Consider the following 72089-nt stretch of genomic DNA (forward strand, 5'->3'; position numbering starts at 1 on the left):
AGTCCGTCAAGGATGTATTTTGGCTCCCTTTTTGTTTAATTTTTATATTAACGATCTAGATAGTGTTTTACAGGAGGTGGGGGCATACTGCCCTAGAGTAGGACACCAGGGTATTCCGGTCCTATTATACGCAGACGATGCGGTCCTCGTATCTAGGACCGAAAAAGGCCTACAAGCTCTTTTAACCGCTTTCCAGTCCTTCATGAAAGAGAGGGATTTAATTCTAAATCATATATTATGCAAGTAGGCAAGCCACCTAGACGTAATTTCCAATTCAATGTGGGTGGTGCAATAATTCCCATATCTAGCACATTCTCCTATCTTGGAGTCCTATTTAATAATAAACTAAACTGGGGCCCGCACGTGTAAAAAAGAAGGGGGATGTTGCAAGGGTGAATGCCTCAATTTTTAATTTCGCGTCTAAATTGGGGAAAAAGTAAGGGTGGGCGTAGTGGGGCTTTGCAAAGCTACGCGAAGTGGGCAAAAAACTACGCCCACCCACGCACTTTGCGTAGCCCCACTACGTGCCACCCGCCTCCCTCCCGCTGTCCCTAAATGCTTAACTTACTTAAAAAATGAATTATAAAACCACTTACCTTGTCCGCTGCATCCCCGGGGCTCCCTCTCATCATCACGCCGCCAGCCCCGCCGTCTTAGATACTAATGCGCATGCGCGGCTGCCCCCGCATGCGCATTTCTCATGAGAAATGCGCATGCGCGGGCGTCCGCGCTTGCGCATTAGTATCTAAGACGGCGGCGCCGGCGGCCCGATGACGAGAGGGAGCCCCGGGGACGCAGATGACAAGGTAAGTGGTTTTATAATTCCTTTTTAAGGTCATTTAAGCATTTAGTGAGGGCGGGAGGGAGGCGGGTGGCGGGCAACTTCGCTATGCCCACGAAGTGGGCATAGTGTTGCCTGCTTCGCTTACTTTGCAAAGGGCGAAGTAGGCAACACTACGCCCACTTCGTGGGCGTAGCGAAGTTGCCCGCCCAGGGTTAGGAAAAAGCATACTGGTGCAATGTTGCAATTATACAATGCTAAATCTGTAGCTATAGCAACATTTGGCAGCAAAATGTGGGGGTATATTCGGGGAGAGCACCTCCAGACTGTGGAGAATACGTTTTTAAAACAACTTTATGCCTCCTGCAAGGTGCGTTCAACCTAGCCGCTCATGAAGAACTGGGGGTCCAGTATGTTAGTGAGATTTTTTCTCTCCGCCCACTGTCTTGCTGGTTAAAACTATAGTTAAACCCTGATATTCCCCTGATGCATATGATTTTAAAAGATTGCATGTCCATGGATAACTCATCCGCTAAACCCTGGCTGAAATACTTGCAGAAAAGCTTCCTGAGCCTAGGGCGGAATGAGCTATTTGAAACCCCTGATTGTATTACTATGAAGGACGTGGAAGCTATCAAAATGGCATTCCTCTTGAAAAGGAGAATATTGAGGGAAGCCATTGAGGTCCAGAAATCGAGTGTTAGAACATATGTTATGTTGAAAACAACTCCACTCATTGAACCTTATTTAATGGGTTCATTGACCTCTTATGAGAAATTCTCATTAACCAGATTCCGAATGAATCATTTTTATTATTTGCTTGTTAGGCCACGAATAATCACTTTTAATAAAGAAGCAGCTCCCTGCGGCTGCGACGGAAAGTCTCCGCAGGACATGCTGCATTTTATGTTTTTATGTAAATGTTATGAATTTCCCCGTAAACGCTATCTGGTACCGCTTTGAGAGAAATTGAATTTTTGTCAGATCAGACCCGCCATGATGTATTTACATCTATTACATAGCGATAGTATTCTTTTTGTATTAACATTTTTTTAATCAATTGTAAAGTACAGAAAATGCTTGGATTTGCAATGATTTTTATTTAAATCCTTTTGCACATGCACCTATTCACTTTAGTATAATCCGTGCTGCTATAAATTGCTGTTAGCCAGGTATTATTGTACCTTATTAAGGATTCTTATTTGTTTTTTTAAGTAATGCATTTTGGATTGCTGAATCTGTACTTTTGTGGTTTGCAAACTAAACCTAAAAAAAGTTTTATTGAATTGAATTGAATCTCACCAAACAAACAGGGTTTCCAGCAGATCAGCACGGATGGTAGAGAATGTAGGCCTTACCTACACAGAGAAAATGGATTCAATAATATCAGGACCATCCCTCATGACAGATTTGAACCTGCCACAAACCCTGGCCCAAACAGAGGATTCGGAATCTCTAACAGAATGAAAACAAGAACTGATCAAAACCACCTAACATGGAGTCATGATGACTTGATAGTGCAATCAAACGCAGCACCTAAAGGACTGTGGGTTAGCAATGCACCGCACATCTGCCTGAAAGACCTAACCTTCAGAAAAGACTGGACATTCATCTCATGGCAATGTACAAGAGATTGGCTGGCACTAATCCTCGAGACAGCAACACGGTCTCACTATCAAAATACAAATTAGAGAGACCAAAATAAAATCAATGGTACAGATATCAGTTTTCAAAAAGAAGCTGGTCGAGATTAATAAAGAGATGACAGAATTAAAAGATTAATTAACACAGAGCAAAATACAAAAATTGGGGAAAGACCTCAAGTGCTTCACCCAAGAGAAAGTGTATCCTTACACAAAAGAAGACAATACTCATTCTAAAGAGAAAAAAAGTGAACTCTCGGACTGTGACTCAACAGGGCACAGTTCTACAGACTCCAACGGATGGACCAGCAATGAAGAAAATGGAGGACAACAGCGCTAAAAGTCAAGAAAAATTAAACCATACTGTTTCCCCTGAGTACCCTTACGGGATGCCCTGTAGAACACTTGCCTGATCTCGGCCTTCAACGGAAAATGTATACATTTAAGTACCTAGGAATAATGGTGGGGTCGACAAATATAAAGCAGTAAAACAAATAATGTTGGGAGGGTAATAGAAGTGTTGCAATCATCTATCTGGTTTTAGACCATGTTGCCCTTGGTCACGATGGAGAGGTTTGCTGTGATAAAGATGGTGTTTCTCCCCAGATGTTTTTACGCAGTGCAGAACTCTCCAGGCCCTCTGCCACTGGACACTTTTAGAATGCTGGAGAGTCTATTGTTTTCCTTAGGGTGGGCTTGAAAAATAAGTTGTGTGGCACTAGACACCCACAAAGTAGATCAGGAAGAGTGTTGTTAGGGCTACTCAACATAGAACTATATTTGTATACATCACATATACAGTTTGCAGCTAAATGTGCAGTAGACATGGCCAACTGAGAAAAACAAATGTTGCAAGTAGCATGTTTGGATACACCCCTGATGGAATTATTGATGAGGGGATGAATAGCCCTATTTTGTGTGAAGAATTGTTACCAGAGTCCTTAGATGTCCTCCATGTTCCTGGAACCAGAGCTGAGGATAATAAAACCATTCAGGAATATAAGCATAGGCAATCGCACAATGGCAAGCAGGAGGGTGGTGACTACTGGGTGACCTATATCCTGAGGAACAGTTTGTCTTCTTCCAGGAGGCAAAGAAGACTCTCTCGGTGGATGAGGGCCAATAACTCCAATATTCAAAAATCGCAAAGACTGCTATGGAAATGTTTGTATTGAATTTCTGGAAGCACTCTCCTAGTTCATGACCCTACAGGTGATTCTTGGTATGGGAGAGGGTGGTCACTTGGTGTCGTGGATAGATAAAGCTGTCAAAACAGGAAGACCTAAGAAGGAGCACATTGGTGGAATGGCATGGAACGATGATCTAAGAGAGCAACTCACCAACAGTGATTGGAGGATATCCAGTGCCTTAATAAAGTTTTTTTTAGGGCAATGCTAGATTCAAATTAATTCATTTATTTTTATCATTAAAATTAAGTACATCCCACCTACCTTACCCCACTTAAATTGAGCAGTATATATGTGGGTCGTTCTGTGGCTTGTCCTCGATGTGACACAGGAGAGCACCCTTTGTGCACCCAGCATGATATTGTGACCTAGTGGACAGAAGTCTACATGGCAAAACAGGGCTTGCCCTTTATCTTTACCCTCGTCTTTGTATCATAGGAAAAAAAAACAGGATAATACAATATACATTTCTTCAACTAGCCCTGCTCCTAGCAAAAATACATATATCCATGGGTTGGATTGGAACTAGCGGACCAGCAGTGTCACTTTGGGTGAAAGCTGCAATTTAATGGAACTGGCTAAGGAGACACATATCATAAAGTCTCTAAGAGACAAGAAGGTAAATGAGGATTTAGGAATATGTGAAGACGCACTGACAGCCTTTGAAGAGACATAAAAAGAGATGTTGACTCCTCTTCAATTAGCAGAGAGGGGCAACTAACAATACTCATGAGGAGCAAGACCAGGCATGTGGGCAGACAAGATAAAGAATGAGTGTGTAGGTATGGGAAAAATAAATATGGTGTATTAAGTTGAATGCAGGGGATAATGCTTTTGTTGGAAATTAAAGGTCTCAAATTGGCATGCATGCTCTACTATACTGTAACAAAGCACATGGATAGAAGGGGCTATTTGCACAGTTGTTCCATTTTTTTGCATTGGTATGTTCCAGATGAAAACTGTAATAACGATAAAAAATTAAAAAATATACATAAAAGAGTATAAAAACAGCAACGTCAGTATAAAAGGTGATTTTCTAGCACTGCAAATGCAAGGTGAAATGTTTTTAGGTGCTCAAGGTGGTGGCTCCAAAGTCGAGACACATTACACGTCCATCAGATCTACAATGGTTAACATCTTGGATACTAAAGAATAATGGGGAATTGTTTATTTTTCATCACATCATGATAAGTAACCTGTATGCCAAAGCAGAAATGGCAATTTTCCTAACTTGTAGAAAACTATATGCCAGATTTAACAAACTGTCCCCCAGCGCAACACAGAGGCTAGAAAGTCTGCACAGCATTGAGTGACAGACAGTGAGCAGGACAGCACCATATATAAAAAGATATGACTCTCTCATCCCCTCTCTTTAACAATGGTGCAGAGTTGTGCTGCCAAGCGCCATGGTGCATGGATCTCTGAGTGAGTCTAGCATAGGTTTTGCACCGAAAAGTTTTCCTTCCAGTACAAAATGCTGTGGACAGACAACTTTTAAAAGGTTTTCTACTTTGTATGTGTTTGTACAGTGCAGAACACATGGAGAGTCAGAAAAGCAAGTAGCAATGAAAACATTTCTCCTTTTAACATCTGATTTCAGGTGACTTCAATGTTTGACGTAAAACCCTGTCTTAAGTTGTTTTAGATAGGGTTTTGGGTAAAAAACCAAACCAAGGGTGGTTGCATGGAAATGCCCAAGTACCACCCACGAATGCCCCATTGATGCCATGTAACACCAAGAAGTGTTTCATGCTGGTTTATGTTACTTTCAGACCACTTTCCAGTGCAAAACAAGTTTTGCACAGGAAAGTAAATTAATGTAAAAATATTTTATGCAGGTTTGAAAAATGTTATGAAAACTGGCCCAATGAGTTTTAATTAAGATTCTTTGGGGAAGGTTTATCAATCTTTCACACAGAGCAATGCAGCAAGCCATTTTGCTGTGCTGCGTGAATGGGAAAGGCCAGAACTGTGTTGTATTTAACATTTGACCGGTCTTCAGAAGAGGCTGGCGTGCCCTCCCTCCCCATCTTGGCTTCACTTTTAGTGTACAGTGGAATGAATCTGGTCCAGTGGAGGAGCCAGGGTGGCAAGCATCATAAGGAAAGGTTTTGCGAGGGCCCCCTCCGACCACACCCTGAGCGGTTGCTCAACTCCACCAGGGACAGTGTACATTGCGCCATAGTGGCCGGCAGTAGGCCTTGTCCACAAGAGCCTTGGACATACAACAAGGGGCCAAGAGCGAAGTTGCACCTTGTTGCTTTGGAGGCCAGTAACAGCAGGCTCAAGCTGCAAGTGAGGGTTGCTAGAGTGGTTGTCTGCTCGCACGAGGCCATCATTACTCAAGAGACTGCATTGGCTCCCAGTCTCTAAGAAAATTACATGACCCTCGCCTTTAAGGCCCTCCATTCTATTGGCCCAAAATATCTTGGGAAGCGTATGGCCTTCTATGCCCCTAGGAGGACTTTAAGGTCTGCTATGCTGGCTAAAGCCGTTGTCCCTACCATCAAACGTGCTCGCATTGGAGGTCGTTCTTTCCGGTACCTGGCACCTCGATGCTGAAATGAGCTTCCTTTTTCTTTGAGAATAGCCAACAGTCTGCTCTCCCAGTAATTTTCTGTCGGCCCGTGGTTGGTGTTGTGTTGTGCATTTTTCCTTTTAGTTCTCTTTGCCAAAGCACCGGGACACTCCTTGGAGTAGCCCTGCGCTATATAAGAGACCTTTATAACATAACATAACATAACATCATCAGAACATTTTCCCTCTGCAAACTGAGGAAAATCGCATTTGCTGGAGGTTTGTGCACCTCCCGCCATCTAGCTCCAGCTATATTGTCCATGCGGAACTAAACCAGCATTACATCGCAGATAAGGTGTGTTTGGCTCCTTTGCTGCTATGTATAAGTGTATAGGTTAACCTTTAGGAAACTCTTTGTAGAGACATCATTCTAGGTTTTATCAGTTTGGATAAGGTGTAAATTATCCCATGGTTGAACTGCATCTCAAAAACATTCCATGCACTGGGTGTGGCTTCCTTATTCACAACCACAAGGAGTGTTAAAAAAGAGGATACATCACTGGTCAGGGTTAAGAACCTTTTTTCTGCATTTCAGTGAAGAAGAAAGATTGCAAACCGAATTAGCAAAAAGCTTTGGGGCAGATTTACAATAACTGGCGCATCCCCAGGGATGCGCCAGTTATTGTGCGCCGCAGCTCCACCACCCATGGTGCGCCGCATTTACAATGCGGCGCACCATGGGGCAAAAACGGCACAGATGCGTGACGCATCTGTGCCGTAAAGGTGACGCATTGCTGGAGTAGCGTCCCAAGCGCGACGCAGCTCCAGCAAGGCTCGGTTGTGCCCTATCTGTCCAATGCTGCGTCAAGCCTTGCGCCTGCTTCAAGCAAGCGCAGGGTTGTGACACAGCATTGGCCTAAAAGTGACTGAGTGAAATCTTGTAGATTTCACTCGGCCACTTTTGTGAGGCGCACCTTCCCCGGAACGCCCGCCCTGCGCCGGAACGCCCACATGTGGCGCAGGGCTTTACAACGTGACGCATCTGCCTAGATGCGTCGCGTTGTAAATAGGTCGCAGGGATGCGCCACATTTACGCCGCTATTGCGTGACGCAAACGTGGCGCAAGTCCAACATAAATCTGCCCCTTGGTGTTGAGTAGGTTTTTTGCCCTTGCTGAGCCTGCTTTCTACCTCTCTTTATATCCCACATACTGGGAGCGGCCTCTCCTTTCCCACTTCAGAGCTGGAACGGTTTGGCGGCTCCTGTACTTCAGCAGAGAAACTGGCTTCCAGAGGGAATCAATCCTACCCTGCCTCTGGGATGTCACTGCTGAACAATGACGCTACATGTTATGTTTCTTGCAACCTTTTTTGATTTTCCACACAGACATTTCCTCAAGCCTCTTTTAGACACATTTGGACATAGCAGGTGTAGGGAAGCACTGTGGCATTTACAACTTTTTAACACCCCTGTCATAGGTTTCAGAGTGAGATCCTTTCTTAAAGCTGCGGTAAGGTCGAAAAAATCCATTTAATGGGTAATTCTCTTAGCTTGGGTGCTTTAGCTATCAATTGTTCAAGCAGGGTGAACTCTCCGCCCAAAGGAGCTCCCCCTCTGTTTCCTCTCTTTGTATAAGTAATCTCGCTGTCACTTAACTATCTTAATTATAATTTTACACAAAGTGTCCCTAATTATTTTTTTTCAATTTTTGTTGTGTAGTTGCCTTATGCATATGCTTTCAATACAACCTGCTATTACCTCGTTTCTTGTCGGTTTTCCCCAGCCGGTAATGCTATTTTATAGGAAACATTGATATGTTTGCTATTGTAACTGTATCTTATGCTTCACATAATTTTCTATTTTATAAATTGTATTGCTTTAATCCATGTCGAAGATTGCATATATATGTGTGTTTTCTTTATCTTTTATGGCCATACAAGGCTGAATAAAGATTTCTTAAAAAGATAAAAGAATATTATACCATGCATTCCTGTCCTTTCCTAGCGCTAGTACACTTTTGGCTGCTACCTCCAAGGTAGGCACACCTGCGTCATGGTGCAAGGGTTCCTGCACTGTAAAGAGGATTGTTTCTGTTTGTGAAGGGACTTGGAGGCATTTCCTCTTTCTGTGGGTGCTGCACAATGCAGCACACCTAGAAAGCGGAAAAACGAGGAAAAATAATGATATTTCTACTCACTATGCTTCATCTGAGGAGGCCTCGCATTTTGATGCATTCCCAGTTCGGCCACTATTGTTAAGACTGGCAATGTGTCAAGATCCATTGGTGGATGCCTAGAAACACCCACTCTCCACCCACAGAAGGCCTACCTTGGCCAGAGTATCGCAAGGCAGCAATTTACGCTGTCTTGCTCTAGATTTATCAAGCCATGCAGGGCGACACAAGGTGGCCTTGCAGGGCTTAATACATCTCACTTAGGTATTGCGTTGTCCTTGCTCCACCGTGTGTGGTGAAAGGGCAACGCAAAACCAGCATAACTAAGGCCTTTGTTTCATTCAAATCTGGTGTAACTGGACTCTAGTGTGAATAACAAAGGTATATTTCTTAACTTACGGAAAAGTTGAAGATTTTTGAAATTTCTGAAGTTTTCAAAATAAGTAATTTGGTAAACTTAGGTAGAGAATACTACATTATCAATTCTCGTAAGGATGTACGAAGAAACCACTTTGGTATGTAAAAGCTAATAAAGGAATGGAAGAGCCTTATTTACAACTTTTAAAATGAAAAGTGGATGACACTGCTTAGATTTGAGCCTGAAAGGACAACTGCAAATCCAATACCATTCCTACTGATTTAACTTTGGCTGAATAAGAAGGGACATCATCCATGGAAATAGGCCGATAAGAATGGTTCCAGCTATCGGTGGCATTCCCAACCATATTCATTTCTGATGTATTGACATTTATTTATATGGCATTCCATCTTGAACTTCCACTAGACATAAATTGTCTGGTTGTGGGGTGACTTGGGGACCTGTATATTGAATGCTTTTTATACCCCCTTGTATCAAGAAGATAAAATATTTCTGCTACACTGCATTTTAAACATCAATAGAACGTATGAAGGGACTAGAGCAAGAGTCTGCAAAGTGAAACAGCAAGTGTAGCTTTTATATGCCTTGGGCAAACTTAGGTCACAATTCTGGGTTGGCCTGAGAGGTGTCCCAGGAGTAGACTGCTACAGCCAGCTCAATGAAGACTAGTTTTACTGCACCCTAAATTAGATGGTGCAGACACACCAGGCTAATGTTACAAGGAGCTGTCCATCACTAATAAAACCCTCTCAGGCTCAAGGACAGGGACAGGGACCGTGCACACAGGGACAGCCTGACACCTTATTCTTCATTTGGAGTATAGAATCCAATCTCCAGGCACAAGTGAGCCTTCCTTGATGATGTCCAACTATGACACCTAACCCTCATTATCCGCCACCCTCCACTTTAGCATCTCTTCGAGCAGGTGCCAAGTGGGGGAGAGGTATCCCCAGAGTTAGGGATAGCCATGCATTTGTATCCATTCCAGGAATTACTTCTCATAATTGCGCGGTGTAGGGGTGCACATACTGGCTATAATCAGTGATTCTGGTACCAGCAATGTTGGGTCGTCTATAACTAGCAACTCGTAATTGACTCCTTTTTGGTAATGTATTAACATTCCAGTACATAAACATTGGAAACAATGCTAAAGCTGCACAAGAAATGGGAAAGATTGGAAAGGGCAAGAAGAGGTTATTGTGTAGAGGGATCATAGCAACATTATGCGCTGGGCTGCTGAGAGGGTGAAAACAACTGATTTTCATGAATCACTCTATTGACACTCACCTATGAGGAGGCCACAAGTAATGCAGGAGAAAAGACCCCAGCAAAGCATGGTTATACAGTTTCACTAGGCCTGAGCGTCCGCATTCTTGGCTGGCACTGCCAAAGTGTAATAAAGAGAACACAGGCGTCCAAATCTAGCTTCAGTACATGTAGCTTCTGGCTCATCCAATCCAAGCCTGAGGCCGCCCAAACAGACAGTATTAACAACAGTGGGAAAGCCACTCCCCCAAGCCACTCCCCCCTGCCCTCGAGTAACGCACCCACTCACTCTCCCTGTTGAGTTCTCTCTGTATGCTGCAGCATACAGAGAGAAAATTACGTAGCCTGGGTCAGCTGGCCGCACCAATCAAAAACGCGGCGGTGGAGTGGAGGGGAGGGAGGCTGCCTGCCACGCCGCCTTCCTGATGACGTGCTGCAGGACGTTGAAGACTTCTTGAAGTTGAAAACGAGGACGGCGGGAATCGGGACGAGTCTCCGGACGGTAAGTTTATTGTTTTTATTTTATATATATTTGTGGCCTGTTTCTAAAATGTATGTTCTTCTGGCACATGGGGTGGGGTGACGGTGAACACTGGGGTGAAAGGGAACTATGGGGTGACATGCACCTGTGATGTTCTGATAGGAGACCACAACAGTCTGAATTGACCTATGCGCAATTATGTGGGCGGATTGTCCGATTTCCATAATGAGTCAGTCCTAAGCCTTTAAATATAATTCCTGTGACGGTTTTAACCACGTTGTTCTCCTTGTAATGACCCTGTTAGTAGCACTGGCTGGAAGGCGCGCTACACGGCATGATGGCTCTGATCAGGCATGAAAAGATTTTATAGGAAAAGTTCAGAGCTCCCACAAGAGAACCCCGCCACTTACGCTTTAGAATACAGTTTTATTGACAGTTTTCTGAAAAGTTTAAACGGCTGGGATAAAAAGAGTCTGTGAGTGAAAAACGCTGTACCCCAAAACTGAACACACAGAAGGAACCTCTGTGCTTGCGTCATAGGGTATACCCTTCTCTATTACTTGTTTACTGTTTGGCATCTTTATTTAGGGGAATGGGTTTTTAGCACACAGAGTGCACGAGGGGAAGGAACTGTGGGGATCAGTACGCTCTAGAAGGAGCTTGGGAAGGCTGAGCTCCGAGATCTGCTCGATGCTCCTGGGGGCTTGGGCTAGCGGGGGCTGTGACTGAGATAGGTTTTCAGCTATGTTAGGAAGGGATGCTGAGATCGCTTTGATTGCTTTCAGTTGGTTGTAGTTGCAAAAAAATAGCTTGTGAAAGGTTCTGACGAATAGGGGCGTTTTACTCTGGATGGTGAAGGCATGATTGAGGGGAGCCGTACTGTGGGCAGGTGGTAAAGGGGTTCTTCATTGTGTGTGCAGTAGGTAAATGCAGTGTGTGCTGCCTCCAACTTCCGTACCCTCGAGGCGTATGCTCTCATTTTCTGGTAAGATTGTGTATGGGCCTGCTTGTCTTCTGTCTTTATATGTGGGTGCAATGTGTTCCACTAGGTGTGTGCAGGATGTGGTGCCAGGAATATTCACTGTGCAATCTCGGTGTACAAGATGCTTGTGCCTGCGCAGTGAGGCCTTTTCTACATGTGGTAAAGTGCGAGTGATGCAGTACGACAATAATGTTACGCCCACCACTTTCAAATTTCACCAGCCGCCACTGAGAGTAACTATCCAAGTGCTCGCGCCTCCACTATGACAGAGTGAGGTACGTCTCGCTTAGCAGCTGAGCACGTGCCCTTGATGACACACACTGCCTTTAACAGATGACTCACTCTGATCGCCAGGCCCGGACTGTCCATAGCGGGCATCGGGCAATCCCCTGGTGCGCCGCACGGGTGGGGGCTGGTCTCTCTCTTCGTGCTTGTGTGAGCAGCCACCTTCCCATGGCAATGCATTTAATGACATAAACAACGGTCCGCGCCTCCAAATAAGGGTACAACAATTCATTCGCGCCAGGGCTCACAGTCCATCAATTGTAAAGACCCAGACTTAGCACTTACAACAATGCGCTGTAAGAGCCAGACTCCCACATTAGGTGGCATGCGCTGCCTTCCTCTCTTATACTGTTATACTCACTGCCAGTTCACTCACCACCAGGGATACTGACTGCAAACCACTCCACTCCACAGATCAGATCAACTCTGTATGTTGTCCAAATGTGTACATGTGAAGTTCAGAAGGACACTTCTTCGGTATTCGTAGTCAGTTTAATATCAAACCAATTAAATCCGCATCTGACACAGTTCCTACCTGCCTGGCTCAAACACAGTGACTGCTTGACAGAGTCTTTGTTCATTTGTGTACAGTCAAGCAGACCACCCTCTCAGTCTGCAGCCTGTCTGATGGAAAAGACACTGGTGATGATCAGGGTGTCTATTTTTCCTCTTCTTGCATATCTTTTCTCATCCTGCGCTTTCAATGTTCCTTCAAGTCTTTTTTTCTAGAGTTTCCTTACGTATAGGTTTGTTTTCAGATTGTCACCAGTGTTTTAATTAAAAGATGCCCTCTTGTAGGCAGGAGTCAGATAGCCAGTTTATGTAGATTAAGATGTTGTAGATTTATTGAAGAAGGTATAGCTTAGGTTACAAGGTACATGGTACAGTACCCACCAGGAGCAGCATCTTTTGTGATCAGCTCCCTCTCTCTAACTGACACTCCTCTAGGCACTCATCAACAATCCATGACATCACACTCTGGCTGAGCACCACATCTATGGAGAGAATGCATTGCAATTAACAGCTGATTATAAAAGATATTTCAAACAATGTGTTGTACAGAGATATATAAATTAACATAAGTCTTCCAAATGACCTCTGATGTGTGTACTGTTCAATATGTTTATGAATGACGCACTCAATGGATGCTTTCTTGGCCATGGTCGTCGACCATTCCTGTCAATGGGGGCTCAGTTCTCTAGCTGAATTGTTCATTTTGGAGTAAGACTAAGGTTGATTTACTAATGTCTGTCTAGTGTGGCTTAGTGGATGAAAAATGATGGACAAAAATAAAGCCCAATTGATCACTGGGAGCTGAGAATAATTCAAGCCTTCCCTCAATCAGCTGACTGATTGCTACAGTAGTCTTTTTTATTTCATCTATCCAGCCACCCTGATTTTATGTCAGGACCAGAGGCTTCAGATTATGTAGTCTTTTCTTTAGCATATTTTTCAGCAGCCTATAAACAATGTGATTGAAACAAATGTATTCATGTAAAAAACTATAAGCTAAATGAATACAATGAAACTACAAGCACCAGAAAGCACTATAATATATCCAATCATCACTCAGCAATCCATATAAGTCATCATTTTCAATGGAATTAACCCTCTTGTTTGCTGCTCGGGAGCATGTTAAATACACTTTGTTTTCTCTTTCCAATACTTTGATAATTGTTGATCTTTGTGGTTTGCTATTAATTAATTGTTCTCATTTAGGTTCGAGATTTGAGTCTCGCGGACTTTGTTGATGATGTCATTTTCGTATTGACAAGATTATTGCCTCTTTTTCTGGTTGTTTAAATTATCCTAACGGTCACTCCTGATGATCGCATTTTGAGATCTGTATCTCTTCAGGTGAATAATCAAGCCTCCTTTGACCCATACCTGGTGGTAAAATTCACCCATTTCGACTTCGGTTGGAGTGGTTCCTCTTTCCGACTCTCCATTCTATCACATACACTCCCACCCAGCATCTGACTTGGGTGACTCTTTGATTGTGACCTGTCAGTACCTGCCCTTGCCCCTCTCCTTGCTTCTTCAGATTTGCCCATATTAACCCTATAGCCACTTGTAATCATCATTGATTACGACCGCCGCGTGCCTGCAGTATCCAGCTTTTCCAGCTTTTCTGAGCCTTGTACTCCGAGCTCCCTTGCAAATCATCAGCGGACCCGCCCGCCTGTCTCCTGCCGCCCGACTGCTCACCTGTCACCGGAGCAGGGGAGACGGGCGAGGGGCGGACTTCAAGGTCCAGAGGCCCTTGCGGTGTTCCGCCTCCCGGAGAAGCGCCAGGCGGCGCTTAAATCTGACAGCAGCCCCGTTGAGTGGGGGAATCATCATTGATTATGACCGCTGCGTGCCTGCAGTATCCAGCTTTTCTGAGCCTTGTACTCCGAGCTCCCTTGCAAATCATCAGCGGACCCGCCCGCCTGTCTCCCGCCGCCCGACTGCTCACCTGTCACCGGAGCAGGGGCCGCCGAGAGGAGACGGGCGAGGGGCAGACTTCAAGGTCCAGAGGCCCTTGCGGTGTTCCGCCTCCCGGAGAAGCGCCAGGCGGCGCTTAAATCTGACAGCAGCCTAGTTGAGTGGGGGAATCATCATTGATTACGACCGCTGCGTGCCTGCAGTATCCAGCTTTTCCAGCTTTTCTGAGCCTTGTACTCTGAGCTCCCTTGCAAATCATCAGCGGACCCGCCCGCCTGTCTCCCGCCGCCCGACTTCTCACCTGTCACCGGAGCAGGGGCCGCCGAGAGGAGACGGGCGAGGGGCGGACTTCAAGGTCCAGAGGCCCTTGCGGTGTTCCGCCTCCCGGAGAAGCGCCAGGCGGCGCTTAAATCTGACAGCAGCCCCGTTGAGTGGGGGAATCATCATTGATTACGACCGCTGCGTGCCTGCAGTATCCAGCTTTTCCAGCTTTTCTGAGCCTTGTACTCCGAGCTCCCTTGCAAATCATCAGCGGACCCGCCCGCCTGTCTCTCGCCGCCCGACTGCTCACCTGTCACCGGAGCAGGGGCCGCCGAGAGGAGACGGGCGAGGGGCGGACTTCAAGGTCCAAAGGCCCTTGCGGTGTCCCGCCTCCCGGAGAAGCGCCAGGCGGCGCTTAAATCTGACAGCAGCCCCGTTGAGTGGGGGAATCATCATTGATTACGACCGCTGCGTGCCTGCAGTATCCAGCTTTTCCAGCTTTTCTGAGCCTTGTACTCTGAGCTCCCTTGCAAATCATCAGCGGACCCGCCCGCCTGTCTCCCGCCGCCCGACTTCTCACCTGTCACCGGAGCAGGGGCCGCCGAGAGGAGACGGGCGAGGGGCGGACTTCAAGGTCCAGAGGCCCTTGCGGTGTTCCGCCTCCCGGAGAAGCGCCAGGCGGCGCTTAAATCTGACAGCAGCCCCGTTGAGTGGGGGAATCATCATTGATTACGACCGCTGCGTGCCTGCAGTATCCAGCTTTTCCAGCTTTTCTGAGCCTTGTACTCCGAGCTCCCTTGCAAATCATCAGCGGACCCGCCCGTCAGTCTCCCGCCGCCCGACTGCTCACCTGTCACCGGAGCAGGGGCCGCCGAGAGGAGACGGGCGAGGGGCGGACTTCAAGGTCCAGAGGCCCTTGCGGTATTCCGCCTCCCGGAGAAGTGCCAGGCGGCGCTTAAATCTGACAGCAGCCCCGTTGAGTGGGGGAATCATCATTGATTACGACCGCTGCGTGCCTGCAGTATCCAGCTTTTCCAGCTTTTCTGAGCCTTGTACTCCGAGCTCCCTTGCAAATCATCAGCGGACCCGCCCGCCTGTCTCCCGCCGCCCGACTGCTCACCTGTCACCGGAGCAGGGGCCGCCGAGAGGAGACGGGCGAGGGGCGGACTTCAAGGTCCAAAGGCCCTTGCGGTGTTCCGCCTCCCGGAGAAGCGCCAGGCGGCGCTTAAATCTGACAGCAGCCCCGTTGAGTGGGGGAATCATCATTGATTACGACCGCTGCGTGCCTGCAGTATCCAGCTTTTCCAGCTTTTCTGAGCCTTGTACTCCGAGCTCCCTTGCAAATCATCAGCGGACCCGCATGACTGTCTCCCGCCGCCCGACTGCTCACCTGTCACCGGAGCAGGGGCCGCCGAGAGGAGACGGGCGAGGGGCGAACTTCAAGGTCCAGAGGCCCTTGCGGTGTTCCGCCTCCCGGAGAAGCGCCAGGCGGCGCTTAAATCTGACAGCAGCCTCGTCTCGCGGGACGCCGGGCGAAGTCCGGGCCAAGGGCGGGCCCGTTGGTGCCCGGTAGTGCCCGGTAGAGACCGGACCGGGCCACCCCCCTTGGCTTTTGCTATCAGTTCTGTCACCACTCAGCACACAGGACCTTTTATATGTTCACCATGCCTGGTAGAACCAGAAGCAAAACCAAAACAGCATTGGCTGTAGCCCAAATCACCGGCCCCATAGATCAATTCATTTCTCGGGCTAACGAGGCAATTGACCACAGTATCTCTCTTTTGGAGCGCAGAGTATCTCTGGACCTTATGAACGCAAAATGCTCGTCCCTGGGTCTTCCAGCAACTGCAGCCTCTCCCGCCCAGGAAACCCTAATTAATTCCACCCTCCCCTTACTTCCGACTGTTGCTGATATACATACAGTACCATGTTCAGTTGACCTATCAGTAACTCAATCAGAGTCTGATTCATTATTATCAGACGATCTAGAGGCCACTCCGAACCTAGAAGCCTGTCAAACACTTGAAAGGTTAGAGTCAACTATAGATAAACACCTTCGAGGAGTAAGGGAAGGAGCCATTCCCAAACAAGGCACCACTAATCCACCAGATAGTGTACTAACTTCTGTCACTCCTTTGGGACTTGGGAGGGAATCTGGGAGGGATCGATCCAAAAACCCAACACAATCCACACAACCAACGATAATTTCGTCAACAGAAAGCAATTTCTTACTACCTCCTACTCTTATCGAGGACACGGACAACCCCTGTAAAGCATGCAAAACTACAACGCAAATACTAACCTCAATTAAAGATCTTCTTTCTTAGCAGTTAAAACCTATACAAATTAGTATAAGGAACCTGGAAGCTCAATTAGCAATCCTAACACGAACATACCCTACCACAAAAAACCCACACCCACCCAAGCAAGGGACAGGGAACATTATTCACCCCCAAAAGTATCCCATCAACCACAACCAGCAGTAGTTATCAAACAACTCGTTCCGACTATCTTCCCCTCTCAAAAATCAAATTATAATGTCCCAGCACAAAAACAGCATGAAACAACCTCGAGTGTACAAAAGGCTAAAACTACTACGGAATTGGCCCAACACACGCCCAGTATAGGTCCAGCAAAAACAGGAAAAACTGGGAAAACAGCAGTTAACGCAACCACAAATCATACTATAAATAAACTGGAACCTACACCTTCGAAACCAACTGGCACACAACCCCAGCTGGTATCCAAAAAGACACCAAGATTTAGGCGCCCAGTGCACCTTCCACCAGAAGCAACTCCGTATACAATCATTCTTACAGGCGTACCTGAACTAACTGAAGGTATGACTGAAACCGCCTGGTCACTTAAGAACAAAGTCATGCAGTGGCTAAGTATAAATAGACCACTAGAAACATACCACTCTGGAGGGATCTCCACAGTTCGTAGAGTAACATGGATAGGCGAAGAACCCAAGTTGATCCGCGGAGACTGCATTATAGTAACTTGCAGGGATCCATCTACCGTGGACCATATTTGTTCATGGCCCTCATTGGAGAAAAAAGGTGGAATAGACGCCCAACACCTTTCTTTCTTCTATCCCCCTTTGAACTCACATCAATATATTTCCATCCCGAACTGGCAGCACCCACAAGAAGACCATTGGAACCAGGTAGGATACAGCTATGGGGGTGGAAACAGAAATAGAAACAGAACCACAGAATGGCACAAACAGCCCTGGCAAGGTAGACCATATCATCCACTGGAGGGCTGGCAAGGCCTTCCAACAAGAAACCGCTATGACTGTCTAGACATGGTGGATTGACCGTCAAGGCATCTAAAATTTAAGAGTAAGAACATTTATACCACGACTTCTACACCTAACTCTAGATCCCAGTCTTGTCCACGTCCGTTTAAACCCGGAAGTCAATTAAAGCATACTTCGCTTATCACCATAAATCCTGTAGATACCAACAACGCCATTCCTAACGAACCGGTGACCATAGTTTCGGATACCCCTAAGGATAGTATAGACCGAAACCTTAATCAATTAAATGATTCGAGGTATACTACTATCCCTCCCTTGCTCCCCGTAGAGAATTTTCCTTGTGAACCCCCTGCCCTACACCCATCCATTGAATCCAACAAACTAAACGTCTCCACAATGTACTAGAATGTCGCAGGCCTCTACTCCAAATTATCGCTTGAATCATGGTCTGAAACAGTAAGGGTTCACCAGGTACTCTGTTTCCAGGAAACATGGTCTACTACAGCAAATCATCTAGCGGGATACAAAACCTTTTTCACCTCAGCAGTGCAGGGAGCTCTGGGTAGGCCTAAGGGGGGTTTTGTGATCTATGTTGCTAATACTCTCCCCTCTCTATCCATCAAAATGTTAAAAGAATCCTTGACATACCAAATCATGCAAATACATTTTACAAATGATTCCACTTATATCTTTATTACCTATTATAATAATTTAACTACATTGGACTGCTTGACAATCCTAGTAGAAATTGCCACTATCTTAATATCTCTTCAAAACGATCTTACCCAAACCACAACACACCTAATATGGGGTGGCGATTTTAACCTCCCACTATGCTCCAACCACAAAAATGGAAACTGTGGACTACAAAATGAACATGATAGTCCCATGCCCCATTATGCCCACTCGATCTGTGGAAATAAGTTAAACGAGATCCTATTTTCTTTAGACCTGGACTTTGCAAATGAATTATTAGACCCACAGAAGGATTTTTCTCCAACTTTTCATGGAAGAGGTTTCTTAACCACTATAGACTACATACTGTCCTCCCAAACGCTTAAGGGACAATTAACCAACTTTGCAACTGGGACAAATGCTATGAGTGACCATTTTCCAATCAGTGTAAGAATCACTCCAAAAACGACCAATGCACATCCCATGAAAATGAGTCTCCTAAAACAAAACTCACTAACTATGAACAGACTGAACGGATACACAGTCAAATGGGCCAAGATTGACCCGGTGGAAACAACAGAGAAGATTCTTGAAAAAACTAAGCCCTGGATACTTGATTGTCTATCATCCGATACTACACCACGGTCAATTGTTAACAGCTTTCAGAACATCTTGAAAACAATTAGGAATGAACTCTTTGTTAAGTTAAAGAACACTAAGCCCTCTACTACAAGATGGTTCGACGTAGCTTGCCCGAAAGCCCTCTCAAGCCTAAAAGAAGCCTTACATAGACCCATAAGAAACCAATTGGAAATCTCCAACTTAAGAAAACTCTATAACCTAGCCAGACGAGATCGCAAAAAAGAAATCAAGAAAGATCTATGGGCACAACTCCACGACAGTTGCCAAAGAAAGGATAGTGCCCAATTCTGGCAAGTTATAAGATCCCCTTTTTTGGTCGATAATGCACAAGGTCAGCATTTAGACGTAGCAGTCACGGAGGATGACTGGGTTATGCACTTCTCTAAAATTTTTGGCCCATCCTCACAAAAGGCTGCAGCTACAGGAATAGAACAAAGTGAGGTCCTGCTATAAAAAATAACATCTATCCAATAAATATCCATTTCCATCATAGTGAAGTCATTAAAGCAATCAAGGCATCGAAATCAGGCAAGGCTCCGGGCCCTGACGGAGTGCCAATGGACATCTTCCTCCACAATATAGAGTTATGGTCACCGATAATTACCCAGGTCCTGGCAGCAGTAACATCGGCTGGGCTTTTTCAATCATGGTCAACGTCAATCCTGCTTCCCATCTTTAAAAAAGGCGACCGTAATGACCCAGCCTGCTACAGGCCAATCTCCCTTCTGGACTCCATGGGCAAAATTGCAGGCCGAGTACTCCTGGACCGTTTACAATCCTGGGCCCAGGAAAATAACATCATGACCGACCTGCAATACGGTTTCCAGAAGGGCCTTGGGACCGTGGAGCAGGCCCTGAACCTTGCCCTCTTGACTGGGAAATACGTTGGCGCCAAAGGAGGTAACATCTTCCTCGTCTATGTCGACCTCAGTGCGGCATTTGACTGCGTCCAGCATGAAAAACTCTGGAAAATACTCAGCGATCTCGGAGTGGACCCTTCTTTAATAGTCTTCCTCCGTAAACTTTATTCCAATGCTTCAGGGCGAGTCAGATTTGGCACAAATGGTGAGCTGTCTCGCTCCTTCCCAATAACAAAAGGAGTAAGGCAGGGCTGCGTACTGGCTCCCTTCCTGTTTAATCTTTACACCAACGGCCTAGAGCAGGCAATGCTGGAAGGGAGCCAGGATTTACCCCAGATAAATCACCGCCCAATACCGACACTGCTTTATGCAGATGACTCAGTCATCCTGGCCCGCACACTAAATCAACTTCAAAAACAAATCAATATATATAGCAACTTTATGGACTCACTTGGCCTGAAAATTAACATAAAAAAGACTTTTACCATGCACATCGGCCCCAGGGTCAAAAACCCTAAACCAATACTGGTGGATAATACAAAGTTGGAAAAAACCTCTGTCTATCCATATCTGGGAATCCTTGTGGATGACGCGCTGAACTGGCGTCAATGCATGGCCACCAGAAACCTCCTCTTCCGACGTGCAACATCGGCCCTGACTTCTTTTTCGAGAAAATTGGGAAAACCTGCGGCACCCGAACTCCTGAAAGTCTACTATGCTAAATGCCACAGTGTGGCAACCTACGGAGCAGGCGTCTGGGGGCACGGCCATATAGATCACCTACAGGTAACAGAGAACAGCTTCATCAAATATGTGCTGGCCCTCCCACAGAGCGCTCCGATCTTCGCTTCCCACAATGAGCTTGGCATGGAATATATCATAGACACCATTCGTTCACAACCAATCTTACTGTGGCAACGTATATGGTCCAAACCTGAGTGCCACTTAACACGATCTTTGATCACGGACTGTTTAACTTTAACTAATTGGCATAAGATCCCATGGTTGGTCTATGTACGGAACTTTTTTAATGACCTCGGATACATGTCCTATTTTGATGATCCACCCAGTATTGAAGATATATCCAGAAAACAGCTAAAGATGATGTGCTTGGCTCACCTGAGAGAGCTGCGAAACCAGACAGAGATTACAAAATTATCGAACAGCCAAATTTGTGCAATACAACCTGTCAAAGGTATCCAACCGTACCTGTCCTATTTTTTATCAAATCAGGAGAAATACTTATTAACAAGATTTCGCTTCAATACCTTTTTTCGTTTATTCTCATTTCCTGAAATTCACAATTGGTCCTGCATGCTCACGAACTGTCCGTGCGATGGAATATCTTCACAAACAACGATTCACATTATCTTTTTCTGCAAATATTACAAAACATCACGTAAATCTTGGATTCTCCCACTCCTTCGATCTAGTGGTCATAGACAGTGTTATTCTGCATTCTTTTTTCTGCTGTGTCTGGATTCGCCACATGTAGCAAAATCTATAGCGACTTTTCTAAAAGCCACCATCAAAATACGCCAAAAATTACAAACTGAATAGAACCTTTTAAATCATGAGTTTTCCTTAAATCATGAGTTCTCTTATGTATTTTTTAACCTTTTTATTGTGTTAATGGTGAATTGATTTTGTTTTGTTTTTAAAAACTATGTACTTTTTATGATTACACAAGTGGCAATCGAATAAAAGGTATTGAATTGAACTGATTTGATTGAATGTATCTATTTATGGATGCCCTGGTTTTTCTATTGACATTTAAACAGTAATAGACATTGTCTTATGATGAAGAATGCACTGAGTATTTTAAAAATAGAAGAGTGTGCTAGACAAAGTTGCATACTTGCCCTTTTTTGTTTTTTGTACACAAATGGAGTGGAGTCAGTTTTAAAGATGAAAGCATGGGATACTCCATGCATTGGGTCACACCCACGTTCCATTCTATTATTATGTGCTGATGATGCGGTTTTAATTGCTAGAACAGGGAGAGGGCTTCAAGGGCTTATTGATGATTATATAGTTGTTATGCAGGAACTGGACCTTTGAGTAAATAAGAGTAAAACTTTCACCAGCATTTATTATGGGGTGAGGCCAAGGGAAAGACCAGTCCATTTCACTGACAGTATCAAAGTATGTGAGGTTGCCTCAATTTCTTACCTGGGAATCGGTTTGACAACAAATATGCCTGGATCTATGCTGTCGAATGGGTTTGCAACGCTTAAGAAATCAACCAAAGGGCTTCAAAGATTCTTGCAATAATTTGGATTAAACCGGAGAGAGAGATTTTATAAAAATATGTAAGTGAATGTGTGGCGATTGTACCATATGTGACAGGCATTTGGAGGATGGCGGATGTGCAAGAAATTCTACAGATGTAAATCTCTTTTCTGAAAAAGCTACTGGTGTTTCCATTAAGCTGTTCTAATGCCCTATGCCATGATAAAATCGGGTGCCCCATATATTATGGATAACATTCATTTAGCGCCCCTTTTACTTTGGTGCTCCATCTGGATACAGGATCACACCGTTTCAAATAAACTTGTTTTAAAGGACTTTTTGAAATTACTTGGTTCATGTATGTAAAGTCTGTCTGTGAGGAGATTATAATTCCGGATTTATTCGCTGTACCAGAGTGCTGTTTGAGCATTGACAAGGTCACATTAAAACAATTTATTTCTGAAAAAGACCTTGTAGAAAAGGTTTGAGGCGAATAGGTTTGTATCATCATTGATTACCTATAATGTGGTGCATACCCAAAAAGGGCCTTCAATTCTATCATCCTCGATCCAGAACGTACATCATTGTTTTGTTTTAACCAGATTCCATAAAAAATGTGTACCTTATATAGTGGGGTATGCCACTAACATTTAGACATTAGTGGGCCCGAGCCCCTGTCATTATGATAGTATTTCCCTCCAACTAATTTGCACATCTTCCCTTTTTGTCGTTTTCAATGATACACCTAGAAGAACGGTATTATTGCATCTTTTTAAAGTCTTTTCATTTAGACAGTGCAGACCTGCCTTGCTGTTTCTGCAACAGTCACACTACCCTTTGATATGTTGGGCAATGGCCTCTTTTTTATTAGGGATATTTTAAAAGTTCATAAATGTGCAATAGTACAAGGTTGACCTGTTTCAGGTATTTCATCATAGGTCTTTGATTTTATGTAATGATGGTTTGTTGTTCAGAGCTGTTTTATATTATTTTACTTACATCATGAATCTGCCTATTCCAGCATATTTTATGCAAAGAAAATCTCAAAGAAAATACTCATCTACACCAGCTATTATTTCTTCATGTTACTGGCCACTTCTAAAGAAAAGAAAAAACGATGAGGATGAAAGCTTATCTAATCCTAATTCTAATTTAAAAAATACTAATGCCTTTCTAATTAGGGCTTTTAATCCAGAAGACATTACTCAACCAAGGTCTTCAGAATGGACCCCCTTCCCCCAAAGCTGCTATTTATTTCAATAGCAGAATAGCAGAATAAGGTAGCCTTATCCACAGGAGTCTCGGAATAAACTTAGAGCAGAATGTCCTAGATCTTCTCTTTTGGACCATTTGGTTAACACTCCAAATATCGAGCTCAAACTATCTGGTTTTATTTAGGGAAATATATTAAAGATCCTAAAGAAGGAATTGACAGGTACTTGATGCCTGTCAGGATAAACTTTTAGATTTAATGGGCTCCTTTCCAAAATGCTATATTTTGATTTCAAAGCCAGGGGGGTCATGGAGGTTCTGTGGATCCAGAAATATATACTGGTTGAGATAAAAGGATCATTTGAATTCAAGGTAACCTAACTGTGCTCTATCAGAAGAGCATTGGATAGCTACATTATTAAGAATTGGTCCTAAACTCTGTGATTTTGCTACCAGTGAAGAAGGTCTTGCAGCTGATGAGTTTTTTTTGGTGATCCTTTTGTAAAAGAGGTATCAAAATGTATAAAAACGTTTACTTCTCCTGACAAATCACAGTCAGCTCTAGAAAATGTTTACAAGCCCATCCTTTTCAAAAGGGCTGGCAGTGGAAGGGGACATTTCATCAGACTTTTCTCCTATCAAGCTCCATTTAGAGGTTTCCTTCACCACAGGTCAAAGATTAACCCCACTCTTTACTTTGAGAGGTAGAAGTTTATAGAGGATACAATCCATGTGGAAAAGTCTGTGGAATTGCACCACTCTCTTCCATTCCAGGTCATTCAACAGATTTCTTCCCCTCCAAATTTAGGAGGGAGAATTCAATATTTTGTATCCAACTGGAAAGCTTTACTAACATATGCATGTTTTCTTCAACCCGTACAAGGTATTTACCTAGAATTTCATTCAACTCCCATTAAAAAAAACTTGACCCAAAAAGAGATGTTTCACAGAACAAAAACGAATATTCATAAACCATGCAATAGCATTGTTAGTTCACAAACAAGCAATGTCTTTAACTACGATTCATCCCAAGGAATTTCTCAGGAATGAATTTCTAGCAGGCAAAAAAGGAGGAGGGTCCTCTTTTGTCATAAACCTAAAATATTTTAATTTCTGGAAACTTTACAGGTATTTCACAATGGAAGGTATTCCTCTTCTGTGTTTAAGGGAAGGTGGCTTCATGGTCTGTCTGGATGTCAAAGATGCCGTCTTATCAAAACACATATATGCACCTCATTGCTGATTTTTTCAGTTTCAATGGAATCATAGGGGCATATTATCAATGCAGGCGATATGCTATTTTCGCCGCTTTAGCGGCCGTTTTCGGCCGCTAAGCGGCGATAATACTATCGCCCAATTAGCAAGCTGTCGCTAACTGATGTTAGCGACAGCTTTGAGGCGATAGCGAGCAGTTTGGGGCCCGCTTTGCATGTTAGCGATAATAATGGCTAATGACATGCAAAGTCGGCGTTCCCAACCCGTTAGCGACTGAAAGCAGTCGCTAACATCGCTAACGCCTATTAGCAAGGCAGGCTTAGCGATGGCAATATTCGCGCTAAGCGCGAATATCGCCAAAAACGAACACCTGTCCAGACCAGTTCTTAGCCATGTTATCCAGTGGGAGGTGGATAACATGGCTAAGAGCATTTAGTCGCTAATGCGTGAATATCGCTGTATTCTCAGCGATATTCACGCTATCGCCTGGAAAAATTATCGCTTTTGAGATAAACATAGCTAATAGCACGTTATCTCAGCGATAATTTCCGGCAATGCTTAGCGATAAAAAAATCGTTGCTAAGCCTAGTTAGCGATAAATATCGCTAATCGTTGGTAATATGCCCCATAGTTCTTACAAATTTCTCTTTCTCTCTTTTGGTCTATCCTCAGGTTCTTGATGCATCACCAAGTTGATGAAACCTGTGGTGAAATTCCAAAAAGTATGAGGAGTTTGCTTGATCATCTATCTCAACGATATTCTAATAATGTGTCAGGAATCAATTTTACTTGAGCAATAGCTGCATCTAACCATTTCTCGCCTTCAAAATGTGGGCTTTGTATTAAAACAAAAAAAGCTCAAACCTTAACCCTTCCAAGTTTGGGCTTTGTCATAAAACAAGAATAGCTTAAACCTGACCCCTTCCAAATAACGGACCTTTTAGACATTTGAAATAGACTCCATTTCATGTTTTTGTCTCTATCATTTCAATAAGTGTGGCAAGCAAATAAGAAATCCACAGGCTATTGAAGAAAAAAAAACGATTACTCTTCATTGACTTATCAGGTTAGTTTTTTTTTTTACTCCTGTAAACATGCTTTTTTTCCCAGATCCTTTACATTACCGAGCCCTTCAAAGACTGAACATTATGCATCTCAGATAAGGCCTTTCTTTTTCTGATTAAACTCAACTTGTCCTAGAGGTCTGACAAGACAAAGTGATGACTCGATCACATGAATGCTTCGAATGGCAGAGTAATTTTTTGCCTCGTTCTGGATATGGTGATCGAATCAGATGCCAGTCGGTCAGGTTAGGAAGCAAGTTCTGGTGATACCTACAGGAGACAAATGGCCCCTTCAAGAAACCTCTCTTCACATACATTGTGTAGAACTCTTAGAAGGTTTATTTGAAATGTGTTCTTTTTCTCTCCAAATATCCAATTTTTTTATTCTTTTGAGAATGGACAATATATCTGTAGTCCAATATATAAACAATCTTGGGGGGTGAAATCACAGTTATTAACCAAAATAGCCAAGGTGTTTTGGCATTCTTGCCTCATGCACAACATCTCTGTCCAATCAGTTCATCTTTGCAGCAAGGCAAACAAAATAGCAGACTGAATCAAGAGATATCACAGGGATTCCAGTGGATTTAAATTGAATTCCTTTTTATTTTCCAAGATAATGCATATGTGGTGTTAATGAATGAAAGAATGAATGAATATGCTTTTATAAAGTGCATGGCTACTAGAAGGCTTTCCAGCACTGGAAACAGAGTCATCGCTGTGCTACAGTCAGGTATCATGGAAATAGAAAAGTATTCAGGAGTTTGTGACAGGACAGATAGTTGTCCTCAAGGCGAATGTTGTTAGGAAGCTGGTTCCAATATTTTGCTGCGGTGTATGCAAACATGCGCCCACCACTCAGAGACTTGTTTATCCTGGGGACAACTGCCAGATGTTTATTTTTGGTCCGCAGACTTCTTTCGGGATGATAGGGGGAGATGATAGATTGAAGGGCCCTTAGCCAAAAAAGTCACACATTGCCTTAAACTGAATTCGTTCTGCCCCTGGAAGCCAATGGAGAGAGGCAATGTGTGGACTTGCAGATTCACGGTTGTGAACCTGCATAAGAAGGTGTGCTGGACAATTTCGTACCATTTGTAATGTTTTAATAGTTGAGCACAGAGAACCTAAATAAAGCACATTGGCATAGTCAAATCTAGAAAGGATTAGGGCTTGAACCAATAGTCTCCTTGCATTGAAAGGCAGCAGAGGGAGAATTTTTCTGATAATCTTCAAGATTCCATACCAGGTACCTGCCACCCTCAGTGCTTGCTCCTTAAAATGTAGGTTATGGTCCAGCCAAACACCAAGGTTTTTAATCTGATCTTTGGGGGGAGACATAATTCCTAGGCAGCTGGGCCTGAGTAGGTTGGTATCCCGGGTGGAGGTTTTGCCAAGAAACATCACCTCTGTTTTTGCCCAATTAAGCTTTAAAAATGAGCCATCCATACAGGTGGAGACCTTTTCCAAGCAGTTGGCCTGGTTAAACGCCACATTATCAGACTGGTTAAGGGACAAAACCAACTGGGTGTCATCTGCGTAGGTGACAATCTGGATGCCGAAGGGTTTAACAACCTCGGCGAGGGGGCTCATATATACATTAAAAAGCGTGGGGCTCAGGGAAGAGCCCTGAGGCACCCCGCATCTCAGAGGCATACTTTCGGAAAATAAGTTGTACTCAAATACTTGGAATAATCTATTGTCCAAAAAAGACTCAAGCCACTTAAGTGTGGTTCCCGTCACTCCTGCTTCTCTGAGTCTCGACATCAGTAATTGGTGGTTGATCGAGGTCGAGCAAGACGACTGCTACGGAACCGCCTTGTCCAGAATTTTCCTGGTTTCTTCAACAACAACCAGCAGGGCAGTCTCCGTGCCCTGTTGGGGTCTAAAACAGGTTTAGGAGGGGTGAAATCATTTGTTCTTCTCAAGAAAAGCGGAGAGAACGCAGTTAACATATTCTTCCCAAATTTTAGAAATCCCTGGCAGAAGCGAGATCGTCTGGTAGTTTGCAAATACTTCTGGGTCCAAGCTTAGTTTTTTGAGAAGGGCTTTGACCAATGCCCGTTTCCACAAAGAGGGAACAGATCCCGTTGATAGTGAGATGTTAATAAGGTCCAATATGGATGTAGCAACCGTATCGGTGACCTGCCTCAAAATAGTGGGGGGCCACATCACTAGAGGACTCAGATTTCAGTTGGTTGAGATCGTTTTTTAGGGATTTCATATCCATGGGGGGAATTGTCTCAAGGGGAAGATCGGACATTCGTGTTTGCTTCTCCAGAGGGGGAGTGTATAAAAGTGCTGAAATAGAGGGAAAAGTTGCATAGGTATCTTCCATTTTTTTTAGAGAATTACATTGCCAAATTGTTACACTATCCCTGATTGTCATTAGAAGGCAGGGGAGGGGCGGGGGGTTAAGAAGAGATTTCTCATTCTGGAAGATTTCATGGGGGAGTTGGATACCGAGATGATTCTTTTTTCATAATACAGGGATTGGGCATTTCTAATTTCTGTTTTGTAGGCTTTGGTGGCCTCTCTATATTTGGGGGCATTTATACTTTAACGGCGTTACCATTATCGCCGCTGTAGCGGCAGGAAACTGCCGCTAAAGCTGCAATAATGGGCTTGATAAAAGGCTCTTGAGAATTCCAGAGAATTCCAATAAAAGCCCAGGTTTACACCAGAACATGGGCTTCAATTGGAATTCTCTGGAATTCTCAAGAGCCTATTATAAAGCCCATTTTTGCCGCTTTAGCAGCAGTTTTCTGCCACTAAAGCGGCGATACTTTTAACGCCATCCTTGTAAATAGCCCCTTGATTTTCTTAACAGAAGAGAAGTCTTTCCTCCAACTTCTCTCCAGGTGTTTACATTTTAGCTTCAGTTCTCTGAGCTGGGGAGAGTAGCAGCGCTTGCAGTGCGTGAGAATTACACTCCCAAGGCGACAGATTGGCCCAAGATGATCTTCTGTGTTCCAGATAGCCCCGTGTTGCTCAGTCCTCTGGTTCTGTTGGAACTGTGGTGAACTGTGAATCCAGTCTGAGAGCCAGTCCTGGTTTTCTGCTCTCCAGGCGGTTCCGCCTGTGTTCCACTGACACCGAGGCGAGGTGCGGAGCAAGGAGTTCTCAGCCCGAGGTTCCCTCGACCCTCGAGCCTTGCGCCTCTTCCAGCCTCCTCCAACTGGCTGCAGACCCCCCCAACTTTCATCTTACTGCAGGGGGAGCGAAGGGCAGCAGAGGCATTGAAGGCAGCGAGCGCCAGGGACGGCGAGCATTGAGCGCCGACCATTGAGCGCTGAAGCTGAAGCTCAGAAACAGTGCACGGAAACGGTGAGTGCAGTGAGCGGCTCCCAGCAGCTTCCTACAGCCCGCAGCTGCAACGCTCAGGTAGCCCCCCCAAAAAAGGAGGGCAGGTCGGCATAATTCAGAAATCAGCTACAACTGGAACTTAAATGGCATTTTGCTGGCACTCTGGCCTTTCGCTCCCTCTGCTGGAACTTTGCTGGCATTTTGCTGGCATTCTACACCCTCTGCTGGCATTCTGCACCCTCTGTAGGCATTCTGCACCCTGTGTTGGCATTCTTCAGCCCCTCGCATCTCGCATATCCTCGCTACCCCCTCTTCCTCTGCCTACCAGGGGGTGGTCCTGACCTAAAGCTGGGACAGGTCACCAGGATAAGTGCCAGTACAAACATCAGTATAAGCACCACATAAGTACCAGCAGCCCCACCAAGCTGTCCCTGCTTGGACTTGGACTTGGGCTCTGCTGCAACAGAGTAACAGAGTCACAGAGCAAACAGCGGCACAGGGCAGATTTAGAGCAGAGAGTCTGAGCTGAGGAGAGGGGAGACAGAGCAAGGGCTCAAGTAGGCCCGGTACCTGGGCACTCCTCAACTCCTTTAGCTCTCCTTCAGCTCCTCAGCTCCTTTGTCCCGTAGCTCCTGTTTTGTACCCCCAGGAATAGGAGCGTCTGGAGTGTGAAAGCAAGCTGCTGAGTACCTGTTAAGCCCCTGCTGGAGGGCTGAAATCTCTCTGTAATCCAATCCAGTGGAACCAGGTGGACCCAGGTGGCTCAATTAGGTCAGGAAGAGCAAGGGAGGCCATGCCGCTCAAATCAAAGGGGAAAAAGGGAAAGAAACAAAATCCCAATGCTTAAAATAATGCCGAACAAAAACTCATTGCAACTGAGAAGTACCAGAGTGAGACAACAGCACGGATGCAACCTACCAGCCCAACATGCTCCTACTAACCCAAGATCTATACAAAGTTCAACTTCCTAAGCGATGCAGGGTCAGTTCTTTTTTCCAGCAATGCAAAGCTCAAAGGCATTGCTACCATTATCACTACAAATGCAAGTACCTGTCCCAAGCCTTCTGCCCCTATACAAAAGAGGATTCAGAAAAGGGGGTGGTGATGAACAGAGTGTCTGAATTAAGCAGACCACTCTTACCCAGTCCAAAGATCAGGGCTTGATCCATCACCGTTTTTTAGCTCACTGCACCATCCCAGCTCAGAACTTGGCTATATGCAAATTAGTCTGACCCTGGCCCAGTGCATCATGGGAACAGGGCAGACCAAACTACCAAGCCAATTCTTATACTGGGAAGGAAACAAGCTACCGGGGACCGGTTTCTGGCATTTCAGCCGTCTTCGGCCCGGCTTGCTTGAATCCTGATGGTGCAATGAGCTAGGGACTCACATCTGAGTATACCCTTCCACGCTTATGGTGGACAAAAATGATTCAGAAAAGGGGGTGGTGATGAACAGAGTGTCTGAATTAAGCAGACCACTCTTACCCAGTCCAAAGATCAGGGCTTGATCCATCACCGTTTTTTAGCTCACTGCACCATCCCAGCTCAGAACTTGGTATATGCAAATTAGTCTGACCCTGGCCCAGTGCATCATGGGAACAGGGCAGACCAAACTACCAAGCCAATTCTTATACTGGGAAGGAAACAAGCTACCGGGGACCGGTTTCTGGCATTTCAGCCGTCTTCGGCCCGGCTTGCTTGAATCCTGATGGTGCAATGAGCTAGGGACTCACATCTGAGTATACCCTTCCACGCTTATGGTGGACAAAAATGATTCAGAAAAGGGGGTGGTGATGAACAGAGTGTCTGAATTAAGCAGACCACTCTTACCCAGTCCAAAGATCAGGGCTTGATCCATCACCGTTTTTTAGCTCACTGCACCATCCCAGCTCAGAACTTGGCTATATGCAAATTAGTCTGACCCTGGCCCAGTGCATCATGGTAACAGGGCATACCAAACTACCAAGCCAATTCTTATACTGGGAAGGAAACAAGCTACCGGGGACCGGTTTCTGGCATTTCAGCCGTCTTCGGCCCGGCTTGCTTGAATCCTGATGGTGCAATGAGCTAGGGACTCACATCTGAGTATATCCTTCCACGCTTATGGTGGACAAAAATGATTCAGAAAAGGGGGTGGTGATGAACAGAGTAATTCAGACACTCTGTTCATCACCACCCCCTTTTCACCACCCCCTTTTCTGAATCCTATACAAAAGAGGGGCATCACAGCAACAAGGCCAGAAATTCGAGCCTAAACATCAATCGCCAACACACCTTGCGGGGGCGAAGGAGGTAAGTAGCATATCCCCAGCAGCTTCCGCAGGAATGCCTGGCAACTCAGGATGCTCTCCATCAAAAACAAGCCGACAGGACAGCACTCAGAGGAGCCCGACGGCAGACCACAAGCCCAGCTGATGCACTGTTACAACCCAATGCCAGAGTCGAAGACTGTGCTTCCAAAAAATTCAAGGTCAAGCACGAAGCCAGCACAGACTCAAGGAGAGAAGATGGGGGACAAATCAGAAAAATCAACTCAGGCTGCTCGCCAATAAAAACTAGCTGACAGGGCAGCACTCAGAGGACTCCGACTGTAGTACACAAGCACCAAAAAGCAGCTGATCCATCGTCACAACTTGATGCCGGAGTCGAAGATGGACCACCAAAAACTCCAAGGTCAAGACTGAAGCCAGCGCAGACTTAAGGACAGAAGAAGGGGAACAAATCTATGAATTTAACTCCAGCCCCTCAACCAACATCTCAATAAGAAGTTATAGCACCCCAATCAAAACATCTAATTGAGCAAACAAAGAACAATCACCAATCCCCAACCCTTTGCCCAAGGAAGTGCGCCTACCCAACATAGAGGATCATGTGCAGGGATACCGGACCTAAGCCAGAAAGAAGAGGCTAGGGAGACCATATCCTACTTGAACACACAAGAATGGGGAGATATGCTTGCCACTTACACTACAGACCAAGAACAAAGAGCGCACTCTTGCCAAGACTCTCCTCATGAGTTTTCCCGGGACTCATTCTCGGCATAACAAAATAATAAAAGCACAAAGGAGAATGAGCACAGAAAGGAACAAAAGACTGGCACCTGGACCTCACTACTAAACACAATACAACTAGCCATCGAAGCACTGCAATATCAGTCATAAAAGATGGAGATCCAATTAACACTATTAAACACACTGGCATTCTTCACCACAGGCATTGACAAAAAACTGGGAAATCTGAACCGCCTGATAACAAGAGTGCAAGTAAACACTTACCTCAGCTGCAACTGTGACCAGGTTGTCGACAAATTATCCACTTTACCCTCAATGCTAAGTGGTCTGATAAAGGATATGAAATGTGTAACAGCAGAAAACTCAGTAAAAGACTAGGGTAATCAGAATATAACACATGTCCAATAGCAAAGAGGTAATAATCAACAACAAAATAACTGGTAAAACGCATGAAGGCAATCTTGAGGCGGACATGGAGAAGACGGGAATGCCCAGTGATGGAGGGCTTCCAAAACTCAATGCAAAACAACGTCACCAACAGAAAAGGAAAGGGCACAACCAAAAGCCCCAAATAAACGTAACAAAATACTTCCCTATCTTCTTAGGTCCGCTGAACAAACATGACAGCAACTGCAGAGACACAAGCTTAACAAATCAGGCACAACTGTTCCCAACCAGTTCCAAACAACTCCTGAGACAGGGAACAGCCAATTGCAATAAGGCATACGCAGAAACCAAAGAAGAAAAAGGACAAGGACCCCCAATAAAGGACAATACAGAACAAAAAGAAGCAAAAAGACAAGAAACCATAATTACTCTTCCAACAACAAAATCTGACAGAGGTCACAACCAACAGTTAACACACAGTCAAGACTTGAGGGGAGAAACAAGGGACTTATCCAACGAACCTGTACTCCTACAGCAGACACATGTAGAGTCGTTCAACTCAGCGGCCTTAAGGTTGACTGAAACAAAGCAAAAAGTCACCAACACGAGCTTAAATACAGGGCCCAGAAGTGAAACCTGTGGAACGACAAACAGGACAAATCAGGACTCATCGCTCAGAGAGATTAAAAGGCCTATAATACCAACTAAAGTCAGCCCCAGTTAGAAGCTACTGGAAAAAGGGGCACAAGATAGGGGGAAAGAACTAAAGCAAACATCCCTCATGTTTATAACATCCAAACCAAACATAAAGAACTCAATGGCAGAAGGACTAAGCAACCAAGCAGAAATACAGCTTAAAAAAGCAACCAGCTTCACACTCCCAACTGAACCGAGGCCATAACAAACCTACAGCCACCGGCACAACAAATACCAAAAACTAGACAGCAAGAAACAGAGGTCTTGGTCTTTTATCCTCTACATACCTCTAAGGGACATCAGGATTCGTTAAATCGAGGAAATATTCTAAGACTAATGAGATCCATTCCAAACTTGGCTTGCATAAGTTCAAAGGATCTACTCTCTAGAGACTTTATACCTACTGCTAATCCTCAAAGCCCAGAGGCAACAAAGACAACATGGATGCCAAGCAAAATTGCAGACACAGTCCTAGCTGAACTTGGGATATTCCAAAACTGGGGCATCGACATTGCCCCTTTTAAAAAACCAGCCTACCCATCTCCATTACTGAGCATCACAAACCCTATAACAAAAAAACACCAAGCACCTTCAAACAGCATTTTCAGAGGCGCGTGGAAAAGATCGCGACAACGGAGCTCAAGCAGTCAGTGGGACCGACCAGATGTATGGCCGAGGGCAATTGCATACTCAAATCAAGGTCTTAGAAGGAAAGCACTATCCCGCACAATAACTATACGTTCAGAGGAGGATTGACGCAACCCACAAGATAGACCCCACAGCAGGGCAAATGAATCATCCCTTAGTCTATGCTCGTGTAACATTATTGGTTTAGTGACAAAAATAGAAGACCCTGATTTTTTTAACTATGTTACTACCTTCGATGTAATCATGTTGCAAGGAATTTGACTCATGGACCCACAGCACATTGAGGGCTACACATGTTTCTCCCAACCAGCAACAAGGACCGGCAGGTTTGGCCACTGCTCTGGAGGGCTGACCACCTATGTTTCCACAAAGAGCATAGCCTCAACAACCCTTATGGACTCGACGTCAAGTGCAATACTAGTTATGTTATGTTACGTTAATAATTTCTTATAGAGCGCACGTACACCAAGAGATTTCATGGCGTCTTTGACGAAGAAGAAATGGAGGTTTGTATAATTAACTTGTATGTCCATCCTCAACGTAAAGCGAAAGACTTGACTAAACTTATCAACCAATTGGTCGAGTATACCACAGATATGGAAAACCCAATGTTCATCATGACAGGGGACCTAAACCATTATCTCATCTGCTCGGCAGAAGGGGAGGAGGTACTGGCTCTATCTAAAATCCACAACATTCCCACACAATGCGTCCCACTACACGGAAAGTAAAATGTCTCAATAGCTGCTTCCACGACGACTAAGAACATCTTAATCTTCATGCAAAAAACTGAAGATTTCCGGAAGACTCTCCTCCAGTCTAATCATTTTATTCTATGACAACAAGCTCCATTTTGGACTACACCTTTGCAAGCCTTGTGCTGTTACCATATATTCTTGGGTTCAGAATGGGGGACAAGGGCGATAGTTATCATCGCCCCCAGGAAATTCAACTAAGAGCTACTGCACCTAGTTCAATCAGGCCCGTCATATCCCTTGGGCCTATTCACACCTTAAATCTAAAAAGGAACAAATGCACGACAAATAACTCAAACTTGCAGGCCGAAGCTGCAATACAACTCTTTAATTCGCAAGCTTTCTGTACAGATGATCAAATCGCATACTGGGGACATTTTACTGTCATACTGCTAGAAAAGCTTGCAGATACTCTCCCCACAAAAGACAAGTCTCTGAAAGAATGTGGAAAGAAAAAAAGAAAGAAAGAGCAGAGAGTACAGCTCAAGTCACTCAAAAGATCAATAAAGCTGAGAAGATCCCCAGGGAATATGAGTGCACGAGCATCCTTAATCACCATGGGGCAGCGCTAAAAAGGTTGAAATGGAACATCAAGAGAGGTGGCGAGAACGAAATCTAGGCAAAGCTCCTATACGCCACGAATAATAACAACAGTGCCCGCTTCTCGAAAACTGTGAACGGTATCATGCGCCCACAATTCAAGGGCATAGGGTCTCACATTTCAGAAACAAATTGGATAAAACATCTTACTAGTCACTTTAATAACCACACAGAAAATGAAGGAGCACAAACGGTCATCAGCTGGATTACAGGGGGACAAGCTGAAGCAAGCACCTCCGAGATAAGGAAGCAGGAGTACCCAGCCACAGAAATTAAACATCAGGCGTAGCGAGCCGCCTGATGTCACTCTTAATTAAAAGCAGATCACTAAAGGGAGAAAAGACGGAGCCCTGGGACCGAATGGCATTCCACCTGCCCTGTTCAAAGAGAAGAGTGAAGATTGGGTGGATATCCTACAACCTCTCTTTCTGGAAATTAGGCTGCTAAACAGAATACCAGACTGCTGCAGGGTCTCGATAATAGTCCCAATTCACAAAAAAGGAGGCAAGGCCGAGCCCAGTTGCTCTGATTGATAATGAAGCTAAATATTTCGTGAGCATCATATTAGAGGAGCTTACACTTTGGGCTGGGACGAACCAGATAATACTGCTGAATCAGACCGGTTACCGCAAATAACTAGTACATCTACAAATATCCTCGCAATCTCTCTAATAATTGACAAAGCAAAATCAGCCAAGTTACCTCTACACCTAAGTTATGTTGACTTCAGTGCTGCCTTTGACAATGTAGAGAGAGGTAGACTGTGGAGGAAACTAGTGCGATGGGGCATTCCACAGACTACCTTAAATATGAAGATACTTCTACACACGGACACCTGGGTGCTGGTGAAACGAGGCAGTGGCATTCACCTTTCCTCGAAATTGCCCACAACAAAAGGACTGAAACAGGGTTGTGTGCTTGCGCCAACCCTCTTCAACCTATTTATGGCGGACCTCCCAAAGGTGCTTCATGCCTGTAACTCCCACTCTCCAAGGGTAGGAGGAAGAACTTTAACTATTCTCATGTACGCAGACGACGTAGTTCTGCTCAGTCACTCACGTCGGTCTTCAATGCCTACTGACGGAAATGTAGAAATATGCAACAGAAAACAATTTAAAAATACACCTGAGCAAGACAAGGACAATGTCAATAAATAACAAAAAGAACCCACAGAGGAACTGGTTCCTCTGCGGCACAAAAATTGACCCCGCTTGTGAGTACAAGTATTTAGGAATCATATTCGACAAGGAAGGGTCATTTTGGCGCCAGAAAGAGGAAATTAGAAGGAAAGGTCTTTTGACTGCCCTGACGATGAAAAACCTTGCAAGCCAATTGATGGAAACGGCTCTGACCCTGCTATTGAATGTAGTCCAGGTCAAATTTCTCTCCTCGATTACTTACGGCAGTGAGGCAATGCTGGGAAGAGCCGTTAAGGAGCTGGACAGCATGCAGGTTAAAGCTTATAGAACTATGTTCTGCCTTCCGCTCTATACATCACCCGCTCAAATAAGGTTGGAGTTTGGCCTTCAAACAACAAGCCTTAGCCAGGTATGGTGCTTACATCATCTGTTGGCATAAGATAAGAAGTCAACATATAGGAGGGGGAGTTAGAGGTTAGTCAGCTAGGTTCGTCCTCCAGACCATAGATTAAACAAAAAGGTTTCTGTTTCCAGATACCAAAAGAACCAAGCTCAAAGAAAAATAGTACAGTCAGCACACAATGGGGTTGACCGTGCGGTATATGTTAATGTGTGTCAAAAAGGAGAATTGCTCCTTTTTTTTGGGTGTCCCCTCACTCACCGGGGTTGCCCCACGGTGACATGCTTCATCATTGGGGCCATCCCAGTCCTCTACGGGCTGGGGCGTGCTACGACTTGCGAGGTTACGTAGGAGCACTTTTAAGGACTATGTGTGGTGCATGTGTTATTGTGGGGAGTGGACTATGTGTTGTAAGATTAAAAATACCTGCCCAGTAGGTTGTCAATAAACTTTATTCTGGCCTCTAGGTGGTAATATTAAAAACGGGGTGGGGAGATAGGCTATCCTAAACTCAATGTGTTCAGATGTTCCTATCAACTCCTATCGTCGACATGTTTCGTGCATACCCCAAGCACTTCCTCAGGACTACACAGGGACCAGCCCTGTGTTCGCCACTCCTTAACTTTCCAATTAGGATTTACCAGAATTAATTTCTAAATGCAGCAAACTATATTAAGTTCATGCATACAATACCTACGTATTTTATTTCCAGAAAACACGTGGTTCCTGTAAGATAAAAAACATCTTAAAGAGTCATGGGGTGAATACCCCCAAGAAATTCATCACACATAGTTGGCAAGTAGAAAATATGGTGATTTCCTGTGATCTAGAAAACGGACTTAATGACCGTGGTTGTATTCATGCACAAAACAGTGACTTATTTCGTGCATAATACCGTGATTCTAAAAACACCACACTCAGTGACACGCCCAAACATTCATCAGTCACACTCAAACATACATACTTTTTCAAGAGACCTAACTGGGCCTCATGGAGTCGGAGGGGTATCGATATCCTAGCAACTCTAATGAAAGAGAAACGAGGTTTTGTAAGTAACCACAGGTCCGTTCTGGATGGCAATAGTGGCAACAACCTTGCTTGGGACCCAAATCGCCCCGTTCAAACTTACTTGTGCACCGGATACCGCCCGCATTCAGGCACCTACTTGTGTCCCTCCGGTCCGGATGTTATCGGACTGGGGGACTCGGAGTTCTATATGAAGGAGTGCCCTTACGCTGATCGCGCTCCACGTGTGGACGCCTTCGGCGTGAACTAGAACGTAAACGCCTACCACGTCTAGACCTCGTGGCGGCCATCTTGAGGGTACAGATTACGTATATATATAACGAAAACGTTATAAAAGGTGCTATAAGTTCACAGAAAAACATACTGGATAATTTGGGGTGATATGCGAACTATGATACCTATTATCAGGCATTAATATGAATTGGTCATTTTTTATCATATCTTAAGTCTGCAAAGCGCTGGAAAACAGGGGTTTATAATCCGTATCATCCGTTATGTATGCTTTTTTCAGTATATGGAGTTTAAAACCTGTTGGTTGTTCCTCGCTTTTCTGTTAGGTACTTATTGCTAGAGTTCGAGGAGTTGATTAGGTTACCCTTGACCTCACTCACAGGGGGTTTTATTTGAAACAGAAAAATGTTGCTCCATTGGTCTGTTCCCATTTCTTATAAAGACTAATGACAAATCACACACAAATGAATGGATTTTCCGAGATGAATCGTAATGACATCCTTAGTATTTTACGAAGGGTTAGTTCGATATTTCAATCAGTATAATGTGTAATGAGTTTCACTCTCTGTGAGTGGACACTCCTAACAACAGAACTCTTCATGTGAACTGGCCCCAGGGGATGTCATCGTTGAGTCCCACAATATGTGTACGGAGTCTGAACACCCAACGTTGTTCTTTTTCCAGTAGTTTCTTTTCCATGTCAACATGGGGCTGTTGGGTTTCTAGAACTACCCACTGTAAATCGTTGGGAGTGTGTGCCATTTCCAAAAAATGTGTGGTCATCTTCGTGTTAGAGTGTTTACATCTGAAATTGCTACGATGTTCCACCATTCTCGTGTTGACCTTTCTGGTGGTCATTCCTATGTAATGCAGATTGCATATGCATGTTATCATGTATACGACCCCTGATGTGTTACAGTTTGAGAAATTCTTCAGGTCCCACACAAGGCCTGTGTTACATGTCACCTGTTTTGTAGTTTCAGTAAGGTGGCATACACTACAGTTAGAACATGGGTGATGACCTACTGGTAGCGGATGCAGTCTTCTGATCGGACCTTCCACATTTCTTGGACGTGTATGTACCATCAGGTCTTTTAAGTTCTTTCCTTTTCGGTGACTGAACATAGGTTGAGTGATGTTCAGACCTCCACTGTTCAATGTTTTCCAGTGTTTCTTTATAATTTTTGTTACCTGTTGTGAGGCTACCGTGTAGGTAGTGATGCAGATGGGTCTTCTCTCAGAGGTTTCTGTTGGTGGTTCATTTTGTTTTGCTTCCAGCAATGCCTCCCTGTTATTATTGGATGCTCTTTTCTTTGCTCTTAGAACTATCCTTTTGGGATACTGTCTTTGTTGTAATTTCTCACAAAGCTCTTTTGCTTGTACTTCATAATCACTCTTTTCCGAACAGTTCCTCCTGAGTCGTAGAAACTGTCCAAAAGGCAGATTTTCCCGGAGCTGGCGTGGATGAAAGCTCTCAAAGCTAAGTAAGCAGTTCCTTGATGTAGGCTTAAAGTGCGTTGTGGTGGTTAGCTTGCCTCTTTCAGCCTTAATGTTTAAATCCAGAAAGACTAGTTGTTCGCGACTCATGGTAGAGGTGAACCTTAGGAAAGGATCTCGTAGGTTAAGCCAGTCCAGAAAGGTATTTGCCTCTTGCTCACTCCCATTCCAAATGAGGAAAACGTCATCAATATAACGTCTCCACAACTGGATGTTATTGGAATAGGGATTATCTGCACTCAGGATTTTCTTCTTCTCCAGCCAATGCACATACAGTCCCGCCACACTCGGCGCGAAGGTGCTTCCCATGCTCGTTCCATGGGTTTGTTTGTATATTGTTTGTTGGAACTGGAAGAAATTCTCAGTAAGCGCCAGCCGGCAACATTCCAGAACCACATGTCTCGGTGTTTTATAGTCCCATTCATTCTCAAACAGGATATCCTCCAGAATTTGTAGTGTCTCTCTGTGGGGGAGGCTTGTATATAGGCTCTCCACGTCGAGACCGATTAGAATTTGTGTGGAGGGATCAAAAACTAGGTCTTTTATGAGGCACAATACTGATTTTGTATCCTGTAAATAGGTCTCTGTTCTCTGTACTATTGGTCTCAAGAATGCATCTGCAAACTTGGAAAGTGGCTCTAGTATAGACCCGATCCCTGAAACGATTGGTCTCCCGGGAGGTTTATCCAGTCTTTTGTGGATCTTTGGGATCGTGTAGAAATACGGAGTCCTGGGATGTTTATTTTCCAGAAACTCCGATTCCTTTTTGGTGAGCCAGTCATTTACCAGGCATTCTTCTACCATTCCGGCAATCTCGATTCTTATGCGTTTCGTGGGGTCTGCCCTAAGAACCTCATAATTTCTTTGGTCAGCTAATAGTCTCAGGCATTCCTCCTCATAACTAGCCAACGACACCAGTATTACAATTAAACCCGCCGATAAAGGTGGGGCAATTGTGATTCAGAACTCCACAGACTATGAGGAGGAATGCCTGAGACTATTAGCTGACCAAAGAAATTATGAGGTTCTTAGGGCAGACCCCACGGAACGCATAAGAATCGAGATTGCCGGAATGGTAGAAGAATGCCTGGTAAATGACTGGCTCACCAAAAAGGAATCGGAGTTTCTGGAAAATAAACATCCCAGGACTCCGTATTTCTACACGATCCCAAAGATCCACAAAAGACTGGATAAACCTCCCGGGAGACCAATCGTTTCAGGGATCGGGTCTATACTAGAGCCACTTTCCAAGTTTGCAGATGCATTCTTGAGACCAATAGTACAGAGAACAGAGACCTATTTACAGGATACAAAATCAGTATTGTGCCTCATAAAAGACCTAGTTTTTGATCCCTCCACACAAATTCTAATCGGTCTCGACGTGGAGAGCCTATATACAAGCCTCCCCCACAGAGAGACACTACAAATTCTGGAGGATATCCTGTTTGAGAATGAATGGGACTATAAAACACCGAGACATGTGGTTCTGGAATGTTGCCGGCTGGCGCTTACTGAGAATTTCTTCCAGTTCCAACAAACAATATACAAACAAACCCATGGAACGAGCATGGGAAGCACCTTCGCGCCGAGTGTGGCGGGACTGTATGTGCATTGGCTGGAGAAGAAGAAAATCCTGAGTGCAGATAATCCCTATTCCAATAACATCCAGTTGTGGAGACGTTATATTGATGACGTTTTCCTCATTTGGAATGGGAGTGAGCAAGAGGCAAATACCTTTCTGGACTGGCTTAACCTACGAGATCCTTTCCTAAGGTTCACCTCTACCATGAGTCGCGAACAACTAGTCTTTCTGGATTTAAACATTAAGGCTGAAAGAGGCAAACTAACCACCACAACGCACTTTAAGCCTACATCAAGGAACTGCTTACTTAGCTTTGAGAGCTTTCATCCACGCCAGCTCCGGGAAAATCTGCCTTTTGGACAGTTTCTACGACTCAGGAGGAACTGTTCGGAAAAGAGTGATTATGAAGTACAAGCAAAAGAGCTTTGTGAGAAATTACAACAAAGACAGTATCCCAAAAGGATAGTTCTAAGAGCAAAGAAAAGAGCATCCAATAATAACAGGGAGGCATTGCTGGAAGCAAAACAAAATGAACCACCAACAGAAACCTCTGAGAGAAGACCCATCTGCATCACTACCTACACGGTAGCCTCACAACAGGTAACAAAAATTATAAAGAAACACTGGAAAACATTGAACAGTGGAGGTCTGAACATCACTCAACCTATGTTCAGTCACCGAAAAGGAAAGAACTTAAAAGACCTGATGGTACATACACCTCCAAGAAATGTGGAAGGTCCGATCAGAAGACTGCATCCGCTACCAGTAGGTCATCACCCATGTTCTAACTGTAGTGTATGCCACCTTACTGAAACTACAAAACAGGTGACATGTAACACAGGCCTTGTGTGGGACCTGAAGAATTTCTCAAACTGTAACACATCAGGGGTCGTATACATGATAACATGCATATGCAATCTGCATTACATAGGAATGACCACCAGAAAGGTCAACACGAGAATGATGGAACATCGTAGCAATTTCAGATGTAAACACTCTAACACGAAGATGACCACACATTTTTTGGAAATGGCACACACTCCCAACGATTTACAGTGGGTAGTTCTAGAAACCCAACAGCCCCATGTTGACATGGAAAAGAAACTACTGGAAAAAGAACAACGTTGGGTGTTCAGACTCCGTACACATATTGTGGGACTCAACGATGACATCCCCTGGGGCCAGTTCACATGAAGAGTTCTGTTGTTAGGAGTGTCCACTCACAGAGAGTGAAACTCATTACACATTATACTGATTGAAATATCGAACTAACCCTTCGTAAAATACTAAGGATGTCATTACGATTCATCTCGGAAAATCCATTCATTTGTGTGTGATTTGTCATTAGTCTTTATAAGAAATGGGAACAGACCAATGGAGCAACATTTTTCTGTTTCAAATAAAACCCCCTGTGAGTGAGGTCAAGGGTAACCTAATCAACTCCTCGAACTCTAGCAATAAGTACCTAACAGAAAAGCGAGGAACAACCAACAGGTTTTAAACTCCATATACTGAAAAAAGCATACATAACGGATGATACGGATTATAAACCCCTGTTTTCCAGCGCTTTGCAGACTTAAGATATGATAAAAAATGACCAATTCATATTAATGCCTGATAATAGGTATCATAGTTCGCATATCACCCTAAATTATCCAGTATGTTTTTCTGTGAACTTATAGCACCTTTTATAACGTTTTCGTTATATATATACGTAATCTGTACCCTCAAGATGGCCGCCACGAGGTCTAGACGTGGTAGGCGTTTACGTTCTAGTTCACGCCGAAGGCGTCCACACGTGGAGCACGATCAGCGTAAGGGCACTCCTTCATATAGAACTCCGAGTCCCCCAGTCCGATAACATCCGGACCGGAGGGACACAAGTAGGTGCCTGAATGCGGGCGGTATCCGGTGCACAAGTAAGTTTGAACGGGGCGATTTGGGTCCCAAGCAAGGTTGTTGCCACTATTGCCACCCAGAACGGACCTGTGGTTACTTACAAAACCTCGTTTCTCTTTCATTAGAGTTGCTAGGATATCGATACCCCTCCGACTCCATGAGGCCCAGTTAGGTCTCTTGAAAAAGTATGTATGTTTGAGTGTGACTGATGAATGTTTGGGCGTGTCACTGAGTGTGGTGTTTTTAGAATCACGGTATTATGCACGAAATAAGTCACTGTTTTGTGCATGAATACAACCACGGTCATTAAGTCCGTTTTCTAGATCACAGGAAATCACCATATTTTCTACTTGCCAACTATGTGTGATGAATTTCTTGGGGGTATTCACCCCATGACTCTTTAAGATGTTTTTTATCTTACAGGAACCACGTGTTTTCTGGAAATAAAATACGTAGGTATTGTATGCATGAACTTAATATAGTTTGCTGCATTTAGAAATTAATTCTGGTAAATCCTAATTGGAAATTTAAGGAGTGGCGAACACAGGGCTGGTCCCTGTGTAGTCCTGAGGAAGTGCTTGGGGTATGCACGAAACATGTCGACGATAGGAGTTGATAGGAACATCTGAACACATTGAGTTTAGGATAGCCTATCTCCCCACCCCGTTTTTAATATTACCACCTAGAGGCCAGAATAAAGTTTATTGACAACCTACTGGGCAGGTATTTTTAATCTTACAACACATAGTCCACTCCCCACAATAACACATGCACCACACATAGTCCTTAAAAGTGCTCCTACGTAACTTCGCAAGTCGTAGCACGCCCCAGCCCGTAGAGGACTGGGATGGCCCCAATGATGAAGCATGTCACCGTGGGGCAACCCCGGTGAGTGAGGGGACACCTAAAAAAAAGGAGCAATTCTCCTTTTTTACACACATTAACATATACCGCACGGTCAACCCCATTGTGTGCTGACTGTACTATTTTTCTTTGAGCTTGGTTCTTTTGGTATCTGGAAACAGAAACCTTTTTGTTTAATAAGATAAGAAGTGCCACTACAAACACGCTAGACTATCTGTTGTGGCACGACATACAACACAGGGAGTTCTCTCAGGCAAGAAACCACCTTCAGTTAGCCTTGGAATCTTCCAAACTTTCTGGACTTTGGGATGCGCAACTCGGCTATCTCAACTTCAAAAAACTAGTCTGGAGAAACATAAAATTAATCTCCTTATTGCAGGACAAAGCGAGCTTCTCGAAAAGATCTCATGCCTGTATGACCCTCAACTCCTACAAATCACTTTCAGGGTTATTCTAGGGCCATAAATATGAACTTCCTAAGGTACAGACTGGGGATCCTTCTATGTACCCAGCATTTACCACCATTGCTGAGGACAAAAGGACAAAATACTTGCAGGCTGTGTAACATCAACAATGGTGACATTCTTCATCTAATTAGCCTATGCGAAGAACTGCACCAAGCACGGCAAAGGTTCCTAAAAAAACCTCTTAAACAGAAAGGTATCCACACTAGAAGGCAAGCAGTGCTGGCCTTCTTAAACCCAACAAATATCCAACTAAACTGCAGATTGGTAAAATTTCTGATGGTGGCTGAACATAAATTGCCAAAAATACCAAAAATGCTCTACAAAGTCCACCGCAGCAAGCTGACTGGCAGACGGGTAAAAGGATTTAGCGAAACCTTAATAAGGATGCCTACCAGCAGCAGAGGGACAAATCTTGCAATAAGCAAATTCAATTTGAACGATGCAACAAATGGGCAAGCAGTACTGGAGTAAAGAAAATTTGAGACAAGCACATTATAGCATTCAGTGACCCAATGACTTTCCTTAACTAGTGCAACCTAACTGTGATTTTAAACTGAAATGAATTTTCCTTTTTTGTTTTTTTATTGGATTTAACAACAATGTTTTAGATTTTTTTTAGCGTCACTATTGCAACGGTTTTAGTTAACTATGCAAAAATAAAATAAACTTGAAACTTGAAACCAGGCAATTGTCTTAGGACCTTTTTTATTTGTCATCTATTTTTTGAGGACCAGCAGATCTGAGGATCAATCTAGCCAGTTATTGAACTTGTTATTAGCAGTTTCAGGGTCACCCTCTAGCATTGGTCTGGTATTATCCAGAATTAATGCCCAAGATTCAGTTGGGAGCTTGGACCTGTTCCGACTCCATTTTTTAACTGTTTCCGGCGGCTGATTGCTGACCGGAAGGGTCCAGGCAAAGGAAATCAAATGATGGTCGGATCAGGGTACGAGGACTGGTTTTCCAACAACAAGTTTATCAATGTTGGAAAAATCTGTGTCAAATAGATTCCTTTCTGATGGGTGGGGTCTGTCATTCAGGTTAAGTGACAGAACACCCAGACTATCAATAACTTCTTCAGCGGCAGGTGAGGTCCTATCGTCAAAATCGATGTTAAAGTCACCTAAAACAGAGAAATTGGGAAGGGAGCTCACTGAGTTCACTAAGACTTCTGGGAGGTCTCCACTGAAATGACCGATGGATCGTGAAGGCCGATATATTAGGACCCCAGAGAAAGTGCAGGTATGGGAAAGACCAACTGCAAAGAGAATCTTTCACAGTCAGGAATCAGGCCCACTGCAAAGCGACAATTGATTGTGTCTTTGTAAATAATAGCCAGACCCCCTCCTCGACCTAGTGCGTGATCTTGCCTATGGATCAGATATCGGGGGAGGAGGAGTGCTTGAACCAGCACCGAATCTGATGTCTTAGTGAGCCATGTTTCGGTAAGAAACAGGGCATCTGGGTCTTGTTTTTCCAGCAGAAGCCAGAGTTCAATTGCATGCTTGGACATTGAACTACAGTTCAACAGGCACATTTTAAAAACAGTTTGTAACGTAAGTCTGTTGGTGGCTGAGGTCGTGGCCAAGAATCCTTTTTTAAAAGGGCATTGAGGACATTTCTCCCCAATGTCTGTCGGTGCGATTGCATGATTGCTTTTGTAAGATAAAATCTGCCTAAGCCATGCAGCTGCTCTGCTGTGTGAGAGAGTTTACCTCTTAAAGGAGAACCAGAGGTTCTAGCCCCTGGACCCGGTTGGCTCCTACAGGCGAGGACGGGCTTTTCTTAGGCACACCTTCGGCGCACCAGCAGCGCGGCCACGTCATCCACCTCTTATCAGAAGTGGCGAATACGAAAGCCAATGTAGCTAGACAGCTAACCTGTGATCCTGGAGCACTAAAAAATCCCCTCCTGGAGCATTCAACACAGCTCCTTCCCCTAAGCAGCAATATGCAACATGATCAAGTATGGAATACAGTTTTTGAAAAAGCAATTTGAAACAATTTAGAAAAAATGTGCAAAGTAGCAAGATTTTTCCAAAAGAATGCTACGGTCTCTAGGAAATTCAAATTCAATGGCTTCTGCTAACATGAACCGAGCCACTTATGTTTGGTAAATGTGCTCTGCCTCACTGTGCGGCTGCGTCATCCGCCTCTTATGAGGTGTGGCGTACGCGAAAGCCGATGCAGCTAGACCGCTAAACTGTGATTCTGGTGCGCACTAAAAAATCCCTTCCTCGAGCATTCAACAAAGCTCCTTCCCCCAAGCTGAATAGAACTTTTGCTTTTCATTTGACCTTTCAACTTCCCATGTTCTACAGTTGGAGTGCAGATCTGTTGGCTCTAGCGACAGATACTATTATGTCATGGAATAGAGTGTCAGATATTACAGCTCTGGATTTAAGACATAGACATCTTTTCCCAGAAAGGGTTACCTATTCGTTTGGAAAAGAATGACATGTTGCAATCAAACAGATTACATATCATGCTTTTCTGGGATAAAAGAAATTATTGTGGTTAATTGTTTAAAATCTTATGAATTTGCAACTGCAGAGTTCAGATTTTCCACTTCAGGTAAATTTTTAATTAGAGGTGGGCGAAACTTGCAAAGTTTCCATGGAGTTCTGTGAGATGGTGGAATTTGTCATGTTGCGTTGCTCGTGCTGGTTTTTAGTGCTGAGAACTTTTCCTGCTTTATAAAATCAGCATGAACAGTGCCAGGCAGCGCACCAGAGGGCATGAATGTATCTGCCACTTGAGTAGATTTTCTACTTGAGCTGCAGCTCTTTCAAAATGAACGATTGCCTGTGTTTGGAATTCTCACCGGGGGGATATCTTGCACCTGAAAATCATGATTGGGGATGGAATTTCGCACTTGCGCTTTCCAACTTACAGTTGGTGAGCCACACGTGAGAAAAAACTCTGCCACTCTGCTGTTGCAAGAGTTTTGACGGAATTCCGTGCTTAAAGCAAAACTCTGTGAACTCCACTGGGTAGAGCGGAATGTTTCACCCACATCTTATGTTAACATCCTTTGTGCTTCCTTATGGGCCAGATTCCTCACCAGCTCTAGCTACATGGATTAGGTGGATTTTATCTGAAGCAGTTACTGATACATATATCTTTGGTGTTCAGTCTGTCAGAGGTGATGTAACATCTTAACCCTTTAATGCTTATGCACGTTTGGAAGACATTATCCCCCTGGCTGATTGGCATCAGACTCTATGGATAAAGAATTCTATTGTAAACCAGTAAGTAGTCCTTTTCTTTAGATATTGATCAGTTTTGGGGTTCAATTCCCTGCCTCGGCGGGTCTTGGGCTCAAAAATTTCCATGGACCTGATAATTCTCGCCTCGGTGCCTATTCCAATCATGGAGTCCCACTCTGCAACTCTAGGCAATAGCTTGCTTAATCTCCACAACGGCCCCCACAATGCTAAGGATGCCTGGCCTCCACCTTGGGGGTGCCCAGGAGTGGACGCCTCACAGGGAAAGCCAGGATGGGTTCCACAGCGGTATTCGTACAAGCGCCTTGAGACCCTTGCGGGTGAGTAGTGCGCTATACAAGTATCAATGTACATTTTTTTACATTTTGAACTTGCATAGTCTGAAGCCAACGGTCCTGATATTGAATCAAACATTTTAAAGCAGGAAGAATTTTCAGTTCTATTAAGGGCAGAGTAGCTAAGATTATCCCACCCTTATTTGTTTTTTTTTAACAGTTCTATATGAAATTTAAAATGTACGATATTATTATAACCCTCCAGTTTTAAAGGTTTTAGAGGTTATTTGTTGTATTTGATTTGATTCACTTAGTATTTGTGTTTTTTTTCTTCAAATTTCATGTATCAAACATGAAGGATTTCAAGGATTTTACCTTCTAGATAACGTTTCATCCGCCCAGAAAAAAGAGGGAGAATTCCATTACAATTAAGACTCATATGGATTGCTGAATACTGATTGGCTATATTATAGTGTCTTGCTGGGAGTTGTAGTTTCATTGTATTCATGGATCTTGAACTGTTTGACATGAATACATTTGTTTTAGTTACATTGTTTATTGCTTGCTAAAAAAAATAAGCTAAAGAAGAGACTGCATAATCTTCCCTTCGGAGTCCTTAATAGAATTGAAACATCATGTTCATGAATGCTATGACATTTTTGATAGCTCACTACACTGCACCACAAGTTTGTTTATATGCTTATTTTCTACGGCAGACTTGAAAATGACAGATTGATTGACAGACAACATTCTGGAGATATGTCAAGTCACTCCAAAGACACCACCAAGGCATAGGCAGCCCTCACAGCAGCAGACCTGACACCCCACACTAGGCCACTGTGCTTTATGCAATGTGTGCCCTCCTCATTCAGGCACCGCATGAAGAGACTGCACCTTGGGGTGAGTCGGAAACACATACACAGAGGAGATTGCCAGGTGCGGTTTGAATGCGCTGCTCTTCTGCTACTCGAGTTCTGCCTAAAGCAGAGCTTTCTTCTCACGTGGTGCTGGTTCTCCAAGGGCCAGCCCCACTCCAAGGTCTGCCCTTTCAAGACCCCTCTTTCTTTAATGCCTCACAAGGTAAAAAGAGCCCATGACCTATATGTCTGCAGGAGGGAGGGGGCGTTTCAAAGGCACTGGGGTCTCCATGCGTTTGTTTTCTCCTGTTATTATTTCTGTGGGTAATAAATGAGGGGAGGTTTTTGTCTCGGTTCCTCTTCGCTCTCAGTCACTGTGACACTGGAACGTGCTGCCGCTGCCATGAGCTCCTTGACAGTAATAATCTGCGTCGTCCTCCCCCAGGGCCCGGTGATGAGCAGGTGGCAGGTGTTACTGGAGGGGTCCTTGGAGGCCGAGAACCGGGCCGGGACCCCGGAGCCCTGGTTCTTGGTAGAGTCAGAATAATAATACAGCAGGAATCTGGGGGGGCTCCCGGGTCTCTGTTGGTACCAGCGGATCACGGTGCTGCCGATGCTGAACCCGCTGCTCATTACACAGGGCAGTCTGGCCGTCTGGCCCGGGGCCACTGACAGCGAGGACGGCTGGGTCAGGACATACTGCGCAGCAGCCCCTGGAGAGATTAATTAATAATAAAAAAAATACAATAAATAATAACATTCATTACAAACACTTTCGGTGTGCAGCTAAACACTAGCTTGTAGCGTTGCTTTTGTTGTGTGGACAAACACGACAAGCAAAGCATTTCAGCATCACCTGCACACAGTGCGCTGAACACGAAGAGAGGCGCCCAGGACATGGTGCAGCGTCAGAGGGGCTTAGAGTGGGTCAAAGGGGCTGTGATCTCTGGTGCAGACTGGTCTCGTGGGACCCCTATGTCTCCCTTAAACACCCCTGAAGGGCTGGAAGACTCCTCCTCTAGGCAAATGTTCTTGCAGTTTCTTTTTTCCGAATACTATTAATACGAACCGAACATTGCAAAGGAAGTGAGAGCAAAAAAAAAATCCACCAAAAAAAGCAGTGCACAGTGATGTAAGTGTCTCAATGATCACGTACATCACAACCTAAGACTAGAAATTGGACGTACCTGTTCTTTGGCTCCTCACGAGTGCCTCCTCGTGGTGGTTGTTTCAGATGTGTTTTTAATCAAATGGTCACTCTGCTGTGTTTGGACCCGATTCACAGAACTAACTTAAGACAAAATCCTAACTTCTGTGAATACCAAAAGTAGTAAGTTTAGGATTTTGTCTTAAGTTAGTTCTGTGAATCGGGCCCTTTCAGCCTGATTCATCAAAGACCCGTTTTGCGAGTCTATAATAGCGATTCATAAGGAATCGCTATTAAGGACTCGCAAAACGGGATTCATGTAGGAATTGCAGATAAAAATGCGATTCCTACATATTCCTTATTTGCGATTAGCAAATTGCTAATCGCAAATAAGGAATAACTCCCCATTCATTCCTATGGGCCAAAAGGCCCATAGGAATGAATGGGGAGTATTCCTTATTTGCGATTAGCAATTTGCTAATCGCAAATAAAATAGCGATTTAAAGGGTGCCAGGGGTGTCCAAAGGACACCCTGTAGCACCCTTTAAATGCTAATTTAAACAGGTGTTGCGCACACACATGTCCAAAGGACATGTGTGTGTGCAAGATGCAACTCAGAAAAATGCTTTTATAAGCATTTTTCTGAGTTTTCGCTATTTACCACGAGGTTTGACCTCGCGGTAAATAGCGAGCCGAAATTGCGAATTCGCAAATTTTAAATGGATGATGAATTGTATTTAAGGAATCTCAAATAGAGATTCCTTAAATGTAATTCATCGCAAAATAGCGACATCGCTATTACCGATTTTTGCATTTGGGATGATGAATCCCAAATGCAAAAATAGCGCTCGCAAAGGGACAGATTCTCAGAATCTGGCCCTTTGCGAGCCGATTTCGGCTTGATGAATCAGGCTGTTTGTCTTTAACGCCGCTGCTGTGGAGCGGTGAGGGTTAAACGGATTCAAGCCTGTCCTTTAACTATGACGTCAGTGCAGCTGTAAATCTAACCTGACGCAGAATAAAACTTCATAGTGTGCACACGAAGATATGTCATAAGGTTCTTACTGCTGCACAGTGTCAATAAGAAATACTAAAAGTCTCAAAACCTCGAGCAGCTTCACAAGCCTGATATGTTACTGTTCCTGATTTCTCTAATCCTCTTTAGATGTTTTGCAGATTTTATAGAACGTTCCTCTAATTCCATTTTCTAGCTTCACTATTCCAAAAGCTAAAGATTGAAATTGCATTTTTATCCCTACTAATAACGTCTGACATTTTACTTGGACCTTTACATTGTGCAGGGGTTGAGTATCTGGTGATGGGCGGTGTAACTTTACTGGGCGTATTATAACCTGTAACCAAGAAAGGTGTGTAATGATAATACGGAATGTGATGTTCTAACTGGAGATTTCTGAGCAGCTGGAACTTCAGATCTCTGCGGAAGAGCTAAGCTCGAGGAATGGGGAAAACTGCACATTTACATCTGCGCTTGAGTGAGAGGTCAGCGCGGCCATGGCCTGGATACATTCTCCTGTGCCCAGAAAGATGGTGCACTTGTGTTCTAGTCCTAGGGTTGTCCCTTTTTGATGTTCTGTGTTCCAGAAGCTTTGAAACTGGGCATCCCAAGGGCCATGGCCCTTATTTATGAGGCCTTGCGTCAGTTTTGCGCCGCTGGTGCGTCACTTTTTGTGACGCACCAGCGGCGTAAAATATGCGCCTTGTTGCGCCATATTTAAAAAGTGACGCATCTAGGTAGATGCGTCACTTTTTAAACCCCTGCGCCACATTATAGCTGCGTCAGGTATAATGTATGCAGAGGGGGCGTTCTCCCGCAAAAAGCCTCGTAATAGTGACGCAGTGAAATCTATGAGATTTCACTGCATCACTTTTAGGATGCTGTTGCGTCAAAATCTTGCGCCTGCCTCACAGCAGGCGTAAGACTGACGCAAGCCCTTTCACATGGGGCTTGCCCCATGTGAAAGGACGCATTGCTGGAGTTGCGTCACTTTTGTGACACACTCCAGCAATGCGTCACTTTTGCGCTTACAGACACGTCAGAAATACTGACGTATCTGTAAGTCCTTGCGACATGATGCGTCATACATTAAATATGACGCATCATTGGTATCGCAAGGAGTGCGCAGTGAAAAGTGACGCATCGCTGTTTTCACGCAGCGGTGCGTCACTTTTCATAAATGAGGCCCCATGTTTTTTTATAATTCCACTTCTGAAAGTTACTCAAAGGGGCCAACATTGACAAAGACAATAGGTCTCGCCTTTGTGGCACGCTGGCTTTGCACATGGGTTTAGCCATGCTGGAAAGCACCCAGAGTGCTGTACAGCAGGGATAATAGTGAAACAAGCATTTGCAATGCAATAGGTCTCGCCTTTGCGGCACGTTGGCTTTGCTAATGGGTTTAGCCGTAATGTAGATCACCCAGAGTGCTGCACAGCAGGGATAATAGAGAAAAATAGACAATGACACGGCCCCCAGCAACACTGTGTTGGCACGTGCACCAAGCATGCGCCCACCTACAAAATGACACAAGGGCCATTTCTTTCTTTTTGTTTACAGATCTGAGTTGTACCTTTAAATAAATATAATAAAAAAGCATTACTGGAATATGGGGGTAGTAGTAAAACGGAGTGTGGGGGAAAATGGAAACACAGAGGGCGGGGATTGGGGAGACCAACAGGTGTCTCGGTGTAAGCAACGCCGGGGAAGCAAGTGCAGGGAAGCACCATGGAGGATGCATAAGAAAGCAATGTAGAGCAGGGGGATTAAAAAAGAGAGAGAGTAATGAAATGAAAAGCGATTGGCCTAGAAAGCAACATAAAAAGGGAATCACATAAGAATGAATGCATTATGGGGAGAGGCGGGGGAGAACAACACGAGCGAGAGAGAGAGACTGGGCTAGCTAATGAGTGTTTGTACTAAATAAACAATGCAAATCTATTTGTTTTGCATTACTTATTTAAAAGCAAAGCAAGTAGAATCATGACTGGCAGGTCCCCTGCAACAAAATTGGCCCACTTACTAAAATGCACGGTAGCCAGCCAGGTAGTGGAGAGAGAGCAACACAAGCACAATGGCAGGGAGAGAGGTATACAAAGAAGACAGCTGGAAAACACATGCCATTAATTTCAGGGAGCGTCTAAACAAAAATGAAAAAGTAGTGCCTCTAAAATGAGCAGTAGAAGAGCACACGTAATGCCCGGCTAACTTACCAGGGATCTTCATTACTCCGAGTCTAAGTCTTCCACACCACAATAATCGCATATAGCGCCTCAGCTCCCCTCCAGAACCCTCCAAGCAAAATCAGAAATCTAGTTAATCCCATCCCTCTCCATTATGGCCGACTTCCTCTTCTTAAAATTAAAAGTAGGCCAACCCCACCCACTTCCTGTTCCTTTCCAAGCCCCGCAAAACACATGAAGCCAAAAAGAAAAAAGAGAAAGGAGGGATTGAAAACAAAGTGTAGCAAGGAAGGCTTGGACTCAGAGTAATGAAGATTACCAGTAAGTAACCAGTGTATTACCTTTTCGCCACTCTTTCTTGCCACAATAATCACTTAATGAGCAGATACCAAAGCCTAAATTGGCTTCATGAGAGACAAAACTAGTATCAGATTTAATTCTCCATGTAACACACCATACTTTAATCACAATTCAATTTGACACAAATATCTACAATTTGTTAGGAACACATACTATTTGTTTGTGTTTATCTTATAAACTCCATGTATGAAGCAACCCAAACCCATGATTCATAAACATATGTGGGAAAGCCCATGTGTCTTCATTACACATGTCTGCAGTAGAAACCCCTTTAAAGGAAGAACAGCAAACAGAAGTGTGCCTTGTCAACCTCCCCTGAACTTGGTTTTCTACTTCAGTCCCTTGAGAAGCATAAATAAGCAGAATAGCCTGCTTAATCCAACTACTTAAAGTGGAGTTGGAAGGCTTAGGACCACCCCTAACTGAGCCAATTATGAACAAACAAACTGCCTGCCTTTGAAAGTGTCCTGTCCTCTCCAGATACAACAGCACCGCTTGTATGATCTCTAAAAGATGTAAACCTGCCTCTTCCTAAGTCTGAGGATTTGGGAACAAAGCCGTAAGCACCACCTCCCAAGACTGGTTAGCGTTTCCTCTATGACTCTCAACACCACTTATCAATGTCTTGCCACGCATTCTCAACCACCTTTTCAAATAGAAAGGTGCATGGGAAGTGACTCCCACTCCTTCCTCTGATACTGCATGAAACAATCCTCAGATTCCTTTATAACTGTAGCCACTGTGAAAAGGTCAGGTTTTCCTTGATATGTTGTAAAACCTCCTTCAATTCTTGCCCCTGAACATATCGACCTCATAAATCCTCCTCCCCCTTCTTGATCTGCACTGGTGGAGGGACCTACACGCTGCTTTTAGGAGAGGATGGGCCCTCTCTCTCCTTAAATGCTGCAGCCACAGCAGCCTGAATCATTTGTTGAATCGCCGGCACTGTGGGTGGTCCAGGAGGACCCTGTGCCTCTCTTCCACAAGCACTAGAGCTCTCCATTACAATAAAGATGCTCCAAATCCTACCAGAACACTCCTGCGTTCCTGCTATTTATTCTTGCTAAACATCAAGGGTAACGAGGGCCCTGCACGCCTTAGCTCATTCCGAGCAGTCCTGTACATTGGTGGAACCCTGGGAAAAGTCCCTGCCGGCCTCCTCGAGCCTGCTCGGTCAGAGCCCCCAATTCTGCCACCACGGAGCCGGTACATGCCCAACATGCTCGCTCTGATAAGAGCCCGCTAAGGCAGGGCTTCCAATAAACCATATTGTGGCATAAATTCTCCTGAGTCCGCATATGCTGGAACTTGTACAAGGTCTCTGTGCCCTCTAAAGTGCAGCCTCACCCAACTTACCTGTTTAATTTGCTTGAAGCCTCTGTGCTCAACAAACCAACAAACACAGTAAGTGTGTTTGTCCTTCTTTTAATGGTTAAGAAGTGGAAGACAAAGTCGGCCATATTGGAGAGGGATGGGAATAACTAGACTGCTAATTTTGCTTGGAGGGTTCTGTAGGGGAGTTGAAGTTTATTATGTGATTATTGTGGGGAGGAAGTCTGGAGAGGAGGCAACACATTTATGTTTCAGGGGAGGGACAGCACAAGAAGAGGAAGTAAAACCAAACCAAGGTAACAAATAAAGAACAAAGAAATGAGAGTGACAGTAAATTCAACCAATGATAAGTAGTGAGTGAGTTTGAAGCCTACAGTAAGCTGATACTGGGGGGAGTCTATTTGCTGAGATCAAATGCCTTGTTTGTGTCACAAAAAGTGACGCAAAACAACTCAAAATCTTTTTTCACCTGTTTATGCTCTCGTGTTAAATCTGTTTTACGCTGGGAAATCACTTGGAAGTAACGGAAAGCAGCGCATAGCACTGCTCTGCATTACTTAGCACTAGGAGGGCATACCATGAGTGGTGCCTGGGCATTTTCAGGAAGCACCCCAATGTTTCTGATGCTAATCCCTATTTACTTAAAAAAGTAGACAGTGTTTAGTGTGGGAAATTAGCGCCCATTTCAGATAGGAACTATGAAGGAGAAATTATTTTCTTTCTCCTTTCTTTTCCAACTTTGTCTGTGCGCTGCACTGTACAGCACATATACAAAATGAGAAAACGTTTCAAATGGTTTCAAGTTAGTCTAGGCATGGTATTTTGTACTGTGAGGATTTCCGCCCAGTAAGAAACCTATGCTAGACTCATGGAGACTCCCTTGCTTATTGCATATTTCTGTGCTAGAGAGAAGGGAGGCCAGTGCCATATTTCTATAAATATTGCACTGTCCCACTCTCTCTTTCTCACGCAGCGCAGCATTTGCGGCTGCTGCACTGCGCTCCGTGAGAATGCTGCAAATCTGCCCCTAGGTCTCTTCGCCTACAGACAGCATGCGCTGTGGCAGGCGAGGCTTGTACATTGTGTGACCAGATAAACATTAGTCTGTTAATTTACTATATAAAAACAGGAAAATAGGCAGGTCAAAAATGGCCTTTAGGGTTAAACGGTAGACAGTATTTATAATTAACGAGTCTCAGAGGTTAAGAGCACAACCACCACTTTATTTTCTTAGTTTACCCAATTTGAAGGTCCCATCAGCAGAGGAAAACGCTGGCAAAGTCCACGTAAGAGCGCAAAAGCAGGGACAACTGTCCACATAGGAGAGAGAGATTGAGCAAAGTCACATGACGATGCCTCCTGAAATAGCAGATTTAGGTATTAGGGGGCATATTATCAAGGGGGTTTATCTCCACTTTTTTGGCTTTAAAAGCCAAGAAAGCGGAGATAAAATTATCTCCCTATTACCAAGCTGTCGCTATCACCAGTTAGTGACAGCTAATAGGAGATAGCGACCATCTTGGGCCCCGCTTTGCATGTCAGTGATATTTATCACTAATGATATGCAAAGTGGGCGTGCCAAGATGTTAGCGACTGGAAACAGTCCCTAACATCGCTATCTCCTATTACCAACTTTTGGAGATATTCGCGCTAAGCTCGAATATCTCCAAAAGCTAACACCTGCCCTGAGCAGTTCTTAGCCATGTTATCCAATGGGAGGTGGATAACATGGCTAAGAGCATTTGCTCGATAATGCATGAATATCGCTGACTTTTCAGCGATATTCATGCATTGCGGCCGTTTTTTATCGCATTTGCGATAAACCTTGCTAATAGCAAGGTTTATCTGCGATAAAAATCGCCGATGTGCGGTGATAATTTTTGTCTCTAAACAAGTTAGAGACAAAAATTATCGCTAGTTGTTGGTAATATGCCCCTAATTTCTGCAGCATTCGCAAGGCTGAACGGTGTTTTTTGCGTTCGAAGGGCAACACTCCCATCAAGTGGTCATTTTAGGTATAAGACATGAAAAACAAGCCTGGTCTTCAACACCATGAGGTTCAACTATTTCGAACAAATGGAACATGGTGTGTGGAAAGACAACTTCGCAGATAGACAATGCAATGTTGAATGCAATGTAATTAACATTTGCCCAACGCAAGCAGGTGTGCAACCTACAGCACAGATCCTAAGGAGCTCAAATGAGCAAATACGGACGTCGTGGAAGATGTATCCTTCCGGCTAGAGCTGTCGATGTGGAAGCTGTTGAAGCGGTTTGAGTCTCGTAATTCTGGACAAATCAGATGGGGTGAGATTTACAACAAAGTAACGCAGCACGGTGCAGTAAGTCATTTTGCTGCGCCATGCTGCGTTAGTTTGAAAAGCACAGAGATGCGATATATTTACAAGAATATGTCGCATCTCTGTATATGTCGCATCTTTGTGCTTCCCCTGCGCTGGCGCACACACTGCTGCCATGCGACGACGCAGACACCCTTGCACCATGGTGTAAGGATGCCTGCGTAGTGGGGAGATTGTTTTTGTGCAGGAAGGGGCACCTTCCTGCACAAAAAGAATCACAAGAGGCTTTTTCCTCTTTCAATGCGTGTTGTAGAATGCAGCACGCATTGAAAGAGGAAAAAACGAGGAGAAATGAAAACATTTCTCCTCGTTGCGCCTCGCTACGCCACCTCTAGGGTGGTGTAGCATTGACACGCATCCCCAGATTTGCAATTTCTCGCAAATCTGGAGATGTGTCTTGTTCCATGAGTGTTGCGTGAGAACACTCAAAGCAACACCCATGCAACGCCCCTTCCACGCATAGTGCTGCTTGTGAAGGGGCCGTATTTACAAAGAGAGCAAAAGTCACGCAGGGTGGCTTTTCCTCTCCTTGTAAATATAGAGGATCCCCCTGCGCCACCAGTAAGTCACGAAAAGTGACGTGGTGGTGGCTCAGGGAGCTTGTACATCTGCCCCTTAATCTCTCAGCGCATAACAAAAATTATCATGTCCTCATGTAACGAAACTGGTGCTTTGTAAAGCACTCTGATACCCGATATCTTTGGGTCTAGACTGCACTATATAAAACTCTAAAAAACTAAAAATATATAATCTGTATGAACTCTAGCTTTCAGTCACTGGACACTTTCTAGTCTAACTCGACAAGAAAAAGAAAAAAACGTTTGCAACGCAGTAGGTCTAACATTCACATGAGATTGAGCTATTGGCATTGTAAATGACAGTGCCTTTAATTGATGTTTCGGGTTTTAAAACATTAATAAAAGGCATTGTCATTTACAATACTAATAGCTTACACTCTTGCAAATGCAAGACCTATTGCATTAAAATAACGGGCCTTCTCAGCTGCTTGTTAGATTGTAAATATCAGAGGACGGCCATCAACGACTTCAAAGTAGTGATAAATAGTGCAGCTAAGATGTGTGAAGTGAGAGTTACACATAATCCGAACTTTAAACACTAACAAAGCGCTCCAATACTGTTTGCTCTGTGATTACACTGTTGCAGTTCAAGAATAGGAGCTGGAGGGGGGGGGGGGGCTATTTCCTGCCTTCACCGTGATTTGAGTTTGCAGTGTGGCATTGCGTACTGTCATTGCTAAGTTTGGCCTAATAAAAAAAACCCCAGCGGTAGTAGGGCCCTGGCATCACTTCCTGGTGTAGGGCGGGCTGTGCTTAATGGTAGGCACGCAGGGATGGGGGGATGGATGGTCTTGGCTGCAGCTCTGACCTCGTACAGTGCCCCTGCTATTACTAGTCAGTGAGAGGCGCTGAGGTGGTTGTATTGGGGGTGGTGGTATTGGTGGTGGTGGTATTGGTATTAGTGATATTGGTGGTGGTATTGGTGGTGGTGGTATTGGTGGTTCTGGTATTTGTGGTGGTGGTGGTATTGGCGGTGGTGGTGCTGGTGGCGGTATTGGTGGATGTGGTGGTATTGGTGTTGGTGGTATTGGTATTGGCGGTGGTATTGGTGGTGGTATTGGTGGTAGTAGTACTGGTAATGGTGGTGGTGGTATTGTTGGTGACAGTATTGGTATTGGTGGTGGTATTGGTATTGGTGTTGGTGGTACTGGTATTGGTGGTGTTGGTGTTGGTGTAGTGGTGGTGGTGATATTGGTGGTGGGATATGTGGTGGTATTGGTGGTGGTATTGATGGTGGAATTGGTATTGGTGGTGGTATTGGGGGTGGTATTGGTGATGGTGGTATTGGCAGTTGTGGTATTGGTGGTGGAGGTGGTATTGGTGGTGGTGATATTGGTGGCGGTGGTATTGTTGGTGATATTGGTGGTGGTGTTGTGTTTATATCTAGGACCCTAATTCAATATTCCGATTTATGCCCTTGTGAGGTTATAATCAATAACATCCTGATAAAGGCATAAGAATCAGATCCATATTCAGTAATAGCCCATGCAGTCCAAAGCACAGCACGGCTACTCCCATCGACTCCTAGAAAGCACAACGCGTTCTTTAAACAAACCAAGCCTCCAGCAGCCCTGGAAAATCCCCCCTGCTTTTGTTTTGATTTGAACAAGAACTCCTGAAGTCCAGAAAGAACTGTTAGTTCTTAGTGACATCTTATGTCCAACCTTACGTCAAACCCGGCACCTTCCAGGTATAAAATACCAACAGTTGCCTTAAGCAAACACACAATGGTACTTAGCAGAGCGGCCGTCTACTTGCCCGAGAGCCCAGCTGATGCGAGAGCCCACGGAAGCCGCCCCTCCCGTTTTGACGCACTGAGAGAGATGCTGTCTTTTTCTCCAGCCGAGAAAATGTATGTATGTATGTATGTATGTATGTATGTATGTATGTATGTATGTATGTATGTATAAATTATTTTGTAGCGCGCTCTATTACTTGAGAGTATCCTGGCGCGAAATGGGAAAAGCAGAGAGAAGAGCAGCAAGAAAACAACTTAAGCTACACATAAGTTACACTTCTGAACAGGTGAGTTTTCAAATGTTTCTTGAATTGGGCCACAGTTTGCAAGGAGCGTAAATGAAGAGGGAGGGCATTCCAGGCCCGAGCCGCGACCACTACAATCAATTGACCGCCGAGTCTGGCTCGCTTAAAGCGGGGAAGAAACAGTTTGAACAAAGTGGATGATCTGAGGGTGCGGGCGGGAACATAGAAAGCAAATCTGTGTTTCAAATATGCTGGACCTTGGTCGTGGGTAGCTCTGAACGCCAGCAGCAGGGACTTAAACAAGATGCGCTGTGAGACTGGGAGCCAATGAAGGGTGCGCAGTTCAGAGCGCACACTCCTCCATCTAGGGACATTGAATAGCAAACGAACAGCAGCATTCTGGATAACCTGCAGGCGTTTAACCAGGTAAGCCGGAATGCCACTGAACAGTGCATTCGCATAGTCCAATCTTGCCAGTATGAGAGCCCGCGCCACTATCTCCTTGGCATCCCTAGGGAGCAAGGGGAAGAATTTGCGTAGCATTCTCAAAGTGGCAAAGCAGGTTCCCATAAGCTTCTTTATGTGGTCCTCGAATCTAAGGTCCTCCCCAAACCAGATCCCAAGGTTTTTTGCGGGGCCCCCCATCACTTTAGGGCTGGGAATGTTCGGGGGCCAGAGCGTACTCCTAAACGAAGAGGGGAAGGAACCATAGAAAAGCACCTCAGATTTGTCCTCATTGCACTTCAGCTGGGCCATAGTCAACCAGCGAAATACTGAGGACAAACACCGATGAACTACAGAAGTGTCCAAAGAATCGTCAGGCCAAGTGAACAACAACTGAGTATCATCTGCATACCCTATGATCTTAGCCCCGTACTGTTCCGCCAAATACACCAGAGGGGTAATATAAATGTTGAACAGTAAGGGGCTAAGAGTGGATCCCTGGGGGACACCTGTGAGGAGTGGTTTAGATTCTGAGGCGTAGGGCGGCATCCAAACCTGCTGCGTCCTGTCAGAGAGAAAGGAGGACAGCCAGGCAAGAACAACCCCCCCAATACCAATAGCAGACAGCCTGGCGAGAAGGAGCTCATAGGGGACGGTGTCGAGCGCGGCAGAGAGGTCTAATAGTATCAGGACCGCTCTGCCGCCTCCGTCCAGACAATCCCGGATAGACTCCGTCATCTCGACCAGCGCGGTCTCAGTACTATACGCTGCCCTAAAACCCGATTGGGCAGGGTGAAGAGCATTGGAGGATTCCACAAAGCTCTCCAATTGTCGGAGAACCACCTTCTCGCAAATTTTGGCGAGTGCTGGCAGGAGGGATATGGGTCTGTAGTTACCCGGGGCCGTGGCATCCAGTCCCGGTTTTTTTAGGAGCGGCAGAAGCTTAGCTTGTTTCCAGCCGCGAGGGACCACACCAGAAGCCAAGGAAAGATTCACAATCTGGGTGGTCTCACTACAGACAATTTCCGCCACCTCCGAGAGCACTCGGGCTGGACACGGGTCCACCGGGGAGCCAGATTTCAAGGACTGAAGGAGAGGTAGTACAGCGCAGACGGAGACTGGCACAAAGTTAGTAAGCTGTTGGCCGGAACACGGGCCACGGAGGAGACAGGGGTCAGCTCCGGTGTTTCCAGCCTACTCTTGCGGGTGGCTGGGATATCGAGTCCTGTTCTATTCTATTACATTCTATTACCAAGGTACGGAGCTGACTAAACCCTTAGGAGAATTCTAAATGCAGATCCTTGGCAAAACTAATCTTAACCAACTTAACTTAAACTGCTACTTACTTACTCCTTCCCAAGTATTAGGCTTAGGTCAGGTACACCGGGGTAGGCATAGTTAGAAGCACCAGTTAAGTACGTTAGTCAATGTTTTTATATATGTATATATTTTATCTATTTTAAGTACTATATGGCTAAGAAACCATATCAATGCTTTTACAGTATTATTTCAAAATACAACTTTTACTGTACGCACTTTACATCATAACAAGTATTGCAATTGTGGCAATTCATTTCTCTTGCATGAGAAGGAAGACTGCTCAATAAATAACATCACTTTTACTGAAAACGCCCGTCTCTCTATTTCTCTGCATTCTGGTGGAACTAAGCATGCACGATTGACTGAGTGAAATAGCTCTCTAGAGTCGCACGACTCTAGAGATACACTCTTATTCTGAGGGAGCAAAGTTGTCATGTTTATGCGGTTGTCAAGTCAAGTCAAGTCAAGTCATAAAATTTGTATAGCGCACTACATACCCAGAGGGTTTGTCAGAAACTGAATCCCTTCTTGTCTGAGTCAGGGAAGTTCACCCTTCCCTATTCATTCAAGAAGTTTCTAGTGACCTCTGAGCTAGCTGGCGCAAACCTGAATTAAGTTTAACATAGTCAGAAGAGATCTAAATGACCTCAGTCCTACGTCTACACTGCTGTTTATGTTATTCCAATGCGCAGAGCCTATTGGGAAAATAGGAACTACACTACAGTGGTACTGGTGATGGTATTGGTGGTGATGGTGGTATCAGTGGTGGTGGTTGTACTATTGGTGGTGGTATTGGTGATGATTTTATTGGTAGTGGTCGGATTGGTATTGGTGGTGGTGGTATTGGTGGTGGTAGTATTAGTGGTGGTGGTGGTATTGGTGGTATTGGTATTGGTGGTGGTATTTGTATTGGTGGCCGTTGAATTGGGGATGGTAGTATTGGTGGTGGTGGTGGTATTTTTCGTGGTGGTGGTATTAGTGGTGGAGGTGGTATTGGTAGTGGGGGTGGTATTGCTTGTATTGGTTGTGATGGTATTGGCTGTGTTGGTGGTATTGGTATTGGTGATATTGGTGGCAGTGGTGGTATTGGTGGTGGTGGTATTCGTGGTGGTGGTATTAGTGGTGGTGGTAGTATTAGTGGTTATGGCATTGGCATTGGAAGTGGTATTGGAGGTGGTATTGCTAGTGGTGATATTGGTGGTTGTATTGGTGGGATTGGTTATGGTGGTATTGGTGTTGGTGTTGGTAGTATTGTTGGATATATTGGTATTGGTGGTGGTGCTATTGGTGGTGATATTGGTGATGGTGGTACTGATGGTGGTATTGGTGGTGGTGGTATTTGAGATGGTATTGGTGGTGGTATTGGTATTGGTGGTGGTGGTATTGGTGATGGTGATAGTTTTGGTGGTGAAATTGTTGTTGGTTTTGGTGGTGGTGGTATTGGTGGTGGTGGTATTAGTGGTGGTATTGGTGATGGTATTGGTGGTTTTGGTACTATTGGTGGTGGTATTGGTGATGGTGGTATTGGTGGTGGTGGCATTGGTATTGGTGGTGGTGTTATTGGTGGTGGTGGTATTGGTGGTGGTATTGGTGATGGTGGTATTGGTGATGGTGGCATTGGTATTGGTGGTGATGTTATTGGTGGTGGTGGTATTAGTGGTGGTGGTGGTACCAGTGGTATTGGTGCTGGTGGTATTGGTATTGGTGGTGGTTGCATTGGGGATGGTGGTATTGGTGGTGGTGGTATTTTTGGTGGTGACGGTGATGGTATTAGTGGTGGCGGTGGTGGTATTAGTGGTGGTGATGGTATTGGTGGTGGTATTGGTGATATTGGCTGTGGTGGTATTGGTGGTGTTGGTCGTATTGGTGTTGGTGGTATTGATGGTAGTGGTGGTACTAGTGGTGGTATTGGTGTTAGTGGTGGTGGTATTAGTGGTGATATTGGTTATGGTGGTATTGTTGGTGGTGGCATTTGAGGTGGGATTGGTGGTGGTATTGGTATTGGTGATGGTGGTATTGGTGATGGTGGTGGTATTGGTGGTGGTATTGGTAGTGGGGTTGGTGGAGGTGGTGTTGGTGGTAGTAGTATTGGTGCTGGTATTGGTGGTGGTGGTGGTGGTATTGGTGGTGGTGGTGGTATTGGTTGTGGAGGTGGTTTTTGTGGTGGTGGTATTGGTGGTGGTATTGGTGGTACTGGTATTGGTGATGGTGGCATTTGTGGTGGTGGTATTGGTGGTGGTGGTGGTAGTGGTGGTGGTGGTATTAGTGGAGGTGGTGGTATTGATGGTGGTGGTATTGTGGGGGTAGTATTGGTGCTATTGGTGGTGGTGGTGTTGTTGTTAATAAAACAGGCTTTTGAAATCAAACCATCAGGTGACTTTAGTACAGATGACATGTAACACAAATGTGCTGATGTCAACTTCAGCCCATCAGCACAGGATTATGTGCTACCTGGAACTCACATGACTTAACCCCTTCGGTGCTCACGACGGCCTGGAGCCATCATGACACACAGAGGGCGTGTGCTCATGACGGCTCCAGGCCGTCGTGACACCCACCCACGGGAGAAGTGCTGGAGCTCCCCCGTTGGACGCAGATCTTCGTGCCCCCACCGGGGAAGGCAGGGGAAGTCCTTCCCCTGCCTCCCCTCACCCCCTCCACATCATCAATGACATCAGCCCGCGAGGCGCGCTGACGTCATTGGAGGTTTACTTTGTGTTTCCTGACACGCTGGAAGCCATTTGCTTCCATCGCATTGGGAAAGAAAGAGGTGAGTTTTGCCTGTAGAGGGTGGGGGGTATTCTTTAAAGGGCATCGGAGGACAGGAAAGGGTATTCCTTTCCATCGATGTGTTTTAAAAAGCATTCCTGCTGCACGAACGAGCCTGGGGCAGATTGGCCTTGTTAGTCTAGACCCATCTGTCCCCAAGCGGGGCAGAAGCCATTAGACACCAGGGATTGTTTTAGTGTTTTTGGGGAGCGGCCCCTTTGGCAAGGGTCGCTCCACTTTGGGGAGTATTTATTTGGGCTGTTTCTGACACGTTGGAAGGGCAGACCAACCCAAAAAAACAATACATTTTATTGTATGCCTACTAGGCCACCATGGATTGTTTTTGTGGTGTTGGGAGCGGCCCCTTGGGCAAGGGTCGCTCCCCTTTATGGGGTATTTATTGTGGTTATTTCTGCCCCTTTGGGGGCAGAGTAGCCATATGTTTTAGGCCCATCTGTCCCCTAGGGGGCAGAAGTCACTAGACACCAGTCCTTTTTAAATGTTGGTATTGGGGAATGGCCCCCTGGGCAAGAGTCGCTCCTCCTTTATGAGGGTGAATTTTTTGGCTGTTTCTGCTCCCTGTGGGAGCAGATCGGCCTTATGCTTTTAGGCCCAACTACCACCTTTGCATGGCTGGTGGATAGCATGTGGACTCGTGCATTATTTGCATATGTGATTGTAATGTTTTATTTCTCCTTTTTATTCTAGTGTAAAGCTTTTGATTCCTGTTTGGCTAGCCGTAGACTGACTGCTCAGCAGGTGGTTGGTATGCTTCTTGAATCACCCTCTGAGCAGGATTATGAGACTGACAGTGCATCCGAAGGAGAGGATGGAGGGGAAGATTCAGGCATTGAGCTTTCTCTCCACATGGAATCATCGGATGATAAAGATTCTCTCAGTGCGGATGAAGCTACTCTCAGTGCAGATGAAGTGCCTGTTTTAGAGGGAGGCATGGATGTGCCGATGGTGCAGCATGAGACATTGGTATTGCAGCATGGCGCTGCAATGTTTCCTACTGGAAGTGTTGGACACTGGGTTGATCCAAACATGGTGCTCTCGGTGATGTCTGCCTTTAGTGGTGATGCAGGGTGTAGAGTGGATTGCCATTTTATTTGCCAATACAGTTTTTTCAGTTGTTCATGGATGATGCATTTTTGGCTGAGATTGTTGAGCAGACTAATTTGTATGCTGAACAGTTTTTGAGGGACAGCAGTGCCAGACTTAGGCCCCCCTGTAGAGCTACCTGGTGGACACCAAAAAATCTGGAAAGATTAGGAAGTTTTTGGGTTTGACTTTTTTGATGGGCTTGATAAGGAAGCCGTCCATGGCTTCATATTGGTCTACCAGTCCCTTGATGGCAACGGCCATATTTCCTGCGATTATGACCCGTGATTATTATTTACTTTTGCTTCGGATCCTGCATTTTAAAAAAAAGGTTTTTTAAAAAAGTTTTTATTAAACAGATTTCTCATCAACAGTTATCACATTGCGTAGATAGCAATATCACAATCTCCATTATTATACACCTTTGTACATTCAGTTCTTCTCCTTACAATAACAGTATAGTCTTTCGGATATAATCACTTTAGTGCCCACAATCACAGTATTCCACTACTCCCCGTCTGAATCCTCGTCTGAGCTATCAATGTCATTTTCCGGCAGCAAAGCCAACAAATACCCTCTATATCCATTCCATGCCACCCTGATTTTGTTCCATTTCCGTGGGCTTCCTCTATTTGCGTATATCGCCCGTTCTGCCATCATTGCGAGGTCCATATTTTTACACCATCCCGCCAATGTTGGTAAGCCTTCCACCCCTCATTTCTGAGCAATGTCTCTTTTTGCGACCATAAAGCCCAGTGTAGCCCAGATTTGACCGTGACGGCTAAGATCATTTGGATCCCATACATTTAATAAACATTTACGTGGCTCTGGCAGAATAGATAGCTTCAATGATTGTGAAATGGTACGCAAAACCTGCCTCCAATATTCTTCTATCGCTGGGCATTCCCATATAGTGTGGAAAAATGTTCCCTCCTCCCCACATCCTCTTAGACAATAATGGTGATGCACTCTCTTTAGCTTATGTAGGGTGGTCCTTGTGTAATATATGCGGTTTAAGATTTTAAGTTGCACCAATCTAAGTTTTGCGGAGATGCCCACCTCTCTGGGTGATGCCAATGCCTCCAACCATTCTGAGTCTTCCAAGTCCCCTAATTCTTTCAACCACTTCTCCCCCAGTTTCACGGTGGGGTCAGGCATGTTGTTGAGTAATTTTTGATATGTGAGTGAAGTCGCTCGTTTTGGCATAAAGTCATTGAGTAGGCGGTCCTCCAAGGGGAAGGCCTCGGACACTTCAGTGTCTGGTGGGAGAGCTGTCAGCAAAGCATGTCGAATTTGCACATATCTATATATTTCATTTGGGCCCATGTCATATTTCTGCTGCAGCTGTGAAAACGGGACCACTGTCCCCTTGTCCCATAAGTCACCTACTGTGGATATTCCAATATTGTCCCACTGTGTAAACCCTTTGCTACTCCTCAAGAGACCCAGTGGCCTTGTGTCCCATAGCGGAATAAGTTTTGTTATCACCCCTTTCCATCCTAGTTTTGTCAGTGCCCTATACCATATATCGACCGTTTGTTTCGTGGGACCTTCCAGCTTCGCTGCGAGTCTTTTATCGTAAAGCGCCACTAACATGTTAGCCGTGCCCAGTTGCACTCTATTCGCCCTGTTGGCTGGGTCACCTTGGGGAGCATGTATACATTGATTCAGGGTCTTAAGTTGTGTCGCCCAGTCATATCGCTGGATGTCTGGTTGAGCTATTCCCCCATCGTACCAACTTCTATACAGCTTCACCTGAGCTATACGGGCCGGGCGGGTTCCCCATAGTAATTGCGACACCTGCGCCGCTATGTGCTGAAAGTATTTAGGTGGAATCGGGTATGGTGTGTTGTCAAGTGATAGAGAAATCTCGGTAGCACCATCATTTTATACACTGCTGCACTCCCCAAGAGTGTGAGTGGCAACAACGCCCAATACAGAACGTCCCTCTTCAATCTGTACAGCGGTGGAGCTAGACTCCTTGTAAAGAATTCCGCCGCATCTTTAGTGATATAAATTCCCAAGTATTTAAATGAGGTCCCTGCTAACACCAAAGGGCACCCCGTTGGTAGTGTCGGAACCGGTCCCCGCAATATGCAGAGCACCGATTTGGACCAATTAATTTTGTACCCCAATGCCTCCCCGTGAGAGTCGCACAATTTAAGGAGTTCCGGAATTCCACGTTCGGGATCCATCAGGGAGACAAACATGTCATCAGCATATAGTGAAAGATGGTCTTCCCAGCCCCCCCCAAACTAATTCCTTTCAATAGTGGGGTTGACCTGAACAACGTTGCTAGTGGTTCCACTACCAATACAAATAGCCATGGGGACAATGGGCACCCCTGCCGCGTCCCCCTCGTCAGTTTTATCGTTTTGGATATATGACCATTAGCCGTGACCTGGGCCAGCGGCGCTGTGTATAGTAGTCGAATCCAGGCTCTAATCTTTGGGCCGAATCCCATTCTATATCAAAACAACTAACGAGTGACAAAGCTACCTAATGTCTCTACCTTATATCCCGCAGTCAAAATTATAGAAAGTAGGAAATCAAGGGGAGAAGCAGTAGCAAAACCAGACCAAAACAAGCATTGGAAATGCAATAGGGCTCGCATTAGGAAAGTTTGAGCTATTGGTGTTATAAATGAATTTTTTTTATTTATGTGTTTTTTTTAATAGCTAAATTAATAGCTTTGTCACTTACAATGCCAATAGTTATAACTTTCGCAAATGTGACACCTAAAGCATTTGTAATGCAACATGTTTTGTATTTACGTGACTTAGATGTATTGATATTACTAATAACAATAGCTTTTAATTTTTTAAAATAATTAATACTTAAATAATTTATTTAATTTGTAATGGCAATAGCTTAAACTTTTGTAAATAAAATTTGTGAAGATTATGTTCAGTGTTTTTTATTGTGACGAAAATCCAAGAATAGAAGTGAAATATTAACATCTTTTTGTGATTTGTAATAAAGCGTGAAAGCTTGAAAACAGCTTGAAACATTGAAAGAACATATTTGAACCAGTGATGCTGTGGTTGCGCTGAGTGATGCTGTGGTGGTGCTGAGTGATGCAGGGGTTGCGCTGAGTGGTGTGTGCATCGGTGGAGCTGTTTGGTGGGTGCATTGGTGGAGCTTAGTTGGAACATCGGTGGAGCTGTGTGGTGGGTGCATCGGTGGAGCTGTGTGGTGGGTGCCTCGGCGGAGCTGTGTGGTGGGGGCATCGGTGGAGCTGTGTGGTCGGTGCATCGGTGGAGCTGTGTGGTGGGTGCCTCGGTGGAGCTGGGTGGTGGGTGCATCGGTGGAGCTGGGCGGTGGGTGCATCAGTGGAGCTGGGTGGTGGGTGCATCAGTGGAGCTGGGTGGTGGGTGCATCAGTGGAGCTGGGTGGTGGGTGCATCAGTGGAGCTGTGTGGTGGGTGCATCGGTGGAGCTGTGTAGTGTGTGCATCGGTGGAGCTGTGCAGTGGGTGCATCGTGGAGCTTAGTTGGTGCATTGGTGGAGCTGTGTGGTGGGTGCATCGGTGGAGCTGTGTGGTGGGTGCCTCGCCGGAGCTGAGTGGTGGGTGCCTCGGCGGAGCTGTGTGGTGGGTGCATCCGCGGAGCTGTGTGGTGGGTGCTTCTGTGGAGCTGTGTGGTGGGTGTATCTGTGGAGCTGTGTAGTGGGTGCCTTGGTGGAGCTGTGTGGTGGGTGCCTTGGTGGAGCTGTGTGGTGGGTGCATCGGTGGAGCAGTGTGGTGGGTGCCTCGGTGGAGCTGTGTGGTGGGTGCAGCGGTGGAGCTGGGTGGTGGGTGCATCGGTGGAGCTGTGTCGGTGGAGCTGTGTGGTGGGTGCATCGGTGGAGCTGTGTCACTGGAGCTGTGTGATGGGTGCATTGGTGGAGCTGTTTGGTGGGTGCATCGGTGGAGCTGTGTGGTGGGTGCCTCGGTGGAGCTGTGTGGTGGCTGCCTTGGTGGAGCTGTGTGGTGGGTGCCTCGGTGGAGCTGTGTGGTGGGTGCATCTGTGGAGCTGTGTGTTGGGTGCCTCTGTGGAGCTGTGTGTTGGGTGCCTCTGTGGAGCTGTGTGTTGGTTGCCTCTGTGGAGCTGTGTGTTGGGTGCCTTGGTGAAGCTGTGTGGTGGGTGCCTCGGTGAAGCTGTGTGGTGGGTGCATTGGTGGAGCTGTGTGGTGGGTGCATCGGTGGAGCTGTATGGTAGGTGCCTTGTGGAGCTGTGTGGTAGGTGCCTCGGTGGAGCTGTGTGGTGGGTGCCTCGGTGGAGCTGTGTGGTGGGTGCATTGGTGGAGCTGTGTGGTGGGTGCATTGGTGGAGCTGTGTGGTGGGTGCCTCAGTGGAGCTGTGTGGTGGGTGCATCTGTGGAGCTGTGCGGTGGGTGCATCTGTGGAGCTGTGTGGTGGGTGCATCGGTGGAGCTGTGTGGTGGGTGCATCGGTGGAGCTGTGTGGTGGGTGCATCGGTGGAGTTGTGTGGTAAGTGCATTGGTGGAGCTGTGTAGGTGGAGCTGTGTGGTGGGTGCCTTGGTGGAGCTGTATGGTGGGTGCCTCGCTGGAGCTGTGTGGTGGGTGCATCGGTGGAGCTGTGTGGTGGGTGCATTGGTGGAGCTGTGTGGTGGGTGCATTGGTGGAGCTGTGTGGTGGGTGCATCGGTGGAGCTGTGTGGTGGGCACATCGGTGGAGCTGGATGGTGGGTGCATCAGTAGAGCTGTGTCGGTGGAGCTGTGTGGTGGCTGCATCGGTAGAGCTTTGTGGTGGGTGCATCGGTGGAGCTGTGTGGTGGGTGCCTCGGTGGAGCTGTGTGGTGCGTGCCTCGGTGGAGCTGTGTAGGTGGAGCTGTGTGGTGGGTGCACCGGTGGAGCTGGGTGGTGGGTGCATCAGTGGAGCTCTGTGGTGGGTGCATCAATGGAGCTGTGTGGTGAGTGCATCGGTGGAGCTTAGTGGGTGCATTGGTGAAGCTGTGTGGTGGGTGCATCAGTGGAGCTTAGTTGGTGCATCGGCGGAGCTGTGTGGTGGGTGCATCAGTGTAGCTGTGTGGTGGGTGCCTCGGCGGAGATGTGTGGTGGGTGCCTTGGCGGAGCTGTGTGGTGGGTGCCTTGGCAGAGCTGTGTGGTGGGTGCCTCGGCGGAGCTGTGTGGTGGGTGCATCTGTGGAGCTGTGTGGTGGGTGCATCTGTGGAGCTGTGTGGTTGGTGCATCTGTGGAGCTGTGTGGTTGGTGCATCTGTGGAGCTGTGTGGTGGGTGTATCTGTGGAGCTGTGTGGTGGGTGCCTCGGTGGAGCTGTGTGGTGGGTGCCTCGGCGGAGCTGTGTGGTGGGTGCCTCGGCGGAGCTGTGTGGTGGGTGCATCTGTGGAGCTGTGTGGTGGGTGCATCTCTGGAGCTGTGTGGTGGGTGCCTAGGTGGAGCTTTGTGGTGGGTGCCTCTGTGGAGCTGTGTGGTGGGTGCATCGGTGGTGGTGGGTGCCTCTGTGGAGCTGTGTGGTGGGTGCATCTGTGGAGCTGTGTGGTGGGTGCATCTGTGAAGCTGTTTGGTGGGTGCATCTGTGGAGCTGTGTGGTGGGTGCATCTGTGGAGCTGTGTGGTGGGTGCATCGGTGGAGCTGTTTAGTGGGTGCATCGGTGGAGCTGTGTGGTGGGTGCATCGGTGGAGCTGTTTAGTGGGTGCATCGGTGGAGCTGTGTGGTGGGTGCATCGGTGGAGCTGTGTAGGTGGAGCTGTGTGGTGGGTGCCTTGGTGGAGCTGTATGGTGGGTGCCTCTGTGGAGCTGTTTGGTGGGTGCATCGGTGGAGCTGTGTGGTGGGTGCATCGGTGGAGCTGTGTGGTGGGTGCATCGGTGGAGCTGTGTGGTGGGTGCATCGGTGGAGCTGTGTAGGTGGAGCTATGTGGTGGGTGCATCGGTGGAGCTGTGTCGGTGGAGCTGTGTGGTGGGTGCCTCGGTGGAGCTGTGTAGGTGGAGCTGTGTGGTGGGTGTACCGGTGGAGCTGGGTGGTGGGTGCATCAGTGGAGCTGTGTGGTGGGTGCATCAGTGGAGCTGTGTGGTGGGTGCATCGATGGAGCTGTGTGGTGAGTGCATCGATGGAGCTTAGTGGGTGCATTGGTGGAGCTGTGTGGTGGGTGCATCGGTGAAGCTTAGTTGGTGCATCGGTGGAGCTGTGTGGTGGGTGCATCGGTGTAGCTGTGTGGTGGGTGCCTCGGCGGAGCTGTGTGGTGGGTGCCTCGGCGGAGCTGTGTGGTGGGTGCCTCAGCGGAGCTGTGTGGTGGGTGCATCGGCAGAGCTGTGTGGTTGGTGCATCTGTGGAGGTGTGTGGTGGGTGCATCGGTGGAGCTGTGTGGTGGGTGCATCGGTGGAGCTGTGTGGTGGGTGCATCGGTGGAGCTGTGTGGTGGGTGCATCGGTGGAGCTGTGTGGTGGGGGCATCGGTGGAGCTGTATGGTGAGTGCCTCGGTGGAGCTGTGGGACGCCTGAAACCGGAGACTGCTGCTGCCGTGGTTCGAGGGCATTTCTGGACCCTTATTTTTGCTAAACACCATGCGGAACCCGCTTCGCGGGTATCGCTGCGCTCCAGTGACAGCAGGGAGCAGGATTAAGTAGCGTGGACTGGACTAGGGCTGCAAGCGCGCGGAGCAGGACTTCTAGGACCAGAAGCCTCTGCACACCGCGCCCGCCCACCAACACCTGGCCGCTCTCCCTGTCCACCACGCCCCGCCTGCAACTCTTTCTTAAGGGCAGTGTGGAGAAATCGCCGTGGGACGCCTGAAACCGGAGACTGCTGCTGCCGTGGTTCGAGGGCATTTCTGGACCCTTATTTTTGCTAAACACCTTGCGGAACCCGCTTCGCGGGTCCCGCTGCGCTCCAGTGACAGCAGGGAGCAGGATTAAGTAGCGTGGACTGGACGAGGGCTGCGAGCGCGCGGAGCAGGACTTCTAGGACCAGAAGCCTCTGCACACCGCGCCCGCCCACCAACACCTGGCCGCTCTCCCTGTCCACCACGCCCCGCCTGCAACTCTTTCTTAAGGGCAGTGTGGAGAAATCGCCGTGGGACGCCTGAAACCGGAGACTGCTGCTGCCGTGGTTCGAGGGCATTTCTG

The sequence above is a fragment of the Lissotriton vulgaris genome, unplaced genomic scaffold (genome assembly GCF_964263255.1).
Source record: "Lissotriton vulgaris unplaced genomic scaffold, aLisVul1.2 SCAFFOLD_837, whole genome shotgun sequence".
NCBI lineage: Eukaryota > Metazoa > Chordata > Amphibia > Caudata > Salamandridae > Lissotriton > Lissotriton vulgaris.